This window comes from Trachypithecus francoisi, unplaced genomic scaffold, assembly GCF_009764315.1.
Source record: "Trachypithecus francoisi isolate TF-2019V2 unplaced genomic scaffold, Tfra_2.0 Contig00413, whole genome shotgun sequence".
NCBI lineage: Eukaryota > Metazoa > Chordata > Mammalia > Primates > Cercopithecidae > Trachypithecus > Trachypithecus francoisi.
In genome coordinates, this window is record NW_022680630.1 from 1 (window position 1) to 69,998 (window position 69,998).

General features: G+C 50.6%; 3 protein-coding genes and 1 pseudogene across 4 annotated transcripts; 2 read left to right on the forward strand and 2 right to left on the reverse strand.

The window, feature by feature from the left end:
• Positions 1–78: 78 nt before the first annotated feature.
• Positions 79–20,106, forward strand: CCDC22 (coiled-coil domain containing 22). The gene is given in 20 exon segments (XM_033212249.1): positions 79–98; positions 4,817–5,138; positions 6,820–6,997; positions 11,855–11,987; positions 12,718–12,824; positions 12,950–13,016; positions 13,114–13,292; positions 16,322–16,409; positions 16,412–16,515; positions 17,079–17,141; positions 17,232–17,328; positions 17,331–17,350; positions 17,772–17,891; positions 17,988–18,104; positions 18,214–18,315; positions 18,397–18,504; positions 18,746–18,841; positions 19,087–19,146; positions 19,227–19,301; positions 19,733–20,106. Coding segments are annotated over 19 exon segments (1,878 nt in total). The 5' UTR covers positions 79–98; positions 4,817–5,088; the 3' UTR covers positions 19,847–20,106.
• Positions 3,369–3,952, reverse strand: LOC117083987 (annotated as a pseudogene). The gene has a single exon (XR_004437279.1). The product of XR_004437279.1 is annotated as a heat shock protein beta-1-like (transcript).
• On the reverse strand, positions 20,021–33,658 carry FOXP3 (forkhead box P3). The gene is given in 14 exon segments (XM_033212258.1): positions 20,021–21,025; positions 21,028–21,061; positions 21,240–21,295; positions 21,298–21,340; positions 22,028–22,104; positions 23,129–23,279; positions 24,507–24,587; positions 24,793–24,880; positions 25,761–25,865; positions 25,935–26,022; positions 26,435–26,573; positions 26,672–26,776; positions 27,307–27,538; positions 33,536–33,658. Coding segments are annotated over 14 exon segments (1,341 nt in total). The 5' UTR covers positions 33,565–33,658; the 3' UTR covers positions 20,021–20,912.
• A 4,993-nt stretch (positions 33,659–38,651) lies between these two features.
• Positions 38,652–57,648, forward strand: PPP1R3F (protein phosphatase 1 regulatory subunit 3F). The gene is given in 6 exon segments (XM_033212235.1): positions 38,652–39,445; positions 39,447–39,866; positions 50,706–50,761; positions 51,300–51,382; positions 55,394–56,480; positions 56,483–57,648. Coding segments are annotated over 6 exon segments (2,391 nt in total). The 5' UTR covers positions 38,652–38,867; the 3' UTR covers positions 56,650–57,648.
• Positions 57,649–69,998: the final 12,350 nt, after the last annotated feature.

Genomic DNA, 69,998 nt, shown 5'->3' on the forward strand with positions numbered 1-69,998 from the left:
GGCTTTCCCCCGGTGTGCGGGGCGTCGCCTGGCCGTCCGGGCCCTGCTCCAGCGCACGCTGAACAGCCTGATGGGAGCACGGAGCAGGGAGGGCGGAGGTCAGGCCTTGGGATTCCCCCCTCCACCCTAACCTTCTCAGAAAAGCACAAGTCCCTGTAACTAGAAATAGAAATGGGTTTTAATAATATTCCTGATTCTGGCTGCCGAATGGGGGCGGTTTGAAAGAGTCGCTTTCCTGAGCCCAGAATTCAGCAGGCCGGAGGGTAGGAAGGCGACTAGGGTGGGGTGCCCCCCGCAGACGCGCACCCGACAACGACGATGATGAAGTCGAGTAGGTTCCAGCCATTGCGGATGTAGGCGCTGGGGTGGAGCACCAGCCCGTAGGCCACGATCTTGAGCACCGTCTCCACAGTGAAAATCACCAGGAATACGTACTCCACCTGCTCCTGGGGGTGGGACCGGGGGCGGGGCGGGAAGTCGGGGAGTTATTTGAAGGGGGTTTGACGGGGGCAGGGGGAGCATAGTCAGGACCGAGGGTGGGGCTGGGCCAGGCAGGGCCATCCGGGTCAGAAAGGGGGCGGGGTCTGGCTGGAAGGAGTGAGCTCTACTGGGCTCTAGCTGGCTGGGAACGGGCTGGGGCGGGGCGGGCCTTACCAGGTTGTGGTTAGCAGTGTTGGAGTCGTCCTCAGGGAAGGGGATGTAAACTCCCAGGGCCACGCAGTTGGCAAAGATGGTGAGCAGGATGAGGATGTCGAAGGGCCTCAGGTGGACACAGTCAAGGACCCTGGCAGAGTGGCACTGGAACCCCCACACTCCCTTGGGGACCTCCCACCCAGCACTGACCCTTGACTCCCAAGGTGACAGGTCCTGACATTCTCGACCCCTGCCCTGACAAGGCCTTGACTTTGTCCCCCTGGAAATCTTAGCCATCCCCAATTCTTGCTGTGATTCAGTCCTTGACTCTTGACCCGGGTGACCTTTGCCTTTCTGAACCGGCCCCCCAATCCAGTTCTTGACTCTTGACCCTGATGACCTCGGCCCTCCTCCGTTCCAGCCCTGACCAATTCTTGACTTCTGGTAGGTACCCTGATGACCCTTACCCCTGGGCCCCGCCCCTGCCTTCCAGGATGCTTCCACTCCACGATGCTGATGCAGGACCGTCGCAGAGGATTGGCCAGGGTGAGGCAGAAGAGTGCCCGAGGTGACCGCTGGGCACTGGCCACTGCCACTGTCTTGTGCTTGCTGTGCTGGTTTCTTCGCTTAGGGGTCCTAGGCCTGATGCCCCACTGCTTTCACCTTCCACAGCTGGGGGCCCGGGGCACAGCCCCCATTCAGGACCAGGGCCTTCCCCATTGGCTGGACTGGGCTCTGGGGTGGTGTCTATATGGAGAAACTGCGTCAGGGAAGGGACAGGGTATTGGGGCAATTGTGGCTGCTTCCTACCTGATCCTGTCCTCTGTTGAAGGAAGGAGAGAAGAGCATGGAAAATTAGGAGAGCTGGGAGTAACTGGGTTAAGGACTGGGAAGTAAGAGTGTTCGAATTAAGATTAGGGCTAGAGTGAGAGTTTAAGGGGATGAAGGTGAGATTACATTTCCAAATGCAGTAGGGTTTGGTGTTTGAGTTGGGGTACAGTTTAAATTGCCATGCGGTGGCAAATTTTAGGTTAAATTTGAGTAGTGGATTTTGGGTTAGGTTGGAGATAGGTTTAAATATAGGTAGGAGTGGAGCTTTGACTAAGGTTAGGACTGGGTATTTGAATGAATTGGAATTAGAATTAGGATACAGGTTAGGGTCAAAGTTGAGTTTTGAGTGGGACTTGAAGTTTGCATTGGGGTTTTCAGCTAAGACCACTCCCAGTTCCCATGGTCTCGTTTCAGCCTCAGAGCGGCAGTAGATTGGCCTGGTTAAGATTCTCAGCTTTGGAGGAAACAGGCTGCCTGAGTTTAAATCCTGACTCTACCACTTGGTAGCTATGTGTTGCCTTGGGCAAATTATGAATCTCTTTGAGCCTCATTTTCCTTATCTGTATAAAAAGGATGATAATAAGAGTACCTACAATATATGGTGTTGTGAGGATTAAATGAGTTCAGAATCAAAGAATGCCTGGCACATAGTGTTATTCCCATTTGCGGATGAGAAAATTGAGAAGAAAAGTTAAGTGACTTGCTGAAGTGGCTGAAGGGGAGTCACACCCAGTCTAACTCTAGAGCCCTCATGGCTTACTACCACCATCAAGTATGTGTTCTCTTTCTTTGTTTTTGTTTTTTTAAAAGGGTCTGTGTACTTTCTGGAAAGTCAGAGACTGCACTCACTAACAGTATTGACATCCCGGGGTGAGGTTGAGGTAGGTGACTTTAGGTCTGTATCTGGGGTGGGGTTTGGACTCTAACAGGGGTTTGCCTTCTGGTTGGTAGACTTCGTGTTAGGTTTCAGGTGGGCATTCGGATAGGGGTCAGAGCCAGGATTGAGGTTGGGTTTCCTTTGGGAACTAAGGCTGTGGATGAGGCTGAGAGGCCATGGGGGCCAGTGTCTGGGTCAGGCTGAGCATTAGGGCTCTGGTGGCAGAGAGGCTGTTTGGGGCTGGCTGGGATGGGGAACAGGGTGATGTGGTTCTGGTCCCCTAGAGGCTCTCTGGGGGTGAGGTCTGGGTGGGCAATGGGTGGGTCAGAGGGGCTAAGGGTGGAGCTCCACTTGCTCCAAGGGTCTGCAGGATGGAAGGATTCTCTCACCTTTCCTGCCTTCAGATTCCGACATCTTCCTTTCGAGATTGAAGGGCCATCTGCACACAACCCCCCTCTCTTCCCCCAGCTTTGGAGGGATTAAGGCCACAGGGCGGGGCGATAACAATGTCATATGGGAGGGTGGCGGTGGGGGTGCAAATGGGACGTTTGTGGGCCAGAGCCTGGCAACAGATGAAATGTTTACCAAATATATACCTGCAGCAAACAGTCAAACTAAAATAAGAAAAGGATGTCATTTTCCAATAGTATATGGAATTCGAGTATGTAGGAAAAAACCTATATATGTGCAATATCTCTATGGAAAAAAGATCAAATATTATCAATTATTATTATTATTTTAGAGAGAGGGTCTTGCTCTGTCACCCAGGCAGGAGTGCAGTGGCTTGATCATAGCTCACAGTAGCGTTGAATTCCTGGGCTCAAGTGATCCTCGGACCTCAGCCTCTTGAGTAGCTGGGACTACAGGTGTGCGTCACCATGCCCAACTAATTTTTTTTTTTTTTTATTTTGGGTTGCTTCGAACTTTATTTGACAAAAACAGAAGATAAACGTATCAAAGAACACACAGGTGGGTGCGGGGGCATGGCTAGTAGTGGCGGCCGGGGTGGGCATCCGGGCTAAGACTTTTACTTGACTGCAGACTGGTCGGATTTCGCAGCTTCTAGGCCCCCAAGCTGGGACCGCGACTTCAAGGTGATCTAGTTGGACTACATGGCTAGCTTGGGCATGGGGGCCTCCACGGTCAGTGTGTCCTCAGGGGACAGGGAGGAGGAGACCTGGGTGGGGTCCACACCGGGGGGCAGCGTGTATTTCCGCGTGAAGCACCGGGAGATGTAGCCATGCTCGTCCTGCCGCTCCTCGTGCTTGCCGGTGATCTCCACCACGCCACCCTTGGTCTTGACTGTCAGCTCGTCGGGGGCGAAGTGGTTGACGTCCAGGGATACGCGCTAGCGGTCCGCCGTGGGCCGGTTCTCCGAGACCCCGCTGCTGAGCTGCCAGCTGAGCGCCCGGCTCTAGGCGGGCGCGGCCACTGCGGGGCTCTGGACCGCGGTGGGGGGCAGGGGGCTCACGTAGCCTGGTCAGCTGCTGGTGCCAAACCACTGCGACCAGCCCGAAGCCTGGTCGAAGAGGCGACTGTGTGGTACCAGTTGCGGAAGGGGTCCCAGCTGGGGTCCGGCAGGAGCCAGAAGAGGACGCGGCGCACGGTCATGCTGCCAGGCTCTGCTCAGGACGTCTGCTTGGACAGGTGTCATTTTTTTTTTTTTTTTAAAGAGATGGTGTCTTGCTGTATTGCCCATGCCAGTCTCAAACTCCTGGCCTCAAGCGATCCTCCAGCCTTGGCCTCCAAAACTGATGGGATTGCAGGCGCACCTCGGCTGTTCAAGAAATGGTTACATAGATTTCTTTTGCTTTATTTATTTATTTAGAGACAGAGTCTCGCTCTGTTACCCAGGCTGGAGTGTAATGGCACAATCTCAGCTCACTGCCACCTTTGCCTCCCCAGTTCGAATGATTCTTCTGCCTCAGCCTGCCGAGTAGCTGGGACTACAGGCATGTGCCACCATGCCTGGCTAATTTTTCTCGTTTTATTGGTGGGGGGGGGAGGTTTCACCATGTTGGCCAGGCTGGTCTCGAACTCCTGACCTCGGGTGATCCACCCAACTCAGCCTCCCAAAGTGCTGGGATTACAGGCGTGAGCCACTGCACCTAGCCGGTTACATAGATATTTGCTGTGTAATTATTCTTTGGAGTGTACAAATGTGTATCATATTAAAGCATTTATTGAATGCATGAATACTAGTAACTATAACTTACATAGTGCTTTCTTATCTTATGTGTCAGGCACATAGTACAACATGCTTTATATAAATTAATTCTGTTTTAATCCTAAAAAGGAGGTACTGTCAATAGTCCCATTTTACAGATGGAGACTAAGACACAGGGAAGTAGTCGCTTTGTGTTAAAATTCTGCCCTTAATGTGTACACTTTCATAGCCTAGAAGATGAATGCCGCCTTAAACGAATGAGTCAAGAAGCCTCTTTCTGTCTGGCCCCTCCACTCCCCACCACACAGGTTGTTCCTTTTTCCCTTGGAAGAACCCACTGGACTGCAGGTGGAAGAACTACAACTCCCAGCAGCTATTGCAAGCTCAACCTCCGTGCACACTCACCCCAGGCCTCACATCCGGCATGCGCCGTGCTCGCTCACAGAACTACACTTCCCAAGTCTCTCCACACGGCCCGTGACACTCTGGACCGCGAGCACGGGGCAAGGTTTCTACAGTTGCTCCCCACTTTCTCGGACCCGGCGCTGGACCCAGCCCCCGACTCCGACACGGCTCCACCATGGAGGAGGCGGACCGAATCCTCATCCATTCCCTGCGCCAGGCCGGCACGTAAGGACAGCACCCCCGCCCACCCCCGAAGCCCACATCCGGGACTCTAAAGCCCAGGACCCCGTTTCCCGGGAACCTTAAAACCCGGGACCCTGACATTCAGGGCTCCAACTCAAGATCCTAAGACCCTCACCCCCTTAACACATACACACACCCTGCTCTCCCTGACACCGACATCAGGGCCTCCCAAATCCTTTGACCATGATATTTAGTACACCCAAAGTTCTGGGACCCAGACACCTTGAGACGTTACAACCTTGAAACCTCAAGACCCGGACCCCTGTAATCTGGAGATCTTAACATCAACACCCTGAGACCCTGTTATGTGAAGACCCTAAGACCCCTGTGCCCTAAGAACCAGGGAGCATAAAACCCCAGAACCCTGGCACTCGGGGGCTCCAAAAAATCCCTGGACCGGATACTTGGAATCCTTCAAACTCCAGTTCCCCAAACACCTGGGGCTTAAAAAACACCCAGGATTCTTTTTTTTTTTTTCTTTTCCGAGATGGAGTCTCGCTCTGTCTCCTAGGCTGGAGTGCAGTGGTGTGATCTCAGCTCACAGCAGCCTCCGCCTCCTGGGTTCAAGTGATTCTCCTGCCTCAGCCTCCCAAGTAGCTGGTATTACAGGCGTGTGCCACCATATCCGGCTAATTTTTGTATTTTTAGCAGAGACAGGGTTTCACCATGTTGGTCAGGCTGGTCTCCAACTCCTGACCTCAAGTGATCTGCCTGCCTCCACCTCCCAAAATGCTGGAATTACAGGTGTGAGCCACCGCGCCCAGCCAAAAAACCCCAGGATTCTAAAATCTGACATCAGCATTTGGTCACCCTGATGCATGAAGACTCCTCCGTTCAGGGACCCTAAAACCCAGGATGCCAACATCTAGGGAGTCTGATTTTTGTATTGCTTGAAACTAGGTGGTCTTGATATTCAGGGATCTTATACCCAGGGATCCTGACATTTGGAACTTCTGAAAACAGCAGCCTCCTAAAATCTAGTCTTCTCAAAACTCTAGCAGCTCATATGTATGCAAAGAACATGCTATCTGGGACCGAGAAACCCAGAGATTGTGCCACCTGGACCCTTTAACCTTCCCAGACCCCTAAATTTGATATTTTTCTTTTTTTTTTTTTTTTTTTTTTTTTTTGAGGCGGAGTCTCGCTCTGTCGCCCGGACTGGAGTGCAGTGGCCAGATTTCAGCTCACTGCAAGCTCCGCCTCCCGGGTTTCCGCCATTCTCCTGCCTCAGCCTCCTGAGTAGCTGGGACTACAGGCGCCCGCCACCTCGCCCGGCTAGTTTTTGTATTTTTAGTAAGACGGGGTTTCACCGTATTAGCCAGGATGGTCTCGATCTCCTGACCTCGTGATCCGCCCGTCTCGGCCTCCCAAAGTGCTGGGATTACAGGCTTGAGCCACCACGCCCGCCAATTTTGATATTTTTCTAAACTTAGTTCTCTTCCATCCACCGTTCTCCTACTTCAAGATCTTAGGACCTGGCAATTTCCCTAGTTCCTGGTTTTCCAAATGGAAGTCACAGTCACCAACATCCAGGATCTGTCTGAACTGTAGGCATCCTCCCTGCCTCTACCCTGGTAGTAGTGTTTCCAAAAGGCTGCAGGGCTCAGCCTGATCCCTCTTGCCTAACTATTCCCCTGATCAAGCCGGTCCCCTTCTTCTTCAGGGCAGTTCCTCCAGATGTGCAGACCTTGCGCGCCTTCACCACTGAGCTGGTTGTAGAGGCTGTGGTCCGCTGCCTGCGTGTGATCAACCCTGCTGTGGGCTCTGGCCTCAGCCCCCTGCTGCCTCTTGCCATGTCTGCCCGGTTCCGCCTGGCCATGAGCCTGGCTCAGGCCTGCATGGTGAGTGGCCCTCCTCCCAATGCACACATCCTCTTCCTTCCTCTTTTACAAAGTAACCAAGCTCCTTTGCAACACTTGCCTTTCCTCTGCAACACTTGCCTTTCCTCTACAACACTTGCCTTTCCTCTGCAACACTTGCCTTTCCTCTGCAACACTTGCCTTTCCTCTGCAACACTTGCCTTTCCTCTGCAACACTTGCCTTTCCTCTGCAACACTTGCCTTTCCTCTGCAACACTTGCCTTTCCTCTGCAACACTTGCCTTTCCTCTGCAACACTTGCCTTTCCTCTGTCACTTTTCCAGCGGCTTAGCTTTCATTAGTGGTTAAGGCTGCTGACTGTAGGGTCAAACTGCCTGAGTAGTTTAGATCCTAGTCCCACCACTTTGTAACTGTGTGACCCTAACCCTCTGGGCCCCAGTTTTCCTGTTTGTGAAATGGAGATGGTAAATGTAGGGCTGTCATGAGGAGCAAATGAGTTTATCCAGTTTGCACCTGGGCTGCTCCTGGCTTCTATGTTTTAAATTTAGCTGCAAAACACCACCCCCACCCCATAGTATTCGTTTCCTAGTTCCAGAAAACACCCTGTCTGGGGGTCATATACTCCTAAACTAATCACTCTCTCCTCTGGCCCAGTCTGGATGACATGGTCATTCCTTTTTTTTTTTTTTTTGAGACAGTGTCTCGCTTTGTCGCCCAAGCTGGAGTGCAGTGGTGTGATCTTGGCTCACTGCAACCTCCGCCTCCCGGGTTCAAGCGATTCTCCTGCCTCAGCCTCCCGAGTATCTGGACTACAGGCATGTGCCACCACGCCACTAATTTTTTGTGTTCTTAGTAGAGACGGGGTTTCACCATGTTGGCCAAGATGGTGTTAATCTCTTGACCTCATGATCCACCCGCCTTGGCCTCTCAAAGTGCTGAAATTACAGGAGTGAGCCACTGTGCCCAGCCTTTTTTTTTTTTTTTTTTTTTTGATATGAGGTATCTCTCTGTCACCCAAGCTGGAGTGCAGTGACGTGATCTCGGCTCACTGCAACCTCCGTCTTCTGGTTCAAGCGATTCTCCTGCCTCAGCCTCCTGAGTAGCTGGGACTACAGGCATGCACCACCATGCCCAGCTAATTTTTGTATTTTTAGTAGAGACGGGGTTTATTATGTTGGCTAGGCTGGTCTCGAACTCCTGACCTTGTGATCTGCCTGCCTTGGCCTCCCAAAGTGCTGGGATTACAGGCCGACACGGTCATTCCTGTAGGACACTGTGATTAGCCGCTCCTTCAGGATCCCATGGAGTTGGGATAAGGATGATTACCCAAAGGAAGTCATGCTGGTTACTTAAAAGGGTGTCTCTGCTACCTTACCTCCGTGGGAACCACACATCCTGCCTCTGCTGACAGTAATTCCAAAAATGTCTCTGCGATAGAATAAATAAAGTACTTTTCTTTTAAAAATATTTTAATTATTTTAGAGGTAAGGGTCTTGCTATATTGCCCAGGCTGGTCTTGAACTCCTGGCCTCAAGAGATTCTCGTGCCTCTGCCTCACAAGTAGATAGGACTATAGGCACATGTCACCCTGCCCGAGAATTTTTAAATTTCTCATAGAGATGGGGTCTCGCTTTTGCAGAGATGTTGCCCAGGCTGGTCTCAAGCTCCTGGCCTCAAGCAATCTTCCTGCCTTGGCCTCCTGAGTAGTTGGGACTACAGGCATGTACCACTGTGCCTGGTAAAGAGCCATTCTGATGAAGCACTCACGCTTCCCCAGTATAGAGCTGAGTCCAGTGCCTGCATTCAAGAGCTCCAAGTAATGCCACCCCGCCCCGGCTCACTCACTCTGTGACTTTGGGCCAGTCTCTTAACTTTTTTTTTTTTTTTTTTTTTTTTTAGGCAGAGTCTCGCTCTGTTGCCCGGGCTGGAGTGCGTGGCGCGATCTCAGCTCACTGCAACCTCCTCCACTTCCCGGGTTCAAGCAATTCTCCTGCCTCAGCCTCCCAAGTGGCTGGGATTACAGGCGTCTGCCACCACGCCCGGCTAAGATTTTTGTATTTTTAGTGGAGATGGAGTTTCACCATCTTGGCCAGGCTGGTCTCGAACTCCTATTGTTGTGATCCACCCACCTCAGCCTCCCAAAGTGTTGGGATTACAGGCGTGAGCCACCGCACCTGGCTCTCTTAACCTTTTTGAGGCTAAGTTTCTACATGTGTAAAATGGGTATAAGAATTGTAGCTACCATATAGGGTTGCTGTGAGGATTAAACATGAGTTAATGTGTGAAAAGCTGGTTATAATAAGCTTTGCATAAATGGGATTACTATTACTGGATAGGTCTGATCTGGAACCTGTGGCTACATAGTGAATAGAAACACTTTGAACTGACCCAGGAAGTACATGGTGGTGGAGGGATGATAGAGTAACTACCGTGAAAACTTTCATTTAGATGTAGGGGACTGGGTGGCTAGAGCTGTTAAATTTGGGCCTTGCTTGTGCGGTCTCTGTCTCTTAGCAACAGATCTCAGAGCTCCCTCCATCCCTTGGCTCTCAGGTTCACCCAGCTCTCAGGAGTTGTCACGTTCTTCTCTCTGGGGCTCTTGGTGGCCTTATGAGGCAGGCAGTCTGTCCCCTGGCCCAGGACTGTATGTATTCTTGAGGTTAGCACTTAATAGGGGGGAAGTTTTGTCTTCTGTTTGCAGAGGAGAGTACACAGGCTCAGGCTTCCCGCAGTTCTCTGCTCTTCTCTCAGTGCTGTCTCTTGGATTTTGTTTACCTGCTTTTGCTTACACTGATGTTAGTGGGGGTTAGTGACTATGGCTTTTCCAGTGGCCAGGAAGTACATATGGGCTGGGCATGTTGGCTCTTGCATGTAATCCCAGAACTTTGGGAGTCCTAGGTGGGAGGATCAGTTGAGCCCAGGAGCTCGAGATCAGCCTGGGCAACATAGTGAGACCCCCATCTCTACAAAAAATAAAATAAAAAAATAGCTGGGCATGGTGGCACACGCCTGTGGTCCCAGCTATGTGGGAGGCTGAGGTAGGAGGATTGCTTGAGGCTGGGAAGTACAGGCTGCAGTGGGCTGTGATTGTGCCACTGCACTCTAGCCTGGGAGACAGAGTGAAACCCCATCTCCAAAAAAAAAAAAAGACTGGGGACGGTGGCTCATGCCTGTAATTCCAGCACTTTGAGAGGTGGAGGCGGGCAGACCACCAGAGGTCAGGAGTTTGAGACCAGCCTGGCCAACATGGCGAAACCCCATCTCTACTAAAAATACAAAAATTAGCCAGGTGTGCTGGCACGTGCCTGTAATCCCAGCTACTCAGGAGGCTGAGGCAGGAGAATCACTTGAACCCAGGAGGCGGAGTTTCCAGTGAGTTGAGATTGCACCACTGCACTCCAGCCTGGGTGACAGAGCAAGACTCTTGTTTCCAAAAAAATAAAAAACAGGTATGTATGGTTGTCTGGCCCCCAGCAGCCTTGGTTTACCTGCAGCAGGCAAAAGGATTAATTCTCTTAATCCAGCTGTGTGCTGTCCCTATAGCTCCCCTCTTCATCTCAGCACTGCCATGTTCTGGCATCTTCCTCTTCATATGCCCTGCTCCTGGCAACAGTTTCTGCACCTTAGCCACTTCCATATTTTGGCACCTTTCCCACTCCTGGGATGAGTTTCTGTATCAGTCACAGCTCTTTGATTGCATATGTTAGAAAAAATCCAAAGTAAAATACCTTAAAAGCCAGTGGTTTTCATACTTATTTGACCTTGAGCCTCCAAAATAAATATATCTTGCATTGTGATCCAGTATACTCCTAAGTATAGAATAATGATGGCTTCTAAGTGTACCCTGTGCCAGGCCCTGTGGTAAATAACATGGCGTTAACTCATTTAATTCTCAGCACAACCTTCTGCTGTATGTACTGTTGGTATACCCTCTTTCAGATGAAGAAAGTGAAGCACAGAGGGGTTAAGAGATCTGCCTGAGGTTATATAGTTGGTAAGAGGCAAAGCTTGGGTTTGAATCCAGGAAGTCTGCTTTCAGAGGCTATGCAGTTCTAAAGCAGTGGCAACTCTGGAAGAAAAAGGCTTTTGTAGGCTGGGTGTGGTGATTCCTACCTGTAATCCCAGCACTGTGGGAGGCCGAGGTGGGCAGATTGCTTGAGCCCAGGAGTTTGAGACCAGCCTGGCCAACATGGCAAAACCCTGTCTGTACTAAAATACAAAAATTAGCCGGGTGTGGTGGTGTGCACCTGTAATTTCAGCTACTCGGGAGGCTGTGTGGGAAGATCACTTGAGCCCAGGAGGCAGAGATTCCAGTGAGCCAAGATCATGCTATTGCACTCCAGCCTGAGCAACAGAGCAAGACCCTGTCTCAAAAAAAGAAAAAAAAGAGAAAAGGCTTTCTTTCTCTCCTGGCCTGCTTCCTCGGTCCCCATCCAGAACCCTTATGAGTCCTTTTGTTTTGAGCTATTGTGCGTCTGGTCTTTTTGGCCTGTTTATTTTTAGGCACTCTTTCTATAATAGGTAGATTTGCTCTTTACCTATGATGTGGGCTCCAAATATTTTTTTTTGACTTTGCTTATTATATTTTTCTTTAAATATTTTCTTTCTTTTCATGAGTTCAAAAGTACCCATCTTTTCTTTTATGGCCTCTGGATTTTGAGTCATAGAAAGGCCAGAGCTTTGATCTTGTTTCTTGTTGTCTGTAGCGTTGACTGTCTTCGCTCTGTGGCTCCCCACAGGGCCCAGAGGCCTTGGGGAGCCAGGGGAGATTGGGAGGGTGGTGGTTAGTGAGAGAGTGGGAGCGTTTTCAGCCTAGGCCCAAGTCTCCCAGGGCAGGAGGACCCTGCCTGCTTCCTGATGGCCCCCCACCAACCCTCAGGACCTGGGCTATCCCTTGGAGCTTGGCTATCAGAACTTCCTCTACCCCAGTGAGCCTGACCTCCGAGACCTGCTTCTCTTCTTGGCTGAGCGTCTGCCCACCGATGCCTCCGAGGATGCAGACCAGCCTGCAGGTACTGGGTGTCTGGGGTGTGGGTGGGGGCGGTGAGGGGAGAGGAGGGCCTTCTGGGAGCTGTAGGGCTGAGAGAGGTAGAGGTAGTGAAAAGGTTGATGAGTAGGGATGGCAGTATGTGCCTTCAGGAGAGCTAGGCAGGAGGATTAGGCGTCAGAGAGGGGCTACAGGGCAGGGGGCAGGGGCTGAGGTTGAGCTGACTCCGGTGGTGCATTGGGGCTGGGAGGGGCCTCCCTGACTCTACCCCTGTGCCCTCCCTCTCTCTCACTCTGCTTTAACCACCTGGGCCTCCTGGGTCCTTCTCAAACACACCTCAGTACACGCCCGCCCCTGCACCTTTGTATCATGGTTACCCTTCCCCTAGGTATCCTCATGGTTCACTCCCTTACCTCTTTGAGGTTAGCCTCCTCTCCATAGCCCTGATCCCCGCCTGGCTGCAGTCTGGATGGTACTCAGAATCCTATTCATGATCTCTTTCCTCTGCTAGCTTGCCGGCTCCCTGAAGGCAGGGACCTTTATCCAGTTTGTTCCACGAAGTAGCCCTAGTGTCTAGAACAGCGACCTGTACAGAGTAGGTGCTCAGTGTTTGTTGAATGACTGAATGTGAGAACGCAAGCTGGATAGATGTGTATCTCTGGATGGGGGTCAGGAGTGGAGGCTGGTCTCCTAGGGTATGCCCTTTTGGATTTGCAGCATTGTCACCTGATTCACTTCCTCCCTATCCCCCATAGGTGACTCAGCTATTCTCCTCCGGGCCATCGGGAGCCAAATTCGGGACCAGCTGGCACTGCCTTGGGTCCCGCCCCTCCTTCGCACTCCCAAGCTGCAGCACCTCCAGGTGGGACCCCCGATTCCCGTGGATCTTCTCTTGTCCCTGTCTGGGTGCCCAGGGTTTTGGCCCCCTACCCCTGGCGACCCTCATCCCACTTCATCCTGGAGGTTCTGAGCCTGCTCTCCCACCAGGGCTCAGCCCTCCAGAAGCCTTTCCATGCCAGCAGGCTGGTCGTGCCCGAATTGAGTTCCAGAGGCGGTGAGCATGAGGCTGTGGGGAGGGGTGAGGAGGAAGGTGGGGGGGACCCTCATAGCGTTGCCATGCGGCAGGGCCAGCTGACTCTTCCTGCCTCCAGAGCCACGGGAGTTCCAGGCGAGTCCCCTGCTGCTTCCAGTCCCTACCCAGGTGCCTCAGCCTATTGGAAGGGTGGCCTCACTCCTCGAACACCATGCCCTGCAGCTCTGCCAGCAGACGGGCCGGGACCGGCCAGGGGATGAGGACTGGGTCCCCCGGACATCCCGCCTCCCACCCCAGGTACAGCCGGATGCCTGGCTCCCTGCTGTCCGGGCTGCTGCTCACTGACGCTCCTGCTGGTCCTGTGCTCCTCTCCTTCCCCACTTTGTCCCTCCCTTCCGTAGTTTCCCCTCTGTGTGCGCTTACCCAGCTCCCCACCTGAAAGAACACTGGAGTCAGAAAAAAGGAGAACCTGGGACAAGTCAGTATCCCTCCTCAGAGCCTTGGTTTCCTGTGCTAAAAAATCGGATAGTAATAGTGCTCTCCTCTCAGGGCAGTAGTTAGACTGAATAATGTGCGTGAGATTCCTGGCAACCGGAGCAATCCGGATTTGCTACCTGCCTTCATTCATTCATTCATTCATTCATTTGGAGTCTTGCTCTGTCACCCAGGCTGGAGTGCAGTGGCATGATCTTGGCTCACTGCAACCTCCATCTCCCGGGTTCAAGCGATTCTCCTGCCTCAGCATCCCAAGTAGCTGGGATTACAGGCTTGCACCACCACACCTGGCTAATTTTTATATTTTTGGTAGAGGCAGGGTTTTGCCATGTTGGCCAGGCTGGTCTCGAACTCCTGACCTCAGGTGATCTGTCCACCTCGGCCTCCCAAAATGTTGGGATTACAGGCATGAGCCACCGTGCCCAGCCCTACTCTTTCTCTGTTTCTGCACTTGTCACTGATGTTCATTTTTCTGGTTTCTAGGTTTTTGCACTATTTCTGCCTGTCCCCATTATTCTAGTTCTGTGTTTTTGCTGCTTCTCTTTCTTACCTGTTGCCTCATTTCTGTACTGAATTTCTCTCTTGCTCTGTTTACCTATCTGTTCTCCCTTCTCTGTCCACTTTATCTGTCCCCTCTTCTTCTCTGGGCACCTTTGTATCTGTGTCCCCTTCTGTTCTGTCCACCTCTGTATCTGTCCCCTTCCTTGCTGTCCACCTATATATCTGTCACCCCTCTGCCTCTGTTTACTTCTTCATCTCTCTCCTCTTCCTCTCTGTCCATCTCTGTATCTGTTGCCCATTCCCTCTGTCCACTTCTTTATCTGCCCCTTCTTCCTCTCTGTCCACCTCTGTATTTGTCCCTCCTTCCCTTCTGTCCATCTCTTTATCTGTCCCCTCTTCTTGTCTTTTTTTTTGAGATGGGGTCTTGCTCTGTCACCCAGGCTAGACTATAGTGGCATGATCAGGGCTCAAGGCAGCCTTGAATTCCCGGGTTCAAGCAATCTTCCCACCTCAGGCATCTGAGTAGCTGGGACTACAGGTGCACGCGCCCAGCTAATTTTTGTATTTTTTGTAGAGATGGGGTTTTGTCATGTTGACCAGGCTGGTCTCGAACTCCTGACCTGAAGCAATCTGCCCACCTTGGCCTCCCAAAGTGCTGGGATTACAGGCATGAGCCACCGTGCCCAGCCGCCTCTTCTCTATCCACCTCTTTGTCCCCTCTTCTTCTCTATCCATCTCTGTGTCTGTCCCCTCTTCCCCTCTGTCCACCTCTGCATCTGTCCCCTCCTTCTCTCTGTCCACCTCTCTGTCACCCCTCTCCCTCTGTCCATTTCTGTATCTGTCCCCTTTTCCTCCTGTTCACTTCTCTTTCTCCCTCTCTACATTCTGCTCTATTTCTGGCCCCTCTTCCTCTTTGTTCACCCGAGTATCAGTACCCTTTTCCTTCTGTCCACCTTTATATCTGTCCCCTCTTCCTCTCTGTCCACCTCTGTATTTGGCCCCCCTCTCCTTCTGTCTGCCTCTTTATCTGTCCGGTATTCCTCTGTGTCCACATCTCTGTCTGTCCCTCTTTTTCTCCACCTGTGTCGGCCCCCTCCTGGTCTGTTCTCTCCCAAATTTTTCTTTGTTGCTGTATTATTTTAAAGCAAATCCCAGACATCATGTCATTTCAACTCTAAATACTTAGGATTACATCTCTTAACTCATGAGGACATTCAGTTTTCAAGGTAACCACTGGACCATTTTCATGGCTAATGAAGTTAACAATGATATCTTGTGGTTTTTGTTTGTTCTTTTTTTTTTTGTTGAGACGGAGTCTTACTCTGTTGCCCAGGCTGGAGTGCAATGGTGTGATCTCACTTCAGTGCAACCTCCACCTCCTGGAGGTGGAGTGCACTAAGTTTTGTATTTTTAGTAGAGTTGGGGTTTCACCATGTTGGCCAGGCTGGTCTTTTTTTTTTTTTTTTTTTTTTTTTTTTTTTTTTTTTTTTTTTTTGAGACGGAGTCTCGCTCTGTCACCCAGGCTGGAGTACAGTGGCCGGATCTCAGCTCACTGCAAGCTCCGCCTCCCGGGTTTACGCCATTCTCCTGCCCCAGCCTCCCAAGTAGCTGGGACTACAGGCGCCCGCCACCTCGCCCGGCTAGTTTTTTGTATTTTTTAGTAGAGACGGGGTTTCACCGTGTTAGCCAGGATGGTCTCGATCTCCTGACCTCGTGATCCGCCCGTCTTGGCCTCCCAAAGTGCTGGGATTACAGGCTTGAGCCACCGCGCCCGGCTAGGCTGGTCTTGAACTCCTGACCTCAGGTGATCTGCCTACCTTGGCCTTTCAAAGGGCTTGGATTACAGGCATGAGCCACTGCACCCGGCCAACAATGATATCTTAATACCATCCAACACTGAGTTCATAATCAGATTTTCCCAGTTATCTTAAAACTCTGTTCTTGTCCCTCTCTTGCCTCTCTCTGCCTCCTTCTGTACCTGGTACCTTTGATTCCCTGTCTCTGCCCTGTCCCCTGATAACCTGTCTATGATTCTTTTGGATGTGGGGGCTCTAGGCTCACCCCGCTCTCTTCCCACATTCTTCTCCAGCATGGGGATCTAGTGGGTAGAGAGAAGTATGTCTGTGAGCAAGAGGAGACCCCTTTCCTCAAGGAGATCCCAGGCTGGTGGAGCAGTAGAGCAGAGCAGGGCCTGCCTTAGTGGGAAGGCTGGAGGGTGGGTGGGGATGACTTGTTTGTATACTCTTGTCAGGGGGTCCTTGGAGGAGGCAGGGCCTTGGGTGCTAGGTGTGCCCCTACATCCTTCTGCTTCCCCCGCCTTTTCTCCCCAGGAGGACACACGGGCTCAGCGGCAGCGGCTGCAGAAGCAACTGACTGAGCATCTGCGCCAAAGCTGGAGCCTGCTTGGGGCCCCCATACAAGCCGAGACCTGGGAGAGCTGCTGCAGGCCTGGGGTGCTGGGGCCAAGACTGGTGCTCCTAAGGGCTCCCGCTTCACACACTCAGAGAAGTTCACCTTCCATCTGGTGGGTGCACCTGAGGACATGGGATGTGTGGCTGGATGTGGCAGGCTTGGAGGGTGGCTTTTTGTGTCAGTGCCACACCTTTATCCACACAAAGGTTCCTGTGTTCCCACTGGACAGGCCCTTGCCCACTGGGGGTGGGTACCCAGAGGTCCTCTAGCTTCTTAGGGACTTGAGAAAATATGAATAGGTGGGAACCATGCAAGGGTGTGGGGGTGTTCTTGGGGCAACACCCCCTTTCCTCAGGCGGTTTCCTTTGAGCATATCTTCTGTCCTAAGATGTTCACTCTGAGGGCCCCCCCATCCTTCTCATAGGCATTTGAGGCTTGAGAGATGGGGCAGGTGGGTAGGAGCTGTGTCAGGGTCAGGGAGCTTTCTCCATGAGCAAGCACTCTGGCTTGAGATTGCAGATGGCGCCTTTACCCACATAGTCACAGTCTAGCCGCCATCAGTGCTTGAGTGGGCATGCATGCTGCACTGGGGGCAGTTCTCAGGGGAGGCTGAGGCTGGGCCACGTGAGGAAGGGCCTTACCCGACAACCAGGATGCCCCTCGTCACTCCCCTAGGAGCCCCAGACCCAGGCCACTCAGGTGTCAGATGTGCCAGCCACCTCCCGGCGGCCTGAACAGGTGAGCAGAGTGGGTTGGATGGGGGTGTCCCAGGCCCTTGCTTGTCTACTGGGCCTGACACCCCAACCCTGACTGGCCTGGGCCTCCCAGGACACATGGGCAGCTCAGGAACAGGAGCTCGAGTCCCTTCGGGAGCAGCTGGAAGGAGTGAACCGCAGCATTGAGGAGGTTGAGGCCGACATGAAAACCTGGGCGTCAGCTTTGTGCAGGTGAGGGGCGGGGGAGGGGCTGCATGTTGGGCTAGGTTAGAAGGAGGGCCTCAGGGTATGAGGGACTGGATGGGACAAGAGGTGCTCTGTAGAGGTCTGCACATGGCAGAAGGGTTCCTGAGAGCCATTGGGGATCCGTGGGCCTCTTGAGGGTGGCTGTGAGAATCAGGCCGGGGTGAGGGTCTGTGGGCATCTATGGGGCACCATGGGTCTGCATGGGCAGGGGATTGAGGGGTCCTCGGAGGGTCTGTGGGCATCTGTGGGGCACCACGGGTCTGCATGGACAGGGGATTAGGGGGTCCTCGGGGTCCTTGGCACCAGTGTGGAGCTGTCAGAGAGGCCTGTGGGGGTCACAGGGGTGTACAGTCATCTGTGGAGCTCCGTGGGGGCTGTAGCATGTGACTGGGTGTCCGCGGGCCAGGCAGAGTCTGAGTGCCGGCAAAGCGAGCTCAGCACAGCGGAGCGTGAGCAGGCCCTGCGCCTGAAGAGCCGCACGGTGGAGCTGCTGCCTGATGGGGCTGCCAACCTTGCCAAGCTGCAGGTGGGGTTGGGGATGTGGCTGGCGGGGGAGAGGCAGGGCGCGGCGGGGCGGGGTTGGAGGGCCCAGCCTCTGTGACACATACCCACCCCCCACCAGCTTGTGGTGGAGAATAGTGCCCAGCGGGTCATCCACTTGGCGGGTCAGTGGGAGAAGCACCGGGTCCCACTCCTGGCTGAGTACCGCCACCTCCGAAAGCTGCAGGATTGCAGAGAGGTAAGCAGTGGGGCACTGGGTTGTGGGCAGGCCAGGGAAGACTCGTTCTCTCTCTAGGGGGCCATCCCTGTGCTCTGCTCACTGTCTTCTGCCTGTGGGCTCCTGGCAGCTGGAATCTTCTCGACGGCTGGCAGAGATCCAAGAACTGCACCAGAGTGTCCGGGCAGCTGCTGAAGAGGCCCGCAGGAAGGAGGAGGTCTATAAGCAGCTGGTAGGCCTGGTGAGGGACCTGGGTAGCTTAGAAGGGTGGGGGGGCGGGTCCTGGGGCAGTGCCTGCTATGTCCCTGCCTAGGTGTCAGAGCTGGAGACTCTGCCCAGAGATGTGTCCCGGCTGGCCTACACCCAGCGCATCCTGGAGATCGTGGGCAACATCCGGAAGCAGAAGGAAGAGATCACCAAGGTACGCTGCCAGGGCCATGGAGGGTGGGTCATGTGGGCTGTCAGGCATAGTGTGGCCGCAAGGGACCTCACACCCTCAGGCAGAGCTGTCCAGTCACACTCTTAACACAGAATAGTCACACACAATCCATCCCAGTCACCCCTGACACAGTGACACAGTTCCTGTCTGGTGCACATGAGGACCCTCCACTGCAGCCAGCCTGCCCCAGGCAGGGGCTCATGGCCACCATGGTGTCTGCCAGATCTTGTCTGACACGAGGGAGCTTCAGAAGGAAATCAACTCCCTATCTGGGAAGCTGGACCGGACGTTTGCGGTGACTGATGAGCTTGTGTTCAAGGTGTGGGGCAGGTTGGGCGGGGGTGAGTGGGGTGAGGCTGGGCTGCTGCCTGTGCATCTGCTAATGGGCTGGCTGGGGTCCAGACCCAGGCCCTGTGTGAGGCTGGAGGTGCACTGATGCCCAGGGCTGGCTTTGTTTCATGGAGGATGAAGCTAGTGGGGTGGTGGGAGACGGTGGCCTTCTTAGGGCATGGAGATGGTCCAGGGCAGCCCGCTGATACCTTTGAGGTCCCTGTGTCTGGTCAGGATGCCAAGAAGGACGATGCTGTTCGGAAGGCCTATAAGTATCTAGCTGCCCTGCACGAGGTGAGGGGGACATGTGCCTGGGGTGGGGCTGCTGGGGGTGGGTGGGCTGGGTGCAAGCCTTCTGCTCCTGTTGTCCCCAGAACTGCAGCCAGCTCATCCAGACCATTGAGGACACAGGCACCATCATGCGGGAGGTTCGAGACCTCGAGGAGCAGGTAAGGCCTGGGGGCAGGGTGGGGAGCCAAGGCAGGCGGGGGGACAGTTGCTCAGGTTATGCTGAGAGAGGCCATGGAGCCAGACACAGCCTATGGCTGGACACCCAGCCCTGCCCCTTAGTGCCTGTGCCTGTGACCTGGGACAGGCAAGTGGCCTACTGTGAGCCCCAGCTTCCACCCCAAGGGCCCTCCTGCCTGCCTCCCAGGGCCATGGGCAGAGGCTTCAGTTTAAAGATGTAGGGGGAATCCTGCCACATGGCAAAGGATGCTTTGGGTAGAGGGAACACCACGCGAGGCCTGGCCATGGACAGAGCAGGCTGTTGTTGAAGGTGGTGGGAGGGGCCCAGAGTGGCTGTGATGGGGGCTGGCGAGCAGGAGCTGGGAAAGGGGCTGTGTGTGCGCTGAGGGGGCATGTGTTCATGTTGCCTCAGATCGAGACAGAGCTGGGCAAGAAGACCCTCAGCAACCTGGAGAAGATCCGGGAGGACTACCGAGCCCTCCGCCAGGAGAACGCTGGCCTCCTGGGCCGGGTCCGGGAGGCCTGAGGAGCTGCTGGCAGAGGTCTCTCCCCAGCCTCAGGCAGGGATTTGGGGTGCTAGAGGCAGTGGCCAAGCACATGCCCTAGCTACTTCCTCCACTGCCCAGTTCTTCCTGCTGCAGCCTTGGACCCAGACCCCTGCCCACTGACCACAGCCCTTATATGGGGTGATAGTCCAGCATGTGGGGAGCTCGGCTGTAGTTTATTGGGGATGGTACTGTGGGTTGGGGCCTTGAATCCCAAATAAATGAGTTTTCTGCAGTCTAAGCTGAGGCATGGATCAGGGCTCAGGGAATGGGAGTGAGGTGAGTGGCAGGGGAGACAACGGGATATTTTTGGCAAGTCAGTGTGTGTGGCTGTGTGTGTCTGCATGGGACTCAAGAGACCCACTGTGGGGCTGTGCGTGTGCACATGCATGAGGTAACGCAGGTGAATTCTAACAGGCCGTGTGTGTGAGTGAGCATGTGTTGGGACCTCAGATCCTGAGGGTACTGATGCTGCTTCTGTGTAGGCCTCTGGGCACACCCGTGTGACAGTGCCCCTGTGGGTCCTGAGGCTGGCTGTGGGTGTGCGCCTTGGGGGATGTGGGTTGTCAGGGCTGTGCTTGTGTGTGATTGTGTGATGATGCAGCTTTGAGGTTGTTTGAGTGTACTGAGGCAGGCTCTTTGTGTTTTGGGGTTTATGTTGAGTGAGGGACAGGATTGTGACATTTTGTGTGTCTATGTGACTTTTCCAGCCCTGAAGTCATCTGTGCGAGCAGCTGAGGCAGGCTGTGTGTGGCTGGTTGTGAAGGCTCTCGTTTGGCTGCAGGGCTCGACTCGGGGGTGTGTCTGGGGCGGAGGTCGGGGCTGGGGCCAGGAATGGGGCCCCTCTGAGCAGCCTTGGGGCAAAGGATATGATGGGGGAGGGATGGCTGCCAACGGGGGAACAGGGGCCCTGGCAGGCAAGACAGTGGAAATCTCACTTCTTGTTCCCTGTGGGCACATCCAGGGCCTGTCATCTCTGACCCCACCACCTCTGCCTCCCACCAGTTTGGCCCCTATTCGTCCGTCCTCCTTTCCTTGTTCTTGAGGTCAGGGACCAGGTGTAGGGTTGGAACACCTGCTTGGCCTCTGGCTCCGTTTCTTGCGGAACTCCAACTCATCCACGGTCCACACAGCCCCCTTCTCGCTCTCCACCCGCACAAGCACTTGTGCAGGCTCAGGTTGTGGCGGATGGCGTTCTGTGGAAGGCCGGGGACAGGGATCAGGTGGGCGTCAACCTCTGAGGCCAGCAGCCACCACCAGCGACCCACATCCCATTCCTCCCCAATGTGCCTATAAGCCCAGCCAGGCCTGCCCACTTTGAGCTGCGGTGGCACTTGAGGCCATCCCAGCCACCGCCACCTCAGAGGAGCTCACCTTCCAGGTGGCAGGATGGTTTCTGAAGAAGGCGAACATGCGTGTGAACCAGTGGAGATCTCATTGAGTGTCCGCTGCTTCTCTGGAGCCTCCAGGATGGCCTGGAAGTTGGGGGGTGGGATAAGGGGCACGTTCCCCAAAGTTGGGGTTTAGAGGGGCTGTGACCTACCCTGAGCCATCTGACATGGGGTGGAATTGTGGGGGCAGGTAATCAGGGACAGGACTAGATGTGGGGTGAAGCATGGGGTCAAAGATGGAGTTAGAAAAGGGGTGAAGTGTCGGGTCGGGCAGGGTAGATGTGGGGGGTGTGGGTATGGTTGTTCTGGGATTAGGTAAGGGATCAGGACTGAGGTTGGGAGTGGGGTCTTGTTCAGGGCTAGGGAAGGAGATGGGGTTGGGTGGCATAAAGGCTGGGGAAGGAGTTAGAGTAAGAGCTGGGGTATGTTTAGGGCAAGGTGCAGAGATGGGGTTAGCTTTGGGCTATTTTATAGGTCCAGGAGAGGGTTAGGTAGGGGCTGAGGTGGACATCTGGAAGGGGATAGGTTTAGGGTCAGAATTTGGCATGCTCTAGCCTGGATAGTGGTTTAGGTTTGGATTCGTGGACAGGTTTGGGGTGAAGCTAGCATGAGGGGTCACATTTGAGGCGTGGCTTGGGGCTCCCTGGGGCTGGGGCTTGGGAATGGAGGAACCCGCTCTGAGGGTGCTCAGAGGGAGACAGGAGTTTGGGAGGCAGGTCCCCCACCCCATCTTTGTCTTCCTCCTCCTTGGGGCCGAGCTGCCCTGCTTACCCAGCGGATGAGCGTGGCATAGGTGAAAGGGGGTCGCATGTTGTGGAATTTGAAGTAGTCCATGTTGTGAAGGAACTCTGTCAGAGAGTGGGGATGAATCAAGCCCCATGCAGGACCTCCTAGCTAGCTCCCTGTCCCCTCTCCCTACAAGGTGAGTCTACAGGCCTGAGATCTCACCGTCAACACCTGTGTCCACGGGCACAGGTACTGTTTGCTGAGCACCTGACATAAGTTGTATCATTTATTCTTTGCACCACTTCTGCCAAAATAGTTCTCCCCGAGGTTGAAAAGAAGCAGAGTAACTTGCATACCAAAGGATGCAAGAGGTTAAATGGCAGAGCCAGGATGACAGTCAGGGTCTCTGATCCCTGCTAAGCCTACAGCCAGGCCTGGTGGACAGCAGTGGATAGGTGAGCTCGGGCGAATCCACCCCGATTTTCCTTGGTCAGGGGAGGAAAGGAGGTGCTCCTGGAATTACTTAGCAGGTCCCTCCCTTCTGATGGCCGAATGTAGTAGCTGGAGTCCAGAGTGGGTGAGGCATGGCCCCAATCCCCAGGGGAGTCAGGACTAGGGGCCAGACACTTGAGACCATATGGGGGACTTTCAGGCCACGAACATTCTGAAAGGAAGCTTTTTTTTTTTTTTTTTTTTTGAGACGGAGTCTCGCTCTATTGCCGGGGCTGGAGTGCAGTGGCTGGATCTCAGCTCACTGCAAGCTCCGCCTCCCGGGTTCCCGCCATTCTCCTGCCTCAGCCTCCGGAGTAGCTGGACTACAGGCGCCCGCCACCTCGCCCAGCTAAATTTTTGTATTTTTTTGGTAGAGACGGGGTTTCACCGTGTTAGCCAGGATGGTCTCGATCTCCTGACCTCGTGATCCGCCCGTCTCGGCCTCCCAAAGTGCTGGGATTACAGGCTTGAGCCACCGCGCCCAGCGAAAGGAAGCTTTTGTGAGTGGATGCATTTTCCCAAAGGCTGAGTGGTGGCAGCTGCGGCGGTGGTGGTGGTGGGAAGGGGCAGCATGGAGCTCCTTTGCACCCTCCTCCCAGAGCCTGTCAGGATTAGGAGCTTGGGGGCACTGTGTAGTGCAAGGACCATTCTTACCTGGGAATGTGCTGTTTCCATGGCTACCCCACAGGTGCCTCCGCACAGCAAACAGGCTGTCGGGGGCCTCCCGGGGGCCAGACCAGGCTGGGACGGCACTGCCTTGGCTGCCAGCAGCTACAATGCAGCAGGAGCCCTTGTCAGATGATGCCTGGGGGAGGGGTAGAGGCTGGTGACCCAGAGGCTTAAACTTCCCACTTTTTACTTTTTATTTTTTTTTGAGACTGAGTCTTGCTCTGTCGCCCAGGCTGGAGTGCAGTGGTGCGATCTCGGCTCACTGCTATCCCCGACCTTCCAGGTTCAAGCAATTCTTCCTTATTTTTATTTATTTATTTTTGAGACGGAGTCTCACTCTGTCACCCAGGCTGGAGTGCAGTGGCGCGATCTCGGCTCACTGCAAGTTCCGCCTCCAGGGTTCATGACATTCTCCTGCCTCAGCCTCCCAGTAGCTGGGACTATAGGCACCCGCCACCACGCCTGGCTAATTTTTTAGGTTCAAGCAGCCTCAGCCTCCCAAATAGCTGGGACTACAGGTGCCCGCCACTATGCCCAGCTAATTTTTGTATTTTTGGTAGAGACGGGGTTTCACCATGTTGGCCAGGCTGGTCTCGAACTCCTGACCTCATGTGATCCACCTGCCTCGGCCTCCCAAAGTGCTAGGATTACAAGCGTGAGCCACACTGCACCTGGCCCCACTTTATTTTTAAATCAGTGTTTTCCAAAGCAAAGACGCCCTCTTCTAAATTCCAGTCTGAAGTGGAATCCCACAAAACAGCATGAGCCATATTTATTAGAGCGCAGGTGTGGATGTCGTATGTGGCCAGTGATGCTGAGACCATGAGCTGGGGTTGAATAGGGCTCTTTACCACTCAATCGTGACCTTGCGAAAGTCACCTAAACCTCCCTGGCCTCAATTTTCCTCATCTGTACATTGGCATCATGAGAAATAAACTACCACCAGCAAAGCACTCAAAAACAGTGCCTGGCCTCCAGGGCTGGGTTCATGGGTGTGTGACCTGTGTGGTTATGTGGCACCCTGTGCTTTGTTTAATGCTCTGTGGTCGCCATCTTGACATCTGAACAAGGGGCCCTGCAGGTTACACAGCTGGTCCTGCTGGCGCACAGCCTGCGTCTGGAAAGTCTTTGACTATTTGCATTTGCTTTGACAACTCAGGATCACGGTGTTTGGGGATCTTAGGGTCAGAGGGTTTGTAAGTTGGAGGGGGACAGATTTCTAGGTCTGGGCATGTTTGGAGCTGGGGACAGGGGACGCTAGCTCTCAGGACCTGCATGTGAGGTTAAGTTCCCTGCACCTGCAGACCTCCTCCCTGCCCCCCAACAGTCTGAGTCTGCCACCACCAGTCCTGGGGTCGCTCACCACAGATGAAGCCTTGGTCAGTGCCATTTTCCCAGCCAGGTGGGCCTGCATAGCACTCAGCTTCTCCTTCTCCAGCACCAGCTGTGAAATGGCACAAACATGAGGCCTCAGCCTGGCCCTTCTCTGCCACATCTTTGCCCAGGCTACGGTATTCCCTGGGAGTGCCCATTCCTCTTCCTTCCTTTATATCAGCCCTCGTCCCAGGTGAACTTGGTTTCTGGTACATGGTGGACAGAAGGTTTTGTGTACTATCCCTGTCCCCTACCCCCCACTGCCCTGGCATTACCTGCTGCTCCAGAGACTGTACCATCTCTCTTTGGAGGAGACATTGTGCCCTGCCCTTCTCATCCAGAAGATGGTCTGCTTGGCAGTGCCTAAGTAGGGAGAAGATTCCATGTAGGTGACCATGACAGGCCTGGCCTGGCTCAATGCTCTGAATGGGGAGGGCCCAGACCCTCTGGGAGGTCTCTCGTTTGAGCCCTAGCTCCTCTCCCCTCTCTATCTCAGTCTCTGTCTCATACTCCTCATTCCCTTAACACATGCCACTTGGCACCTACTGCATGTCAGGCCTGAGCTCACCACTTGAGCCTGGCCAGGGTGCTGGAGATAATATTGGAAGTGCGGTGAGCTGAGAATGGGCCAGGGAGGTGACAGTGGGCAAGGCATTCCAGGTGGAGGGGACGGCCTGTGCAAAGGCCTGGCTGCAAGGAGGACAGGACATGCGGGGTTGCTGCTAAGGGTTGTGTGCAACGTGTGTGTGTGAGAGAGAGAGAGAGACATGGGGGGACTGAGGGGAGGCAGCAGCAGCCATCTAGAGGAGCTAGAACTTTGGGGACAGTAGAATAAGGCTGGCATGTTGGCATGAGGAGTAGCAGGACAAAGCAGTTAGGAGTGCAGAATCTGGAGCCTGGCTGCATGGGTTCAAATCCCAGATCTGTCACTCAGGAACTGGGAGATTTTGATCAAGACACTTAACCTCTTTGGCCTCAGTCTCCTTGTCTGTAAAATGGGGATAAATAACAGAACAAATGTTTCTTATTATACATATGGGGAAACTGAGGTCCAGAGAAGCTAAGTAATTTGTCCAAGGTCACACAGCCTGTCAGGGATGGAGCTGGGATTTGAACCCACAGTCTCAGAGTTTAGCTCTTTCATCTTGCTACTTATTGGGATTAAGCCTGGGCTGAGATCTGTACCCCAGACCTCTCCCCACAAGCCAGGGCCAGTGGACTGGCACAGGCCTGGGCCACTCACTTGAGGAAGTCCTCTGGCTCTTCGAAGACCTTCTCACATCCGGGCCACTTGCAGACACCATTTGCCAGCAGTGGGTAGGAGCTCTGGGGCATGGCCGAAAGGGTGCTGGGGGGATAGAGGGTGTCAGGGGAGGGGATAGGAGGGTGAGGATCCTTCCCAGCCCTGTCCACTGACCTGTCCTTCCTGGGTGCACCGGGATTTGGGAAGGTGCAGAGCAGTGCTGGCTCTCTGGACACCCATTCCAGGCTGGCCACGTTGATCCCTGTGGGTGGGGACAGGGCATCTCTGGAGGCTGTGGGCTGGGCTCTGGAGCTTGACCCACAAGGCCTCTCATTTTGAGCTTCCCACCCTCCTGAGCCTCAAAAACCCTGACTCCCAGGGGGCTCTGCTGTCCCCAAAGTCCCAGGCTTCTGGCAGAGAAGCTTAAAGACGGCCATTCGCAGGTGCTGACATTTTGACTAGCTTTGTAAAGCTCTGTGGTTTCGTGATTTTGACATTCTGCATCTTTAAGGTTCTGCACCTGACATTTTTTGGAGGTTGGAGTTTCCAAGCCTGAGACCTGACACCTTTGACCCTCAGAGGACTGCAATTCAGAATAGCCTACACTGCTCACGGCCAAGGATCTGGGGACCCGGGGGTTCTGTGAAGCCGTGGAGTATGGGCTGAGGTGTTACCAGGTGGGAGGCCAGGCCGGGCCTTGAGGGAGAAGACCCCAGTGGCAGTGGTGGGTGGTGGGAGGCTGATCATGGCTGGGCTCTCCAGGGGGTGCACCTGCAGCACAGGGGTCCGGGCGTGGGCATCCACCGTTGAGAGCTGGGGGGCACATGTGGGCTGTGGTTCAGCCTGGCTCGGGGTCCCTCCCCACAGTTCTCCCACCTGCTCCCTCCTCCCTGCCCATTCACCGTCCATACCTGGTGCATGAAATGTGGCCTGTCCTGGAGGAGTGCCTGTAAGTGGGGCAAGGGGCCCAGCCGTGCCCCGGAGGGTGCCACCATGACTAGGGGCAGTGTGGGCAGCTGGGCAGAAAGGCAGGTGGGTGAGAGGCCATCCTGATCCTCAGTGTTCTGTGTCTAATTCATATACTCTGCACCGCAAGCCCACATGGTAGATGCTATGATCGTTCCCCTTTTATACGTGTGGAAACTGAGGCTCATGGAGATTGAGTAACTTTTTAAAGATCAAACAGCTAATAAGTCGCAGAGCTGGCCTCAACCCTGTCACCTCACCTCCTTCGCCCCAGTCCTCTCCTCTTGTCACATGGGGATGGGGACACATAGCTATGCCCATGGGACTATAATATGGCTTCCTCTTCTCCTGAGACAGGGATTGGGAGGTCGGGGAGAGCCTCCAATCTCTGAGGCCTGGCAGGTGGGGACTTTCTTGGCCCTGCAACATCTGCATAAGTCACAGACTTGCCTGGGACCCAGAAACCACTTCCTGTGCCCCAGCCAGCACCCCCCTCCCCGCCCGGTGCCACAGTAAAGGTCGGCACCTGTAGGTCCAGGTACCCCACCCTGCCTGCCCCATCCTGGGCCCAGGGCCTCACCTGCAGCTGCGATGGTGGCATAGGGTTCAAGGAGGAAGAGGAGGCATGAGCCCCGCCTCGAAGATCTCGGCCCTGGAAGGTTCCCCCAGGGCCCCGGGCCCCCAGCAGGTCTGAGGCTTTGGGTGCAGCCCTCCAGCTAGGCGAGGCTCCTGGGGATGGGCCAAGGGCCAAGGAAGGGGCCGAGGGCTTGCCTGGCCTGGGGTTGGGCATCGGGTCCTTGTCCAAGGGCAGGCTGTGTAGACAATAGGGGAAAGGAGTCACACATGTGCTAGGGCGGTATAAGATACTCGACCACCTGAACCACGTGGACACCCCTCTGGTCACAGCAGGCATTGGCTGGGACATGTCCCGAGGGGTCCCACAGCTGCACCCCAGGTGTGGACACACACACACACACCAAGAACACAGGTATACATGCATACCCCACACGCCCCACATGCAGAGGTCTAGCACCTGGCTTGCCTGCCCACGCTAGCACAGCCCTGGTGTGGATGTGTCCTCTATGAGGGCAATGGTTGTTTCTCCCTCCACTTAAGAGCTGTTTCAAGCCTCAGGCCTCCGGCCCTCGTGCACCCTGCACAGGCTGTGTTTGCTCATGTTGCCGGAGCTGGTCTTGGACTTTCTCCTGGGAGTCCTATTTTGCCCCAGGGATTAGGCATGGACTCAAAAGATTCATCTGGCTGCTGGGAGTGGAGCTAGTGAGGAGGCTATTGCAATAGTCCTGGCAAATGATGATGCTGGCACAGAATGGGCTGGTGGCGGTGGAGAAGGTGAGAAGTGGGGTAGATTCTGAGACTTAATCTGCAGCTGGATCAGGAGCAGTGCTGGCAGCTTGGATGTAGTGGGTAAGAGGGAGGGTCAAAGTAACATGGGCTTTAGCTTGAGCAGCTGGAAGGACCGAGCTGACATTACCTGAGATGGGGGACATGGCAGGCAGTTGGATTGGGGGCAAAAGTGCAGGTGTGGATAGACATGAAGAGTCTGGCATTAGATGTGTGAGTGGAGGAGCTGAGGGGGCAGCTGAATACGGTAGTCTGGATCTCAGGGCAAGGAGGCGAGTCCAGGAGTGTGATCATGCACGGATCCAGCATGGCAAGTGACAGACAGGAGGAGAGACAGGGTCTCTTGAGCTGGGGCCTGTAGAAGCTTCTCAACCCAATCCCCATCAGAGTTCACTTCAATTTCTGGCCCTCAAGCCTGGCTCATCCTACTCACCCTGCCTCAAATGCCCACTCCTTCTCCTGTTCCCCTGTCCAAGCCACGCAAGGCCTGCTCTTCTATTGTCCTCACCTTGAAAGCCCTCCACAATGGCTCCGGCCCCTCTGTTGAGCCCCAGAATCTTCCACTCCCCGAGGGAAGCACTGGCTTTTCAGGATCCTGTAATCCTGGTCTGAGAGGAAGCCAGAGCTGGAAGGGACTGCCCAGCCAACCCCATTATTACAGAAGGGGATGCTCAGATGCCGAGTTCCATAGTCCCATAGTGACTTGAGAACTCCACTTCTTTCTTTAGGAAGTGTTTCTGTGTGCACATTTTATAAACTCTCTGGTGTGTGTATGTGTGTGTCTGTGTGTCTCCATCTCTCTGTTCCACCTCACAGCACTGAGTTGGGCACACAGCTGCTGAGAGCAGCCCGGGGGAGTATGGAAGGGTTCTGGGGGAGCAGTTGCTCCTTCCTTTCTTTGCTGTCACCTCCTGGGGGTTGACAGAGCTGTGGTGCTGAGGGAGATGAGTGTGAGAATCCAGGTATTAAGTTCTTAGTCTCCTGGGGGCTTAGAACATTACTTCGTGAGAAACAGGAGTGTGGGTCTGTGGAGGCTCCAAACAGGGGCCTGGGAGAGCACTGGTGAGATGAGAAGGTGAGTGAATGAATGAAGCCAGAGATGGGGTGATGCTCCTTCAAGCCGAGGAATAACAAAGATTGCCAGCAACCACCAGAAGCTGGGGGAGAGGCCTGGAACAGCTTCTCCCTCATGGCCCCCAGAAGGAACCAACCCTGGCAACACCTTGATCTTGGACTCTAGCCTCCAGAACTGTGAGATGATCAATTTCTGTTGCTGAAGCCACTCAGTTGTGGTACTTTGTTATAGCAGCCAGAACAAACTAATACCAATTTTGGTGCAAATGGATGTTTTCCACCATTCTGGCCTGGCCCATGCGGCTGGCCTGCGGTCACTTCTGAAGCTGCCTGGACACTTGGCCAGAGCTAAGAATTCTCCCCAAACACATGTGGGATGGCCTGACTCAGCGAAGCATAGATACATTCTCAGACAGGGATGTGGAGATGATCTGTCTGGGGGTAGGGGACCTAGAAGGCCGGGCTGGGCAGCCAGCTTCCTGCACTGTCTGTTGGGACATCCCTTTCTGACTGGGTTTCTCAGAAGCTGCATGGGGGATGTTTCTGGGACGCAGAATATGTTTTCATATCGGGGTCTGCATCTGGGCCCTGTTGTCACAGCCCCCGACTTGCCCAGATTTTTCCGCCATTGACGTCATGGCGGCCGGATGCACCGGGCTTCATCGACACCACGGAGGAAGAGAAGAGGGCAGATACCCCACCCTACAGGTTTCGTTCCGAGAATTGGCTGCCCTGTCCTGCAGCAGGCTTGGCCCAGGTGGGGTGACGTGGGTGCTAGTGGATATGGTAGGTGATGTCCATCTGGCCACCGTGACAAGCCTCTAGCTCTGTAGATCTGGCCCTTCTTGGGTTGTGGAGAAGACCCAGGTTTGAAGCTCTGAGAGTGCCAGGCAGGCTCCACAGATACTGGGACCCCTGGGGTCTTCAAATAGTATAACACCAGGACTTCAGAATTATAGAGCAGCATTTCTTAGATTTAAAGGATCCTAGAATCTCAAAACCACAGACTGTGGGGTCTATGGTCCCAATGTCTCAGTATGTGTAGGGCCAGTGTCCCTGGTATCCAGACTCCCTGGAACCACTTGAAAGGCAGCTTGCTGCTTTATAGGGCCTCTTGCCTACCAGACGTGGAACCACAGCTAGCCTCCCCAGGGCCTCAGTCTCCCTGTCTACTCTGGAACAACATTCCCAAATACATGGCCACTCCACCAGAGATGGCAACGGGGAGGAGGTGGTTGAGGCTGGTGTGCCTTTGGTCTGGGCCTCATCGGGGGAGCTGGAAAAGCCTCGGCCTTCACCAATACAGAGCCCATCACCAGACTCTCTGGAGGGCCCCGCAACCAAGGTTTTCAGGGACCAGCACCAGCTCTGGGGACACACAGCCTGACTGACTGACATGCCTCCATCATCACCACGCTCTGGCCAACTAGGCCTCCTGACCCATGGAGCCCAGGGCCTCACCTAGCCCAGCTCTTGTGAGGCTGGGCCCCACACTGTGATCGTGGATCGTCCAACCTGTGAGAAGCTGGGGTTCAATGTGTGAGAAGGCAGAAGGGGGAATGGTAGCCCAGGTCCCCCTTCCCCCTTCTGGTGCTGAGGATAAACTGAGGCCTGTAGTTGAGGAGAGAGCCAGAGCCAGGGTTCCACCTAGAGTCCTGAGATCTAGGCTTGGATTTTAACTCTGCCGCTGCATTTTGGCGAGACCCTGGGATCTCTGGTCCTCAATTTGCCCTTCTACACTGAGCAGGGAGAGGCATGGAGTAGACGAGGGCCAAGGCCTTTCTACACTGTGTCTGGTTAAGTCATTAGGTGTCTGCAGGGCTTCAAGTTGACAAATGCCCCTCTATCCAGGGGACTGGCTGAGAGATAGGGATACATAGAGACAAAGAGACACACACAAAGAGCGAGCAAGGGAGAACGAGAGATAGAGACACTGAGAGAAATGGAGACATGCACGGAGAGCCAGAGTGCATACGTGCGAGAGGATTGCCTCAAATAAGAACATTTGCTGGTCTCTGGCTGGTTCAACTGATGCTGCCTGAAATAATGAAGAATAAAGAAGGGCAAGGTGCCAGGGACGCCCATGGCTGCGTATTGAATTGTATTGCAAAGCAACAATCAGCAAAACAATGTGGTCCTGGTATAAGAACAGATACTGGGGAAGAGAACAGAATAGAAAGCTTGGACATGGACCCACATATGGAGAGAACTGAGTTTGTGATGAATGTGGCATTTCAAACTGGAGGACCATGGAGGATGGATTGTTTAACAAATGTGTCTGAGATAATTACAGAGAAGATAAAGTTATTGAATGAATAATCAGTCCATTATCCCAACAACCCCTCCCTGCCCAGTTTGAAATGTCACCACCATCATATACCCTAAAATACCCAGATCCATTCAAGATATAAGCTTTAATACCTAATGCTGATCTTGGGTTTATTGTGTGTCAGGCCTTGTGCTAAGTATTTACTGTGGTTAAAAATTTTAATCTAAACAAAGACTCCTGAGGAAGGTACTATTATAATCATTGCAGTACATATGAGGAAATGGAGGTACGGAGAGGTTAAGTGCCTGGCTAAAAATGACACATAGGGCTTGGGGTGACGCTGGGTTTGTCCCAGACAGTCTGGCTCCAGTACCCACACTCTTAACCTCTATAGTAAATGGAAAAAATGAAGCCATAAAAGAGACTAGAAGCCAACATAGGTGAACATTTATCTCATTTTCAAGTGGGAAAGGACTTTCTAAGCACAAAACCAGAGACAGAAGCCACAGAAAAAAAGACTAACCTATTTGACTATATAAAACCATCATAAGCATCACAAAAAAACATCATAAACAATAGAAAAAAACAAATGATGAATTGGGGAAAATATCTGCTATATATGTATGGCTGATGAAAGGTTAGTAACCATTCCAAATAAACAGCTGTGGCAAATCAATAAGAGAAAAATAAGATGAACACCCTATTAGGAGTAAGGACATGACCAGACAACCAAAAAAGAAAAAAAAAAAAAAGAAAAAAGCACAATGGCCAATAAACAGTAAAAATAATCAAAAGATGCAAATTTCAACAATGTGATAATGCGTTTTTCTTACCTGTAATGTTGGGAAATAATTAAAAAATAGTAATACTCACCCAGGGTTAGGTTAAGTAGAGGGAGCATAAAATAGGACAATCTTTTGGAAGGAGAATTTGCAGAGAGGGTCATAAACTTTAAAAATGCATGTTCCCTTTGCCCCAGCAACTCCCTTTTCAGGAATCCAAGGAAGCAGTCGGGGAAGTTTATAGAAAAAAACAAGAAACAACCGGAATGTCCAACAATTGGCACTTGGTCAAATCAATCAAAGTTCATGCTGATGTGAGGACAGTCTTGTCCCTCAGGAAAGATCATGTGTTCAAACAATTTTTAGTAAGCTTCAAAAACACTACTATTAATTGAATAAAGCAGGAACAAAACCAATACATAGCATGATTCTAATTTGGTTACAGAAATACTAATAGCTAACACTTCATAAGCACTTATTGTATGCCAAACGCTGTGCTAAGCCTGCAGAATCGAGCTCATCCCAGCCCTGAACAACCTGCTCGCTTCCTGAACATGGACTCTGGTCACACACATGCAGTCCTGGGTAGGTCCACACAGCTAAACCATGGTTGACAATGGCGTGAGGTGCTCCCTGCCCCCACCCCCACCCCAAGGGTCTCCTCTAAAGCGATACAAGCAAAGTTCAGTTAAGTGCTCAGCTTGCCCTGGCACCTTGCAATCCTGCTACCAGGGTGAACAGAACTGATGCTCACTCTCATAAAATGTAAAGGTCCTCAGTGACATTACTATTATTAAGTGCCAGCTGTGTATAAAGCTCTAGGCTGGATGCTGGCTGGGACGGCGGGAGGGTGGGGGGAAGGCAAGAAAAGAGAGTGGGAGAGATGGAGGAAAGGAGATCGATGGAGTGTAGTCAAGATGGAGGAGACAGAGACAGGGGAGATGGTCAGAGGCCAGGAGAGATGTGGGGAAAGAGAGTCTGAGTGTAGCAACAGACAGATGGCGGGAGAAAGAGAGGCAGAGAAACACGTAAAAGAGCGAGACAGGGTGAGCAGAGAGGCAGAGAAGGATGAGAGGCATCAAGAGCTAAGAGACAAAGAGATGAGAGAGACGCAGTTGAAATTTTCAGTTGCACCTGGACAGCATTTCAAGTTGTTCAAAGCTCTGAAATCCATAAAGACTGGCAGCTGACATATTTTTAAAATGCTATCCATCTACGTATCAATTGATGAATTCATTTATCTTTGCCCCTGCCCATGCATTAAGTACTTCACCTTTAAGTCTTCTGCCATTTATTCATTATTATTTTTTTAAAGACCTTACCTGGCTGGAATCATGGTAGCTGGGTACATCCCAATGTACCAGAGGGCCCCTGACGCCCCCGTGCCTACCTCCCTGCCATCTCCTCCAATGCGGCCCACATCTGGTAGGGGAGAGCGGGGACACTCACCTTGGTGAAGTGGACTGACAGAAAAGGATCAGCCTGGCTTGTGGGAAACTGTCACGTATCAAAAACAACTTTGCTTTTATACCGAGAAGAAAAACCACGCTGTACGGTGTGGAAGCCGCAGACCTCTCTCTTCTAATAATCCAAATTTTTTTTCGATGAGTGTGTACGCTGATAATCACGGGGTGGGGGGGGTTCTCATAGTTTTTTTTCTCTCTCTCTCTGTGTTTCTCCTTTTCTTGATTATGAGACTTAAACGGAAATTTTGAAATTTTGGGTTTTTTTTCTTTGCCCTTTACGAGTCATCTGAAAATATGATTTCTTCCCCTCACCACAGAGGTGAGAGGTATCAATGAGATAATAGGGCTCATGAGAAACCACAGTTTTTAAAACAAAAGTGTGTAGAGTTTGAAAAAAAAAAAAAAAACAAGGGAAAAGAACTAAAATAAATCACAGGGCCAACCCGAGGCAGGCAGAGACACTGTTCTGTGAGTGAGAAGATATCTGAGGGTCTCTGGGGAAAGAAAGAGAGAATCTGAAGCTCTATGTGTGGATGGGAAATGCCAGTGAAAGAGACAGAATAGGGCTGGGTTCCAGAGGCCTCGCCCTGCTCCAGGCCTCGGTTTCCCCATAGATGAAATTGATATGGTCCCCACTGCTCAAACTACCCAGCGAGGGGAGTTCTGGACCCCCTGCAACACCCCTCCCACAGAGGGTGAGGGGCATGTAAGTTACTTCATGGAGGAGAAAGTGGAGAGCCCACCGTCATCCCCTACAATTCATGGAATCGAAGAGTCGGAGAATCCCTGGCTCCCAGAATCTACTGATAGTTACTGAATGAGGAAAGAGAGAAAAGTCTCGCCTCATCACGTTGTAGGGCTTGAGTGCCCTGACCCAGCCACTGTACCGCTGGGAAGGTCCCTAGCAGGTCCCCAGTATTAATGCATCCATCCTCACGAAGAAGCCCAGAGGCCCACTGGGACCCTGACCCTCTTGTTTCAGGAACATCATGGCCTGATGCTTCTGAGGCCCTCAGCCTTTGGGATCTTTTGCCTTGAAAAGCCCCAGATTCCAAGGATTTAGGATTCCAAATATCCGCCATCATCTCAGTAGCTGATGTTTATCTTGAATTTTCCATGGGTCAGATACATGCTGAACATGTCTCACAAGTGATCATGTTCAAACCTCACCATGGCCCCTTGAGCTCCATCTCATTATTATTGTATGCTGTTATACAGATGAGGAAAATGGAGGTATAAGTAGTCAAGCAACTTGCCCAAGATCACAGAGCTGGCGAGTGTGGGTCCCGCTTTCTTTGGTGCTGGGCTTTGAAATCCCCAAGTTTTCCTGAACTCGATGGTCTCAGGTTTTAAATTCTAGGACGTGATGACAGGGAGATCCTGGGATTTGGAGAGTCCTTGGAGACTTGAAGCTTGTGAGGTTTTTAGGTTGTCCGGGAATTGGTGGCTGCATTTCTTGACCTCAGCAGGCACTCTATCCAACCACTGGTCAGCATGGTAGACCAGCCCCCAGGGGCTTCTCCTGACAGGCCATGGTGGAGACTTCCAGCTGCCAGCACTCTGCAAAGCCCAGGGTTCTAGTTGTCCAACGTCCACTCCAGCCCTCTACAAGAATGGCTTCAGACCTGGGGAAGAGAAATTGGAAAGGGCTTTTTATTTACATGGTACAATCTGGTGGCCAGACCCACCCCTTCACCCCTTTGCCCCCTTTCCTCCCCAACCTTCTAAGGCCTCATAAAAACGAGGGCCTCTTTCTCACCTCAAGACTCACCCTTCTGGAAAAGCCCAGAGTGGCCTGATGGCCTGGCTTTGTGAAGACAAGAAAAAAAAAAAGAAGAAGAAAAAAAAAAAGACCTTAAAAAAATCAGCCAACAACAATTAAAAAAAAAAAAAAAAAGTACCCAACCCTCCCTACCATTAGTTCAAAACAAAACTTTCACTGGTTGAGACTTCTGAGTTGGTGGGACACATCTGAGACCCAAAAATGGCTTGGGTGTGTTGGACAGCCAGGGGAGGCACCAAGGTGGGATGAGGTCCCCTGCTTGGAGGCCTGCAGGGACCCCGTGTACAGCAGGTGTTTAACAGATGTCACAGCATGTGGGAGGGAGCAAGGGAGGGGGTGAGGAGCATGCATGTCAGGAAGAAGTCCTGGGGAGCTGATTCTAGTGATGGTCCCAAGGTTAATGACCCCTTGCAGTGATGGTCCCAAGGTTAATGATCCCTTGCAGTTATGTTCCCATGGTTAATGACCCCTTGCCCCCTGCAGACTTGGGTCAGAATGTTCCCTACACCTCCTGTGTAATTATAAACCAGGCCAGTTCTATCAGTGGAGGCCTTGTTCCCTGCCCCAGCACCTGTCCCCTCCTGGAAATGGGGGCTAGTTTTCTCTCTCAAGATCAGAGGTGTGGGCTGCATTCTCCTTATACCTTCCCCAGACCATCTGTCCCTTACTGTCACTCACTCCATGAAAGAGAGTGGCCAGATAGGAGGCAAACAGAGTGAAGGTAGTGCCGAGAATGTCAGCTGGCCCCTTGGGCAGGGCCCAGGGTGTGAGAGGGAAATGCTACGGCTGCTGAAAGCAAGATCCTTGCAGAATGGGGGCTGGGGTCAGAAGGGCAGAGAGGGGTAGAGGTTGCTACCTCCCCTCTATACTGGACTATATCCTCTCTCATGGAGGGCTTCTCGAGAAGGAGACTGGGAGGGTTGGGAGTTGGGGGTGACTGGCAAGATTAAACTGGTCAGGAAAAGTCCCCAGAGACAGGGGCCTCTGACAAGACTTGAAGGAGATGAGGGAGGGAACCAGCTAGATATCTGAGGAACTCCAAAGGAAACAGCCAGGGCAAAGGTCCTGAGGTGGGAGTATACCTGATTTGTTCAAGGTCCACAAAGAGGCTGGTGTGGTTAGTGTGGAGAGAGCAAGAAGAGAAGTTGGAGGTGAGGTCAGAAAGGGGACTTGGAGGTTAGACCACACAGGACCTTAGAGGCCATGGTAAAGACTTTGGCTTCAACGCTGAGTGAGGACGAAGGCATGACAGGGTTGTGAGCAAGGAGAAACATAAACTGTGTTAGGATTTAACAGAACCCCTGAATGCTGAGTGTACAATGGAGTCTAGGGACTGAATGTGAAAGCAGGGGACCAGCAAGGAGCTGGTTACTGCAGTAGTCTAGGTGACTGGTGATACTGCTGGTAGTGGAGGTGGTGAGAAGAGGGTGGATTTGGTAAATATTTTTAATAGACAGCCAAAAGGATTTGTTGAAGACTGAGGGTCTTGGAGCAGATCAGGACAGACAATGCCCAAACCAGGTGGGCAGGAAGGAGTCCCTGGACTATTTGCCAGCTTGAACTTTTAGGTGAGAAAAAATAAAGTTCTATCTTGCTTAAGCCCCCATTATTTTATGATTTTTCTGTTACTTGCAACTGACATATTTCTTTCTAACTCATGGACATCCTGGACATGGAGACCTGGGGAGAGGGGCTGCTGGAAGGATCACCTCCCTCCTAGGATGCTGTGAGGTTCCAATGAGGTAACAGCATGCTCAGAACCTGGCACTCAGTAGGTGTTATAAATCTTCCCAGGATGGAGAAGGAATGTATGAATGGATGTATTTAGCGGACAAAAGCTGCAGTTGAGCTCCCACAGAAGGTGAGACTGCAAAAGGAGAGTGAAAGGAGTTCACTAGATGGAAGAAGCAGAAGGAACAGCACTCTTGGGAGAGGGAACAGTAGGAGCAGAGATGGGGGGACAGAAAGAAGCGAGGTGAGGCCCCTGTGGGGTGTGGAGTATCAGGTTGGGCAAGAAGGACAGGGCTTTGATTGGGATTCCATTGGTCAGAAGCTACCCATATGCCCAATCGACTTCTGGTAGCGGACAGTCAGCCTCAGTGTTTGCTGAGCTGAAATTTTAAAAATGAATCCTTCAGAAAATTAAATATCCTATTCGGCCATTCATTCAACAATAGTACCAAGTCCTGGAGCGTGCTTGCGGTTGACAATCAGGGGCATTCTTGGCTTGTGGCACTGCTCAAGCAAAGGTTGGAGTTGTGCAGGGAGGACCCAGTAAGTAACTAACTGCAACAGGAGAGTCCTTTTCTCTTTCCTAGGTCACGCACCAGGGTGTGGTCTAGGCCTTCAGAGGCTCTGGGTATTCCTGGGACAATGGGGAGTCTCGGAGTGGGGAGAGGGTAACCCCATCCCTGACAGGCACATTTTTCCTAAGGGCTGCCTGCGTTCTTTGGTCCTGCTGTGCGGCCACCCAATGGCTCAGACTCTGCCTACACAGCGTCCTCCCCTCCGGCCTCCTTATTGGCTACTCATGCCTCCCTTCACACCACCTACACCGCCCCCGTCGGCTCTGCTGTTTTCGCGTCTTGCCTCCAAGTCCTCCCTCCGTCCCCGCTGCACTTTCTAGCCTCGTCATTGGTTCATCCCATACTGCTCTTTAAGGTCTCGCCGCCTTCACCCTGGCTCCCTCATTGGCCATCCGCCATCTCTCGTCCTCGCTCCCGCCTTCAGCCTCCACCTCCATTGGCTCGACCCACTATGGTCCCACCTCCGTGGCCGCTGACACACCCGCCCCTTGGTCTCCTTTTAGCCTTCCTATTGGCTAGCTATGCCTTGGCCCGCCCCCAAAGCCGTAGTGCACGCTCACAAGCTTTCCCATTGGCTCGCTGCAGCTATATCGTCATCCCGCGTGCGGCTCTCCATTGGCTGTTCTCTGTCTCTAGCTTCCATTCCACAGCCTACGCAACCCGCGGGATCTCCCACTTTGTGGGCCTCTGCGTTCGTTCCCGGCTGCCCTCATCGCCTGTAGCCATTCCACTTTTCCCACCGCCCACATGCCGCTCTCGCTCAGACTTCCGCATTAGCTGTCTCCTTCTGCTTTCATCCTGGATTTCCGCACCACCCCCATTCCGGCCTCTCCATTGATTCCTCGATCATCCCGCCCCCTACACCGCCCACTCCCGGGCATTCCCATTGGCTGTGTGCTTCTCCTGCTCTCAATTCGCTGCTACGTCATCCGCGTATGGCTGCCCATTGGCCCTCTGCTATACCTGTCTTCATCTCACCGCCTACGCCTCCGTGAGCCGTACCCCTCCGCGCTGGCCTTCCCATTGGCTGCCCGCCCCTTCAGGCCCTGCCCCCGCCGGTCCCGCCGCCGGTGCCGTCGGTGCCGCCGCCGCCGCCGATATGGCGCGTACGGCCCCTGTGGAGCCCCCGCTGCGGCATTCCGCGCCCCCCTCGCCGGCCGCGGGTGAGCCCCGCACCTCGGTCGAGGCGGCGGTGGCCCCGCGGAGGGTGCTGTTCGCCGACGAGGCCCTGGGGCTGCCGCTGGCGCAGCTGCGCCGCTACCGGCCGTGGGGCGGGCCCGGGGCGGGCAAGATGGCGGCGGCGGCCGGGCAAGATGGCGGCGGCGGCGGGGCCGACGAGGACGACGATGGCGAGGATGGGGATGAAGGGGAGGAGGAAGAGGAGGCTTGCCCCGAGCCCTCGCTGCTGTGCCCTGTCCCCACTGACGGGGGGTTTTACCTGGTCCCCACATTTTCGCTGCCGCCCGCGCCGGGCCGTCTGGAGCGCTTGGGGCGCGTCATGGTGGAGCTGGAGGCGCTGCTGCCGCCTCCCGGAGCGGTTCCCGGGGGTGCCGGGGTGTGGGTGCCGGGGAGCCGCCCGCCGGTGCTGCGCGGGTTGGTACGCGTGCTGAACCGCTCCTTCGAGAAGGCGGTGCACGTGCGGGCCTCACACGACGGCTGGGCTTCCTTCTGCGACCACCAGCGCGCTACGTCCGCGCAGCCCGCCGTGGGCAGGAGCGGGAGGAACAGGAGCAGGAGATCCCATCCTGGATCCGGGGCTCGGCCTGGGCCCCGGCCAGGCGTCCGCCTCCTCGCCCGACGACGGCGGCCGCACTGACCGCTTTGCCTTCCAGCTGCCCTTTGCTGAGGGCGCGGGCGATGGGGCGCGCCTCGACTTCGTGGTGCGCTATGAGACCCCCGAGGGCACTTTCTGGGCCAACAACCCCGGCCGCAACTACACAGTCCTGCTCCGGATCGCACCCGCTCCCTCACCCGCTGATGCGGAAGGGCTGCCCCAGCAGCAGCAGCTGCAGCAGCTGGAGCCACAGCCCGAGTGCCAGGGTCCCGTGGAGGCTGAGGCCAGGCAGCTGAAGAGCTGCATGAAGCCGGTGAGGCGCAGGTAATGTCAGCCAGCGCCACCTCCGCCAACGCAGGGCTGTGTCTGGGATGGAGGACAAGCATTCCGGCCCAGGAACCCCTCAGGCCTGCTCTCCAGAACAGGGAGGAGGGTGCGTTGAGTCAGTTAGTCAAAGAGTGATGGAGGTCAAACATGTGCTAGGCACTGTTTTAACTGGGGTTTTATTCATTCATTTATTGAGTTCCACTGTAAAGCCCTGAACAAGACAGACATCTACCCTGCCCTCAAGGATTCATACAGGCTCCTATGGGAGACAGTTTGAAAAAACAAGGGAGGAAGCAGATAGGATAAATAGGGACAAAGCTGCTGAAGGGAGTAAAGGGATAGATTGGGAGGGAATGGCTGTATTAGACATGCTGTTAAAGGGAGGGCCTGTGAGGAGGTGAGTCCCTAATGATGATAAAGAAGAGTTATGCAGATACGGTGGGGAGGTGGGATAGAGTTTGTAGAAGAAGGAACAGGGAGGATTTTTCTGAGGACGTTTCATTTAAACTATCATTTAAACTAAGTCCTGAATGATGAAGAACAGTTATGTGCATATATGGAACAAGGGTGTTTTAGGTAGAGGAAACAGCAAGTGCAAAGGTCCTGGGGTGGAAATGAGGTTGGTGTGAATGATCAGCAGTGTGCTGGGAGTGGAGAGAACTGCAGTGACATAGTAGTGTGGACTGAGGCTTTGCCAGTGGGAATAGAGCAGATTCTCTTTCTGACAGAGCGGGAACCAGGATTCCAGAGGTGGAGAAACTGGTTGAGGCAGTGGTGGCACCTGGCTCTTCCAGTTCACCCATGTCTGACCTTGAAGCCTGTGCACTCTACTCTTACGCTGTAATCTACTTGGAGTCCTCCTGTGGAGGCGAGAGGCTGAGCCCGTGCTCTCACAAGAAAGCAGTGGCTCTGACAGAGAGACAGAACCAGATGGGTACTGGACTTGAAGTTTTTGTCCCTTGTTTTTTTGCCACACTACCTGTGATCATTCAGGGAGAGGGAGAAATGATTAGTTATACCCCAGGGGGCCCCGGTAGAAGATTTCCCTAGGTTTCCTCTATCAAGCTATGAGTTCTTTAAGGGCAGCAGCTAGGCCTGATTCTTTTTGTGGTCACCCTAAGTCTGGCCCAGGATCACTAGATTCTCCCTAAAATCCATACATTTCCCTGTTCTTGGGAGGACTGGAAATGGAAATGGGAAAATGCTTTTTGGACCTTGTATGTATGTGCTCGGTCAGAAGCCCCTGGCTGCAGTGAGACATTTGTGGGTTCTGCTGGTTCTGGTAAGGCCTTAGGCTGTGAGTAGTTCAGAAAGGTCTAGCTCCGGGCTGGTGGGCAGATGTTCCTGGGTAAGTGAGCAGGCAGGCAAGCACCCACTCACCCACCTGTGAGCCCCACCATAATCTGAGACTTCATTTAAAGGGGACAGGCAGCATGGTTTTTCTTACAGCATTAAGAGTGTGGATTCTGGCATGGATTTCCTGGGTTCAAGTCCTGGTGCTGCCACTTACTGGCCTTGTGACCTTGGCCAACACATTTAACTACACTGTTCCTCAGGAACCTTATCTGTAAAGCAGAATTATAGCACCTACTTTACGGGATATGAGTAAAGATGCTCAGAACCGACTCTGGCTCAAAGTAGTATCATACAGGTGTTAGCTGGTGTCAGTATTTAGGGAGCCACACCTACAGTTTCCTGGATTCTTCTCCTAAATTCGACTCCGCCCATCAGCTGTGTGGCCTTGCCTCAGTTTACTCCTCTGCTAAGGGGAATGACAGTCACTTTGCATGGTTGGATTGGATGCAGCAAACATAGCAAGGTAACTGAAGCATGGTGGTAGCTGAAAAAGATAACTGGCCAGCATTTACTGATTTCTGTGCTATGAACATCATCCATTCTCTCCATGAGGCCTGCTGTGCATGCTGTGTTGTGTAGGTGCTATGATTATCCCCATTTAGTAGAGGGGAGACAGGTAGCTCAGAGAGGTGAGCCAGCTTGCTCAAAGCCCTCATTTAGTGACAGGGCCAGGGAAGAATGCTAGGGATGTATATTTACTTTTTTCTATCTTTTTTTTTTTTTTTTTTTAAGACTGATCCTCTAGAAAGCCTGGCATGATTCAGGGCAAATTCTGGATTTCACTCTTGGTGTTCCCAGCATGTCATGTTTTCCTTTTACCTTTTTTTGCTTTATTGAGCTATACCTACATAAAGTATACTGATATCCGTGTATAGCCCAGCGGATTTGTACATATGTATGCACTGTGTAACCACCACCCAGATGAAGATACTGAGCAGGTCCAGTGCCCCAGAGCCACCTTCATTTCTATCACTTTCCCAAGCTGTCATCCCCGCCGGCTGTCATGGGAACCCTGTCTGTAAGATGCGACAGTTTGGGTGAAGGAGTTTGGTCATTTTAAAGAGTGTGAAAGACAGAGAACAGAGAAATCAAAACCTTGCAGGGCCAAGGTGGGTGGAGAGGGTGTTTTTCTTTTAACATACATGGGTGGTTTTAAGGAGAAATTGAAGCAGCCTGTTCAGACAATTGTTTTGGTATCTGGCCCCAGGTCTGTGGTTCCTAACATGACTTGTGATATTATTTTAAGTGGGCAGATGGCTTTTTGATAGCTTCTTTATCTTTCGATCTCAGCTCTTGCAAAGGGGAGGTTGGTGCTCATTGCAAGATCAGCGATAAGGGTTTTTTTTGTAGGTCGGTGGCTTTCTTGGCGAGTACATTTCAACATATTATTGTTTTAGAACCTGTGTGCTGCCAGTGACTTGCAGCACTGCTGAAGACTAGCCACCCTTGGCGACCTAGCCCTCTTGGGAAATGGTGGAGGATCTCAGGGTATATCCCTTACCTGTGGGAGCCCTATCATAGAGGACTTCCTGTTTAGGAAATGTTGGCTGCAGGCCCACTGTGCACTGAGCACAGACACATCAGGTGAGGGCATGGGAGAAGTCCGTGGTAGCCATCAGGATATAGTTCAGAAACCCAAATGGCTGCTTTCTGTTTTCCCTGGGTTGCTGGACCAGGCATTTGATAACTCTAAAGCTTAGAGATGATTAATCAACAAGCATTTATTGAGGGCCTACTGTGTGCTGGGCACAGTGCTAGTTTCCAGCAGGGAAAGAGATGCAGAGTGGTCCTAAGATGTCACAGGGCTTGTGGGATGGGGTACAGAGGATTTGTTGTATGAGACCTGGCTGAGCCCCTGCTCTTGGCCAGGCACTTCACTGAGTACTGTATTTTCATGCAAGGTCTGGTTTAATTCCGACAATATTCCCTGTGAAGTAGAGGGTTTTAAATTTCTCTTTCCTGGATGAGCAAACTGAGGCTCCCAAAGTCCAAAGTCCTAGGGCCGGTGTGGGGAAAAGCCCTCCTGATCTTCCTTGGCACTTGACACTACCCCTCGGAAGTGTCCTATTCCTCTTAAAAGTAAAGAGCAAGAAGGTCTCACCATGGTCTTCAAGTACCCTCCCGTCCCATCCCCCAATCTGGCTTCCACTGGCTTCTAGTCTTACACCAGTGCTCTTCTGAGCTCCTGTCACCGTGGTCTTTCTGTTACTCCAAAGGCCTTTCTCCTTTCTGCTGCAGGGCTTTGCCCTGCTGTTTCCTTCACCAGGAACTTTTATTCCGTACCCCTTGCATTCTCCTCCAGTGTTGATCCCTCAGTTCTAAGAGGACTTCCCCAGGGGAGCTGTCTACCCCAGCATCCTTAGGCCCCCAGCTTTTTCGTAGCACTCATCAGCCCAGCAGGTGCTGAGCTTGGTTAGAGAATGTCCCGTGGCAGAGCAGATGAGCATCGCCACCAATAGAGGGTCATCGGCCACCTTGCCTAGCAGTTCTATATTTTTCTGATCCACTCTTGTTTCTCCTCTCAAGTGACTCTTTCAAATGTTCTTTACCTTCAGACTTTTTCTCCTGCTTCAAAAAACAAAACAGAAGCCATAAGAATGGAACTCCCTATAACTTGCGGCCCCCAAGTGTGCATGCTGATTTCCCTCCCCTGTGTTACAGATGAGGAGGAGTCCCTTCTGGCTTAGGCCACTTCTCCCTCCTGTGCTCTTGGTCCCAGTTTCTGCCACTTGCTCTAGAATCTGACATCATCAGTCACCTTTTCTCTCCTGGCAGGTTTTCTGCTGCCCTCCTCGCTTGATCCTCTATTGAGTTTTACCGGTGCCAGCATCCCTTGTGTCTCCGCTGACCCCTCCTTCCCTCCCTCCTGCTTCTGGCCAACACCTCATCACCCTCCCCTTCACTGCCGACCCCTGCAAAGAGTTGCCTGTACTTGCCTTCTGCACTTGCTCACCCCATGTAAGGGTTAGCCACCAGCATCTGCCAGATTCTGCAGGTGGTTTTTTGGTTTTCCTCTTGAAGTGGTTGACCACTCCTACTTAAAACACTTTGTCTTCCCGTGCCTTGAGACCACATTCTGCTGGTTTTCCTCTTAACTCTCTGGCCCTTCTCTTTCTCCTGGCTTTTCCCTTAGCTTCATGTATCCAAACTTGGCGTCTCCACTTGACTGATGGCCCAAATAATTCCTCAAACTCACCTTGTCGGGGACTGCATTCATCACCTCTCCCACAGGGTTCCCAAGCAGTCTCTCACTCCCCTACCTCCCCACTTGCTCATTTTGCTTTTCAGCATCCTTAAGCCCTGCCTGACCCTGCAGTTTGGGCCAGGGACCCTTATTCTAGGGCATTATTTACTTTTCTAAAGGCACTGATCGCAGTTTGTAGTTAGACCTTTGTTAGGGGGTTGCTGGATGACTCTCTCTGCCCTGCTAGACTGTAAGCTCCGTGAGGGGTAGGGACATGGTCTGCTTTCATTCACCACTGTATTCCTGCAGGCCTGCCACAGTGCCTGGCACTTAGCAGGTGCTCAATAAATATTTGTTGAAAGAATGAGTTTGAGTATTTTTTAATGCCTTCCTCCATACTGAATTGTAAGCTTCCTAGTTGGGTTTGCTCACCATCGTGTCTCCAGGGTCCGTCACCAGGGCTGATGCACAGGAAGGCCCACTGTCTTTCAGTGCACCTATAACTGAAGGATGGGGATCCAACCTGTTATCCAAGTTGGCAGCCTCAGGGAAACCAGAATAACCGGAGTTGAATGGGACAAGTCAGGGGGCATCTTAGTTGTCTGTAGAGTGAGGAATTAATGTGAACGTGATCCTCTTTTATGCTACAGAAAACTTGGTAGGGCATTATGGTTAAGGACGTAGGCCTGAGGCCACGTGCTAAGAAAATGGCAGAGCTGTGATCCAAGCCTGTGTGGTCCTGCTCTAGTGCTCCAGCTCTTAGCTACTGTACCAGGTTGGGTGATGCATTTTACCAGCAGGGCAACACTAGGCGAGTTGCTTTCCTTTCAGAGCTTCAGTTTCCCTCAATGGAAATTTGAGGGGATTACTGTTAAGCGCTTTATAGGTACTTTTCAAATATTTCTTTGATCTGCTGAACAACTCACTGATGTAGGTATTATCCCCTCCTTAGAGGTGAAGTAACTGAGGCACAGGGAGGTTAAGTATCTTGCCCCGGATCACACAACTGATCGGTGGCAGAGCTGGGATTGTTCAAAATTGCAGATCCTAACCCTTAAGAGTTGTGAAGTCAGTTTACTGGGTTTCAACAAGCATTAAAAAGAAGGAAATAGCATAAGAAATGCCAGTGTTTCATCACATGCAGTAAAGGTAAGTATTGTTTCACTCAAAGAACAACTGTTTTTCAGTTATTTATATGTCTCTTTACACATGTGTGGATGTGCTGGGTTATGATGTAGAATGGATTTCTTACTATGGGTCATGGCCGAAGTCATGACTGTTGAAGAAGCTCATGGCACGAGAAACTGCTCTCCCCCCTCTACCCCACTGGATCGCCAGCAAGTCCCAGAGTTGAGGCTGACACACTTGTTGGGGAAGGCAAAGCAGTGCCCCACATAACTTGGTGGCTTTCACAGCCACCTTCAAGCCCTGTTCTTTTCAGAAAGCAGATGGCTCAGGGTAACTGCAATTCTGAGTATCGTGGGGCAGGTTTCTGAAGCCACTCGTCCCCCCGGAAAGTCAGCGTTATCTTCAGGTTGACTACATGGGAGCCGGGGTCTGCTGACTTTCCCTTTGGGTTTCAGCGCCTGACCCACTTTGGGCTGGCAAAATTCTTTGAAAACATGAATGCTGGGGTTGCTCCAGAGGACTTGGGTGGTGGTGGCAATGGCAGTCTGTGACTGCTCTGAAAGTCTGCTTTGCTTTTCTCCACAGGGCTTGTCAGCCCTCACCTGCTTGCTCACTCTGTGACTGACAATTCCCCTTTCTGTTCTTCCTCGGCTGGCCTAGGCTGGGGCCAACACCATCTCTTTCCAAATCCTCACCCTCTGGTCTCCTCGGGAACTATCAGCTTGGCAGCCATTGTGTTTCCTGATGGCTAGAGGAATTCGTACGCCCAGGAGACTGGTGTGCAGGCCTGAAATGGCCCCTTTTAGGCGACACCAGCTTGACTAGTGCTCACTAGCACCCAAATGATGCATGTCCAGGATTTCCCAGATCTGTGTGCCCTGGCCATTATGGCTCACTGCCCTTGAGGGGATGCCACGTGGTACTTGTGGGGCTGGTGCCAAAAGAACAGGTTTCCTTCTTGAGAACGAGCAGGCATACTGCAGGTACAGTTTTGTTCTTAATCTCCCTCCCCATTTTTCTAAGAACCCCTCTTCTCTGTTACCAATCAGTGAGTCAGTATACATTTGTACCTGATTTCTCTTACTATCTTCATGTTGATTGAAGTCATAGCTGCCCTTGAGTTTTTACTGTGAAAGACGGTTCAAAGATACTTGTTTCTTTTTAAGCCCACAATATCAAACTCTCTTCAAAGTGGAGCCCTCCTGGGATGTTTGTTACCACCGTGGTTATGTAGTCAGTGAGTGTAGAGGTGCAGTTCCTTGAGTTTTAGTTTTTGCATTTGTAAAAAGGAAGGGTGTTGTTTTGAAGGACAGATGTGAAGGTTTTCAAATGCCTTGGTATGTCAACGAGAGGGGCCCATGGTGGAGGAGGTGAACAATACATGCTTGTGCTTTCTGCTTTCGTATCTGACTTTGGAGAATGACTTGTTTGCTTCTGCCGATGTTGCGGATCTTGGGATTGGCTCAGTGGTGTGACCTGCTTTTTGGATGTTCTCGCCCTCAGCCATGGAATGGGTGCTCTGGGGGCTGAGGGATTGATTGTGTATTTGTTTTTCTTTCTCTTCTCCTTCCTCCAACTGAATTGTGGAGTCCTTTTCCTGCTGGCTGTCTGCTTCCTGAGTGTTCTCCTTTTTCTCTCTCACATCTATGACTCTGTAGTGGCTTTTAGAAGCCTGTTTGTAATATATGTCCAGACTAGGCCAGATGGAGGAGAAGGCTTGCCTGCTACTGCGCACAGGTGGGAGGGCTGGCTTTCTGTCTGTCTGTGGGCCTTCTTGAAGAGGCTTGGTTTAGAAGATCCTAAGGGGAGGATGTTTGCTGTCGTGAGGGACTATGGCAGCAAAAAGAAGTAAGTCAGTGCAGCCTGGCAGAAATCATGTTGAGACGTAAGTCCAAAGACTTGGATTTTAGGACCATGGAGGGGATTGGTGTGGGACCACGCTGGTTTGCTCTGAATCTCTCTTTCTCATCTGTGATGTGTGGGAGGTGGCACCTGTGCTCCCAGAGTCACCCACCCTAGACCCTGTAGTATTCTGATTCAAGTACCTCTGGTGGGATTTGTGAGTCCTAGACAGTAGAGAAAGACAGACGGTCCCTTCTAGACTCTAGATCCATATATATGGTTAAAGCGTCCTCCCTGAGGGTGTTTATAGAAAGCAGTTCTTGCAGCCACTCTGTGTCTAGTGGCCTCCTAGCCACACACGTCCCAGCCCATGGAGGTAGGGAAACGGGGAATGTGGGCAAAGGCAGGTCCGAAGAAAAGCCTGCATGAAGGAGGAGGGAGGGATCTTGTCTAGTATTGATGCCTCCCTCTGTCTACTTCTAGAAAGGATGGAGATGGGTTGGGTGAGACCCTCTCCCTCATCCAAGAAGCAGCAGCTGACTGGGTAAGAGCCAGAAGGCTTGGGTTGTGATGTGAAGTGTATGACCTTGAGCCATTTACTCAGCCTCTGTTTTATCCTCTGTAAAATGGAGACAATAGTACTGCCTGCTTCAGAGGATTACAAGTACCTGTCTCATAGGGTGGTTGTGAGGATTGAATTAACACATGTTGCCCAGGCGCCGTGGCTCATGCCTGTAGTCGTAGGACTTTGGGAGGCTGAGATGGGAGGATCCCTTGAGTCTAGGAGTTCAGGACCAGCCTGGTCAACATAGCAAGAACCCATCTCTAAGAAAAAACAAACAAAAACAAAAACCAAGAAACCCCAAAAACTTATTTAAAAAAATGTGAAACACTTAGAACAGTGTGTAATGCCATAGTAGGTACTATGTAGGGGTCAGATGGTGATACTCTGTTTCTGTGAAGGTAATGGTTATGGGTTTTCAAAAAGTTTCAACCAGGCCGGGTGCCATGGCTCATGCCTGTAATCCCAGCACATTGGGAGGCCGAGGAGGGTGGATCACCTGAGGTCAGGAGTTTGAGACCAGCCTGGCCAACATGGTGAAACCCCGTATGGTGGGTACCTGTAATCCCAGCTACTTGAAAGGCTGAGGTAGGAGAATCACTTGAACCTGGGAGGCGGAGGTTGCAGTGAGCTAAGATCATGCCATTGCACTCCAGCCTGGCGACAGAACGAGACTCCATCTCAAAAAAAAAAAAGTTTCATCCATTGCCAGAAGTATCAAGAACGTCACATTGCCTCTTAGGAAGAAAAGGTGTAGGCAGTCGCCCCAGCTCCTCTCAGGTCTCTGAACATGTTTTAGTCAATGCCTCCCTCATTTGCCTTAATCTGTAGACACTTGATATTCATTTTCAGAGTAAGAACAGTGACTTCATGATGAGATCCCACCCCTGGGAGGACCCACCTGAAATTTACTTGGCTTATGCCACTCAGGGACCTGACTGGCCTGGCGAAGGAGAAAGAAGACCCATAAATATCTACAGTTGATTTCATTCCCTGCTGTGTGTCAGGCCCTGATTTCTACCTGTCCGTCCTCATTCCTCTTGACTGCCTTGTGCTTAGTGCACATCCTGACTCCCCGCGGCTCTGTTTTATGTTTTATGAGTGAGGAGGTAAAGTGACCTGCCAGGCTGATATGGGGATGGGAGGGCTAGCATAGGGACCCAGGCCTCTGTGACCTCCCTCCCAGTCTCCATTTGCGTTCCTCTGCCTCACAGTCTTGTCCGCCTGCCCTTAGAAAAGGTTTGTATGTATGTATGTATGTATGTATTTATTTATTTATTTATTTTTGTGAGATGATCTCTCACTCTGTTGTCCAGGCTGGAGTGCAGTGGTGCGATCTCAGTTCACTGCACTCTCCGCCTCTTGGGTTCAAGTGATTCTCCTGCCTCAGCCTCACAAGTAGTTGGGATTATAGGTGCCCACCACCATGCCCAGCTAATTTTTATATTTTTAGTAGAGACGGAGTTTCACCATATTGGTCAGGCTGGTCTTGAACTCCTGACCTCAGGTGGTCCACCTGCCTCGGCCTCTCAAAGTGCTGGGATTACAGATGTGAGCCACTGAGCCTGGCCTTTTTTGTTTGTTTGATTTTTGAGACTGAGTTTCACTCTTGTCCCCAGGCTGGAGTGCAATGGCGCGATCTTGGCTCACTGCAACCTCCGCCTCCCAGGTTCAAACGATTCTCCTGCCTTGGCCTCCCAAGTAGTTGGGACTATGGGTGTGCACCGCCATGCCTGGCTAATTTTTTGTATTTTTGGTAGAGACAGGGTTTCATCATGTTAGCCAGGCTGGTCTTGAACTCCTTGAACTCCTAACCTCAAGTGATCTGCCTGCCTTGGCCTCCCAAAGTGCTGGAATTACAGGTGTAAGCCACCACGCCCAGCCAAAAAGATGGGTTCTTCTATCTTTTCTCTTTCCACAGCCAGGAATATATCCTAAAGAAATGATACAAGTGTCGGCCGGGCACGGTGGCTCAAGCCTGTAATCCCAGCACTTTGGGAGGCCGAGACGGGCGGATCACAAGGTCAGGAGATCGAGACCATCCTGGCGAACACGGTGAAACCCCGTCTCTACTAAAAAATACAAAAAACTAGCTGGGCGAGGTGGCGGGCGCCTGTAGTCCCAGCTACTCGGGAGGCTGAGGCAGGAGAATGGCGTAAACCCGGGAGGCGGAGCTTGCAATGAGCTGAGATCCGGCCACTGCACTCCAGCCTGGGCGACAGAGTGAGACTCCGTCTCAAAAAAAAAAAAAAAAAAAAAAAAAGAAATGATACAAGTGTCGATAAAACTATGCCCCAATGCTGTTGGCTAGTTTGCTTTGCGACCTCTAAATGAAAGAACCTAGCTGCTCAGTAGGAAGGGGATGGTATGATATGAGTATTAAGCAGTCATTTGAAATGTTTGCAAAAGTATATAGTGATGTTTCTTACTGTTAAATGGACAAAGCTAGCTGTGAAATTATGTCTGTAGAATCTAAATGATTTCATAGAATATCTGGAAGGAAATTTTCCGGAATGGTAACAGTAGTTGTCTCTGGCTGATGTGTGATTGTCCTTCTTGCTGCTTTAGACTTTTCTGTATTTTGTGAATTTTGTATAAGGAGGCTGTAGGACTTTTAGGATGAGGGGATAACCAAAGGCAGCAGAAGAGAAAATAGCAGCTGTCAGGTGAAGGTGGGCTAGCACAGAGGCTCAGAAGGTGCCAGTGGGTGGCAGAAGTGACCTCTCAGGGTATTAGATCCATTGTACTCTCTTTTGCCCCGCAGGCCTGCTGAGGAGGAACTGAAGACGAAGAACATGGATGATGACACCCCTGCCGTGGGTAAGCAATTGGCCAGCTTCAGAAGTTTTAGCTTGTGTTTACCATGTCTTTCTTCCTACTGTTTTTCTTTCTATAAAAATGAAAAAGGCTGGGCTCAGTGGCTCATGCCTGTAATCCCAGCACTTTGGGAGGCTGAGGCGGGAGGATTGCTTGAGGCCAGGAGTTTGAGAGGAGCCTGGGCAACATAGTGAGACTCATCTCTTAAAAAAAAAAGAAAAAAAAAAAGACGGGCATGCTGGCATGCACCCGTAGTCCCTGCTACTGGGGAGGCTGAGGTGGGAGGATCATTTGAGCCCAGGAGGTCGACGCTGCAGTGAGTCATGATTGTGCCACTGCACCCCAGCCTTGGTGACACAGCGAGACCCTATCTCAAAAAAAAAAAAAAAAAAAAAAAATGAAGGGGCACCCTCTGCTTTAGATTGTCACAGAAAGCTTCAGAGGCAAAACTGCCGGTTGGCTAGGATGGCAGATTTTCTTAACAAAACCATACCTACTTGTATGCCTGTCTTGTCCAATGCTGCCTTTCTCTTCCCTCTAGCAGAGCATCCTGATGTCCAGGAGTCAGTGGGTCCACTGGTGGCCCCCACCCCTCTCCGTCCGTGGCCCCAGATGACACTTCAGGTAAGTGAGTCCTTGCAGCCTTGGAGTGGACAGCCCAATAGGAGGCTCACAGTGTGACTATTGCTGGGCTGGGTAGTGGGGCCCACTAGTTCTGGGTCCTCTCTGGGTTAGAGGAGGGCACAAAACTCAGAACCCGATGGGGGAGGGGGAGAATGCAGTTACTCACCTGGGCTTGTAGAAATGTCATTAGTTAATTTAGCAAAAGTTTATGGAGTGCTTGCTCTGTGCCAAGCACTGTTACAGACATGAAAAATGCTCTTCGAGGGGGCTTATGTGTTAGTAGGGTGAGACATGATAAAATAATAGAATGTATGGTACTTTAGGTGATGATGAGTGATAAGGAAAAATATAAAGGAATAGGGAGTGGGTGAGAGACTGTGTGTGTGTGTTGTTGGGTCGGGGGGTTGTAACTTGGGTGGACTGGGAAGGCTTAGTGATTAGTGAGATCTGAGCGAAGATCTGAGGAAGGTGAGAGAGTGAGCCACGTGGATAACTAAGGGAAGAATATCCCAGGCGAGTGTGAAGTTCCTGAGGTGAGGCCATGACTAAGGTGTGTGAGGGACAGTGTAGAAGCCAGTGCAGCGGGGGCAGAACGAGGGACGGGGAGAGTGGTGCGGGGTGAGGGCAGAGAGGTGGCTGAGGACAGATTGGGTGGCACCTCACAGGCCATGGTGAGGACTTTGGCTTTTACTCCGAGTGAGGGGGAGCTGCAAGAGCATTGTGGATGGAGGAGGGACGTGATCTGATTAGGATTAACAGCCTCCCTCTGGCTGCTGCTTGGAAAATAGACTGTCAGAGCGAGGGTGGAAACTGGCGACCTGTGAAGGGGAGGCCACTGCAGTGGTCCAGGCGAGTATGATGGTAGGTAGGGGAGGTAGAGACATTTTGGAGGGGTGTGGGGGTGTGTGTGTGTGTGTGTGTGTGTGTGTGTGTGTGTGTAAACTTTTTAATTACAAAAAGTTTCAAACATATATAAAAGTAAAATAGTATAACGAACAGCTTCAGTAAATATCAACACATGTCCATTCTTATTTTATCTATACCCCGTCTCCTCCCTCCCATTCCCTCTGGAATTGTTTTGGAAAACATCCAGACATCATCCTATCCATAAATACTTCTTTTTGTATCTCAGAAAATTAAGAACTCTTTTTCTTTCTTTCTTTCTTTCTTTTTTTTTTTTTTGAGACAGAGTCTCACTCTGTCACCTAGGCTGGAGCGCAGTGGCGTGATCTCGGCTTACTGCAACCTCTGCCTTCTGGGTTCAAGCGAGCACATGCAGTTAATTTTTGTATTTTTAGTACAGACAGGATCCATTGCCTTGACCTCCCAAAGTGCTGGGATTACAGGTGTGAGCCATCACGCCTGGCCAGAAAATTAAGAATTCTTAACCCCATAATACTATCATCACACCTCAGAAAATAGACGGTAATTCCTTAGTATCATCAAGTATTTGGTCAGTGTGCAAGTTTCCTTCTCTCATAAGTGTTTTAGGATCCAAACAAGGTTGACATGTTGCATTTGATTGATGTGTCTCTTTAGATTTTAAAAATCTCCCCCACTTTGTTTCTTTGCAATTTGTTGGTTGAAGAAACTTTGCTTGTCCTGTAGAATTTTCCAGTCTGGGTCTGGCTGATTACATCCAGGTGGAAATACGTTTCTTACTCCATTTTATTAATTTATTAATTCTATTAATGTAATCTTATTAAAGTTAATTTATCAAATTGTATTAAATGAATGTATTTAATCTTTTATTATTAAATTAACTAGAATTAACTCTATTTAATTCTACTATTCCCACTTCCTTTATTAGCTAGAATTCTTCTTTAAAGAAAAACTGTCCCACACCAGCTATTTGGCTACTTTGAGATATAGTTTGTGCAGAAAAAGCAGTGTAAATATTTAATTTTTTCCATTTTATTTACCAGTTTTCAGAGAAGTGCTACTCCAAAGGTGACCAATAAAAGGATTTTTGGTTTTGTGTCATTATGAACTCATGAATTCTAAAATATTTGATGAGTTTTAATCCATTGCACTTATTTGTGTGTTTTTTGGTGCTTAAATTGAACTACCCCTGGTTAGTAGGAGCTTATTGAGATGGGCTCCTCTGTCCTTTTGACACGTCCTCATCATTCTGTGAGCCTTTCTCACATCTTCCATGACAATATGTGCTGGGCTCATCCTGTACTCTCCCTGCCCAAGCCTGGAAACAGCCATTTCTTTCTTGCTTTTCTTTTTCTTTTTTTCTTTTTCTTTTTCTTTATTTTCTTGCCTTTCTTTCCTTTCCTTTCTCTCTCTCTTTCTTTCTTTCTTTTACTTTCTTTTTCTTTCTTTTCTTTCTCTTTCTTTCTTTCTTTTTCTTTTCTTTTTTTTTTTTTTGAGATGGAGTCTCGCTCTGCCGCCCGGGCTGGAGTGCAGTGGCCGGATCTCAGCTCACTTCAGCTCACTGCAAGCTCCGCCTCCCGGGTTCACGCCATTCTCCTGCCTCAGCCTCCCGAGTAGCTGGGACTACAGGCGCCTGCCACCACGCCCGGCTAGTTTTTTGTATTTTTAGTAGAGACGGGGTTTCACCGTGTTAGCCAGGATAGTCTCGATCTCCTGACCTCGTGATCCACCCGCCTCGGCCTCCCAAAGTGCTGGGATTACAGGCTTGAGCCACCGCGCCCGGCCCTTTTTCTTTCTTTCTTTCTTTTTTTTTTTGAGTCAGAGTTTTTCTCTGTTTCCCAGGCTAGAGTGCAGTGGCACAATCTCAGCTCACTGCAACCTCTGCCTTCTGGGTTCAAGTGATTCTCCTGTCTCAGCCTCTTGAGTAGCTGGGATTACAGTCACCTGCCACCACACCTGGCTGAGTTTTGTATTTTTAGTAGAGACGGGGTTTCACCATGTTGGTCAGGCTGGTCTTGAACTCCTTACCTTCCTGGTGATCCACCCGCCTTGGCCTCCCAAAGTGCTGGGATTATAGACGTGAGCCACCGCACCTGGCCAGAAGCAGCTATTTCTTTAAGGAGCACTGGTTCCTTTCAGTGGAGAGTGGCATTCAAAGGCCAAGATTTGGGGGCTCAGCATTCTTGTTGCTACTAGATTGGTCATTGTTTCTAGGCCCTTTGAAAAGATGGAGCTAGGAAATAATTTTTTTAAAAGAGAAGATGATACATCATGGGTTCATATGGACATCCCGACTGTGTTCTGGAATTTTTTTTGCATTTTAATTTTTTTAAATGTATACATTTTTAATTTTTGAGGGGACATAGTGTATATATTTATGGAGGTGTTTCGATACAGGTATGCAATGCGTAATAATCACATCATGGAGAAGGAGGTATACATCTCCTCAAGCATTTATCCTTTGTGTTCCAAACAATCCACTTACACTCTTTTTTTTTTTTTTTTTTTTGGACACAGAGTCTCTCTCTGTTGCCCGGGCTGGAGTGCAGTGGCACAGTCTTGGCTCACTGCAACCTCTGCCTTCTGGTTCAAGTGATTCTCCTGCCTCAGCCTCTTGAGTAGCTGGGATTACAGGTGCGCAACACCATGCCCAGCTAATTTTTGTATTTTTGGTAGAGACGGGGTTTCACCATATTGGCCAGGCTGGTCTCGAACTCCTAGCTTCATGTGATCTGCCCGCCTTGGCTTCCTAAAGTGCTTGGATTACAGATGAGAGCCACTGTGCCTGGCTACTTATACTTTTAGTTATTTTAACTGGCTCTCTTTTGAAGGTAAGCTAGCAGTGTTTAGTGATTATCATTCACCAAATATTCACACCCACCGAATTCCTCTGCTTTATAATCTGCAAGAAGCCCCGTTTTACTGCATCCAATTGTGTTATTTTACCATAGATGACAGTCTTTGGAGTCTAGGTAGTGACAGAGGGCGCTTTAAGGTGTTTTTATATAGAAACCCCTGTGGGGCTGGCTGTGGGCTGTCACACTTCTTACTGTCTCTGCTTGTTCCATCCCCTCCTCTGCTTCATTCCCTTGCTTTTTCTCTGCCCCCTCGCCCCGGCCATGGCTCCAGGTGTCTGATGTTCCGATGACTGTCAACCCCGCAGAAGAAGGTGACGTCCCCAGAAGCAGTCCTCCTGTGGCTTTTACAGAAGTCCTCCAGGCACCGGCCATCAGGATTCCCCCCTCCTCCCCTCTCTGTGGCCTGGGTGGCTCCCCCAAAGACCAGGCCTCAGGGCCCGATGCGAGCGAGGGGGCCACCGGGCCTTTCCTGGAGCCCAGCCAGCAGCAGGCAGAGGCCACATGGGGAGTATCGAGCGAGAATGGAGTGGGGCTGGAGGCCGTGAGTGGGTCGGAGGAGCTGCTCGGTGAGGACACCATTGACCAGGAGCTGGAGCAGCTCTACCTGTCTCACCTGAGCCGCCTACGGGCTGCTGTGGCTGCGGGTGGGGCAGGGGGTGGTGGGGAGGGTTCCACAGATGGAGGGATATCCCCCAGCCATCCCCTGGGCATACTGACGGACCGCGACCTGATCTTGAAGTGGCCTGGCCCTGAGCGGGCCCTGAACAGCGCCCTGGCTGAGGAGATCACACTGCACTATGCCCGGCTGGGGCGTGGCGTGGAGCTCATCAAGGACACCGAAGACCCTGATGATGAGGGGGAGGGTGAAGAGGGGCTCTCTGTCATACCCTCCAGCCCAGAAGGGGACAGCCCCAAGGAATCGCCTCCAGAAATCCTCTCCGGGGCCCGTTCTGTGGTAGCCACTATGGGAGATGTGTGGCTCCCATGGGCAGAGGGCTCAGGATGTGACGGCCCTGTAGTTCTGGGTACAGAGGGTCAGTTCATTGGGGATTCTGATAAAGGGATGGGCAAGGACACTAGCTCTTTGCACATGAATAGGGTGATAGCTGGGGTGACCGAGTACCTGGGGGAGGCCAGGACAGAAGCCCAGATAGAGGTCACCAGTGAGTGGGCAGGCAGCTTTGATCCCATATCTGGCAAGGAGCCAGCCTCTCCCGTCCTTCTGCAGGGGCAAAATCCCACCCTCCTCAGTCCTTTGGGGGCCGAAGTCTGTCTCTCTAGCATAGCCAGGCCTCATGTGAGCTCCCAGGATGAAAAGGATGCAGGCCCAAGCCTTGAACCCCCAAAGAGGTCTCCAACCTAGCAGCCCCTGCAGAATGTGTGTGTGCACTGCCTCCTCAGCTCCGGGGGCCCTTGACCCAGACTCTGGGGGTCCTGGCCGGGCTAGTGGTGGTCCCTGTGGCTCTGAACAGTGGTGTGTCCCTCCTGGTGCTTGCGCTGTGCCTCTCTCTGGCTTGGTTCTCGTAGGCTCTGCTTGTGGGATCAGCAGAGGCTTGAGATGGGATACATGGCCTGTGCAGTGAGGGGACCTGGGTCCTTTGCTTCTGAGAATGCTCTACTGAAAGAGAGGCCTTCCCATCCCCAAGCTCTCCAGTTAACACAGGGCTCCCTGTGGAGACACCAGTGGAGACGAGGGGATGGGTAGATGGTATGAGTCAGGGGAACTTTTAGAGTGGAACTGGGCATGTCCTCCCCCTACCCCCGAGCCTGTATTTATTTTTGTATAATTCTCTGGACGAGGGAGAGTGGTCGTGAGCTGGTCTTGGGGCACAATTACCCAGAGATATATTTATTAACAGCCAACCTGTGCAACATGCTGGAGCTTTATTTTTATTTATTTATATAGAGTACCTATTATTATATGCCACAATAGAGCTCTATGAGAAACAGTGTCTTGTGGTGTAGTGTTCTCCTGTTTGGGCATGAGTGTGCAGGGTGGTCACTTTCTGTGGGAGGACCACAGTGGGGAGTTGGGGGTGGGATGTGGTCGCCTGCTGCTGCTTCAACATGTCTGCCCTTGAAGATCTGTGTCTCCTCACCTCGTGGTCCTAATCCATATGGTTCTTTGTCTTTTCCACATTCTGCCTGTGGGACCCTACAGGTGTGTGTTTGGATGGTGGTGGTGGGAGCCAGGGAGGAAGAGTGGCAGCCACATGAGGGTTTGGTGTCAGTCACATGGTTGCAGTGGTACCTGTGGTCTCCTGTGGATGTGGGAACATCAGTTGTGAATCAGCCACAAGTTTTTGAGGTTACTGAAAAAACAGCCTTTGACACCAGCAGGGAGACCCCTTTAGCCCCTGAGATAAGGAAGGCCTCAGAAACGAAAGAGGAGTTAACGTACTGTAGTACTTTGTAGCACAGTCGTTGTCCACAGACATCACATTTCTGCTAAAAACAGGAAGCCCAGAAGGTTTGAAAGATATATATTTATTGCATGCAAATAAAAAACTGCTCAACAAAATAAAACACCACATATTTATTTACTTCCCTTTACAGCAAAACTTATTGAAAGAAATATTTATACAAGCTTTCTTCATTTCTTCTATGATGCCTTTCTGAAATAGCCCCAGTCAGATCTTTTTTGCCCAACCATTTCGGCAAAACTGCTGAAGATACATTGTTAATAGCTACGGTTAAGTCTCAGACGTCATCTTATTTGGGATATTGGTAGCATTTGACATAGTTGATCATCTCTACCTTGCAACCCTTTCTTCACTTGGTTTCCCAAGACACCACACTCTCCTCATTTCTCTTCTTCATTGGCCACTGTGCAAAGCTGTCAGTTCTCTTGAAACTGCTTTGTGGGTTCAATGCAAATCCAACCACAATTCCAATAGAGTTTTGCCTGTGTGCAGATCATGACACATTAATTCTTAAATTTATGTAGAAGTGCCAAGACTAGCCAGGACACATACTTATTGTGGTAGTATATTCAGATGGCATGATATTTTTGCAAGAGTAGACAAGTAGACCCATAAAAGACTATTGATCTCAGAAACAGTGGAGACACACTCATGTGTAGACACAGAACTGGTGACCACGGAGGTGTCTTAGATCAGTGGGGGAATGATTGGATTTTGAATAAATACAACAATTGGTTACCTGCATTGAAAAATACGAACTTGGATCCCTACTTTACAACACAAATAAAAATAATTCTAGGTGGGCTTAAAGCCTAAATGTGAAGGGCAAAACCAAAGCACTTTAAGAATACAATAAGGCAGGGCCAGGCCTTGTGGCTCACTCTTGTAATCCCAGCACTTTGGGAGGTTGAGGTGGGCGGATCAGGAGTTTGAGACCAGCCTGGCCAACATGGTGAAACCCCGTCTCTATTAAGAATACAAAAATTAGCTGGGCATCTACCTGTAGTCCCAGCTGCTTGGGAGGCTGAGATGGGACAATCACTTGAACTCGGGAGGCAGAGGTTGCAGTCAGCCGAGATGGCACCACTGCACTGCAGCCTGGGCCACAGATCAAGACTCCATCTCAAAAAAAAAAAAAAAAAAAAAAAAAAAAAAAAATACAATAAGGCAAAATACCTTCGTATACTCATGGTAGCAAAGTTTTCCATCATGACACAGAAACATTAACCATAAATGAAAATTATGAAACATTCAGTGACTTTAAAATTAGGAATGTCCATTGACCAAAAGACACCACAAAGAGAGTGAAAACATTATGTAGTAGGTTGCTATGAATAAAAGCAAAACAAAAAAAAAATGAAAACACAAGTGACAAATTGGGAGGAGATAATGGAATCATGTATAACTGATGAAGGGCTCAAACCTGGAATACATTAAGAAAAACTTGGTGTGCCAATAAGCATCTAAATAAATTGTGGTATATTCACAGAATGGAATATTGTTTAATGAGAATGGAAGATCCATAACTGCACAAAAGCATACAGATGAATCACAAAAAGCCAAACAAAAGCTTCCACACTGATCCATTTATGCGAAGTTCTCAAGCAGGCAGAACTCATGAATTACCACCTAAGTGGTGACATTGTAAAGAAAAGCAAGGGGCTGATTACCAGAGTCAGGATAGTGTTCACCTCTGGCAGAGGGAGGGATGTGGCTGAGAAGGGGCCCGGAGGATTTCTGGGATGTCAATAATGGTTCACTGCTTGACCTGGAAGACTGTTCATGGATGTGCAATTTATTCATCGTCATTAAAACAGATTTATGGACCAGGTGTAGTGGCTCACACCTGTCATCCCAGCACATTGGGAGGCCGAGACAGGCAGATCATTTGAGGTCAGGAGTTCAAGACCAGCCTGGCCAACGTGGGGAAACCCTGTCCCTATTAAAAGTATAAAAATTAGCCGGGTGTGGTGGTGGGCGCCTGTAATCCCAGCTACTTGGGAGGCTGAGGCAGGAGAATCACTTGAACCCAGGAGGTGGAGGTTGCAGTGGGCTGAGATCACACCACTGCACTCCAGTCTGGGCAACAGAGCGAGACTCTTGTCTCAAAAACAACAACAACCCCCCCCGCCCCATACATTTAGGTTTTATACACTTACGCACAGACCTCAAAAGTGAAGCAGAGTGCAGTGTGAAGTGGGAGTAGCATGAGTGTCTGAGACTCCTGCACACATGCTTGCAGAGACTTCAGTCTCCCGGTGTGAACCACACAGTGTAGGCGGCCTCCTTCCTGCAGAACCATCCCTGGGCTCCAGGTCTTGCCTTCTGTTTGTGGAGATCACCTGGTGGGGAATCCTCTATCGTGTGCCCCTGACACCAGCCATAGAGCGGGGCCTCTCAGGATGGATAGGACCTGCCCATTTTGTCCTCAGATGTTGGGGTCCATCTCCCCTCAGGCCTCATTCACACCCACAATAGCCCAGGACATATGGACTTTGGAGCCTGGTGGGCCTCATAAAAGCCTAGAACTCCAAGCCCTGGTGGTGTGACCTTGGGCAAGTCACCCGTCCTCCACCAGCCTCAGTTCCCCATTCATAAAGGGGGCTAATGCCTGCCAAGCAGGGTAGGTGCAGGCTTTGGGGAAAACGTGTGTACTGCCCTCCTCCTGAGCCCACGTTAGACAGGTCTTGTAGTCAAGGCAGGGTAAGAGGGTGGACAGGAGCAGGGGCTGGAGAGACACAGGTTGAGACTAAATTGCCCTGGGTCACACGGTGGGCAAGTGGCTTCAGCCCTCTGTGCCTCCCTTTGCTCATCTGTCATCAGGGTAATAACTTTCCCTCCTCATAGGGTTAAGTGAGGGAGAGGTGAAATGAGTCTTCAGTCACCGAGCAGCAGCGCCAGGCACATGGCAAGACTGAGTACACGCCCATTGTCATCCCCGCTGGCTGGAGCTCTTGCAATCACTGTTATGCCCCCACCCTGCCCTCTCCCATTAATCTGTTAATGTGGTGAATTACATTGATAAGTTTGTACATCTGTCTTTTAAAATTGAAATGCAGTCTCGTTCTGTCACCCAGGCTGGAGTGCAGTGACACAATCACGGCTCACTGCAGCCTCAACCTCTGGGTTCAAGTGATCCTCTGACCTCAGCCTCCGAGTAGCTGGGACTACAGGCACATACCACCATGCCCAGCTACTTTTTGTATTTTTAGTAGAGACAGGGTTTTGCCATGTTGCCCAGGCTGGTCTTGAACTCCTGAACTCAAGCCATCCACCTGCCTCAGCCTCCCAAAGTTTTGGGATTACAGGCATGAGCCACTGCGTCCAGCCTACTTTTCTTTCTCTCCCTCTCTCTCTCTTTCTCGCTCTCTCTTTCTTTTTTTCTTTCTTTCTTTCTTTCTTTCTTTCTTTCTTTCTTTCTTTCTTTCTTTCTCTTTCTTTCTTTCTCTTTCTTTCTTTCTTTCTCTCTCTCTCTTTCTTTCTTTCTCTCTCTTTCTTCTTTCCTTTTCTTTCCTTTTCTCTTTTTTCTTTCTTTGTTTTGTTTCCTTTCCTTTCCTTTTCTTTTCTTAACGGAGTCTCGGTCTTTCTCCCAGCCTGGAGTGAGGTGGAGCATTTTCAGCTCACTGTAACCTCGGCCCCCTGGGTTCAAGAGATTCTCCTGCCTCAGCCTTCTGAGTAGCTGGGATTATAGGCATGCGCCACCATGCTCGGCTAATTTTTGTGTTTTTAGTAGAGACGGGATTTTGTTTTTAGTAGCTGGGATTACAGGCACCTGCCACCACGCCCAGCTAATGTTTTTATATTTTTAGTAGAGATGGAATTTCACCACATTGGCCAGGCTTGTCTCGAACTCCTGACCTCAGGTGATCCATCTGCTTCAGCCTCCCAAAGTGCTAAGATTACAAGCATGAGCCACTGCGCCTGGCCCTACTTTTCTTTCTAAAAATTTTAGTGGCCAGTCACTAGATAAACTCTACTTCTATCACCCATTTACAGGTGAGGGCCTTCCATGTTCTTATCGGCCCTGAGCTCAGCCCTTTGCCGAGGACTTCCTGGTCTGCTTCTCCCTCCTCCTTGTGACTAGGGCCAGCATCTTAGTTTCACAGTGGCCCCATCTCTCTGTCCTCAGTCCTCAGCTCTGCTGTCACCCACCTGCATCCTACAACCCCTCTGCTTCCCCTCCTCAGTGTTTTTTGTCCAGGGTGAGACCAAGTCCAAACCTGAGCTTCCTGCTAAGTCAAAGTGACTTTTTCCTTTCAGTCAGGGAAGCCTGACTGAAGCCTCTGGTCCCACAGTGAGGTCTTGGTGTCTCCAGGAACAGCGCAGCCATGGACGGCCACTCTACAGCGATACCTGCCTTTGTCAGCAGGGGGCATCTTATCTCCAAGACAGGGAAAGCCTCAGAGAAGACAGTCTTAAAACATTGACTGCTTTGACAAACCTGACAAAAGCAAGAAATGGGGAAAGGATTCCCTATTTAATAAATGTTGCTGGGAAAATTGGCTAGCCATAAGTAGAAAGCTGAAACTGGATCCTTTCCTTATCCCTTATACGAAAATTAATTCAAGATGGATTAGAGACTTAAATGTTAGACCTAAAACCATAAAAACCCTAGAAGAAAACCTAGGTAATACCATTCAGGACATAGGTATGGGCAAGGACTTCATGTCTAAATCACCAAAAGCAACACAACAAAAGCCAAAATTGATGAATGGGATCTAATTAAACTAAAGAGCTTCTGCACAGCAAAAGAAACTACCATCAGAGTGAACAGGCAACCTGCAGAATGGGAGAAAATTTTGCAATCTACTCATCTGACAAAGGGCTAATATCCAGAACCTATAAAGAACTCAATCAAATTTACAGGAAAAAAACAACCCCATCAAAAAGTGGGCAAAGGATATGAACAGGCACTTCTCAAAAGAAGGCATTCATACAGCCAACAGGCACATGAAAAAATGCTCATCATCACTCGCCATCAGAGAAATGCAAATCAAAACCACAATGAGATACCATCTCACACCAGTTAGAATGGCAATCATTAAAAAAACAGGAAACAACAGGTGCTGGAGAGGATATGGAGAAATAGGAACACTTTTACACTGTTGGTGGGACTGTAAACTAGTTCAACCATTGTGGAAAACAGTGTGGCGATTCCTCAAGGATCTAGAACTAGAAATACCATTTGACCCAGCCATCCCATTACTGGGGATATACCCAAAGGATTGTGAGTCATGCTGCTATAAAGACACATGCACACGTATGCTTATTGTGGCACTATTCATAATAGCAAAGACTTGAATCAACCCAAATGTCCATCAGTGACAGACTGGATTAAGAAAATGTGGCACATATACACCATGGAATACTATGCAACCATAAAAAAGGATGAGTTCATGTCCTTTGTAGGGACATGGATGCAGCTGGAAACCATCATTCTCAGCAAACTATAGCAAGAACAGAAAACCAAATACCGCATGTTCTCACTCATAGGTGGGAATTGAACAATGAGATCACTTGGACACGGGAAGGGGATCATCATACACCGGGTCCTATTGTGGGGAGGGGGTGGGGGAGGGATAGCATTAGGAGATATACCTAATGTAAATGAAGAGTTAATGGGTGCAGCACACCAACATGGCACATGTATACATATGTAACAAACCTGCAGGTTGTGCACATGTACCCTGGAACTTAAAGTATAATAATCAAAACAAAACAAAACAAACAAAAAAAACATTCACTGCTTATAGGGTCACAGGCCTCAGGGTACATGAGCTGCATGCTGGGTGTCCCTCGGAGCCTCCCTCTATGCATGTGGACAGGTGGGGGCAGCCGAGGGCCTGGCTTTTACTGTTGTTCAGGGTCTTGTACAGATGACTCTCCTCCTTCTCTTCCTCTTTCCTTCTATCAGGAACTCATTTCCATCACTAAAGAGAGGTTCTCATATTTTTAATCCTCTTTATCTCACTTAAAGGGTCCATTATAGGATTTTTCCACAAGATGCACTGGCTCTGAGGCCCGTGCCCAGGGCAGGTCAGGCTATATAGGTTGGCCAGGTTGGCCGGGTTTGCTGAGGGTACTAGCCTGGATCCTGAAGACACTGGAGACAGCCCCAACAGAGCCTGGGGCTCAGGAAAAGGCCACCAACCCCCCAGCCTGATCCTCAGCTCCACCTCCACCCACTCCTCTCCCAGGGCCTGAATGCCAGGTCTAGAAGCTCCAGGCCTGGTGGTCTGGGGGAGACACAGGCCGGGAGGATCCCTCGAAAGAGGAGGCAGGAGACATCTCTGTACGGCTTGAGGGGGTGCACAGCTGTGGGGTGAGGCACGGCCCACCCAGCACAGGCTCACTGACCTGCTGTGTAGCTGCAGGCCCAGCTGCTGCCCTCTATGGGCCTCAGTCACCTCACCTGTGTAATTACACCCCTGATATGCAGGAGATGCTCGTGAATGGAGGGGAGCCGAGGCATTGAGAAAGCAGATTTGGCCCAAAAGGAGGAGGAGCAGGTCAGGGTTGGTGGGAAAGGACAGATGCGGTCACCTTAGGCATGGCCAGGGGCTGCCTTCCTCAAAGTGCTCAGGACAGTCAGGCGGGGGAAGTTCTGAGTCTATGAGCAGAACCGTGGGCTGGGGACCAGGCGAGTTGTCTCTGTAGTGTTCTGGGGTGGCCAGTCTGTGCCACTGTTCCTTCCTGTTTGTCCTCATCTCTGCCCATGGGGAGCCCCACGATGCTCCAAGAGCTCACAGTGAGCTCACTGTGAGTTACTGCGACCCACATGCAGTCATTAGAGCCGTGCGTCATCATCACAACAGCCATCAGGTTAGCACTTGGGTAATTTAGCTAAATAACGACTCACCTGTTCTGACGTGATTTGCACTATATGCCATCATTTATTATTATCCTTCTATTGGATGTTTAGGTAGTGTTCGATTTACTTTTTTACCACTATAAACTATCTGTGGTGAGCATTGTTTCCCATACACGTAAACTTGGGAGAGACACAGGAAAGTTTATATAGTAAAACTATTTGTAATAGCAAAATACTGGGAAAAAAACAATTATACATCATCAGGAACCGCATAAGTAAATTGTGCTATATTGACATCATGGAATACTACACAGCTATGAGATGGAGTGAACTAAGGTACACAAAGACACAATGTTAAGTGAAAGAAGCCAGATACAAAAGAGGAGATGATATATGCTTTTCATATATGGCTTAAAACCAAACAAAACTAGTATTTAGGCATACATACACCTGTGTTAAAACAGTTTTACAGAAAACAAGGATTCTGGCCAGGCACCGTGACTCATGTCTGAAATCCCAGCACTTTGGGAGGTCGAGGTGGGAGGATCACTTGAGTCCAGGAGTTTGAGACCAGCCTGAGCAACATGGCGAACCCCATCGCTACAAAAAATACAAAAATTAGCTGGGCATGGTGGCATGTGCCCATAGTCCCAGCTACTTGGAGGCGGAGGAGGGAGGATCGCTTGAGCCTGGGAGGCAGAGGTTGCAGTGAGCCAAGATCAGGCTACTGCACTCCAGCCTGGGTTAAAGTATGAGACCCTGTCTCAAAACAACAACAACAACAACAACAACAACAACAAGCAACCAAACAAGCAAAACCCCACACAAGGATTTTCAACTGCTTGATTGATATAATTTAAAAAATTTAGGCCAGGTGTGGTGGCTCACGCCTGTAATCCCAGCACTTTGGGAGGCTGAGGCGGGCAGATCACGAGGTCAGGAGATTGAGACCATCCTGGCTAATACAGTGAAACCCCGTCTCTACTAAAAATACAAAAAATCAGCCGGGCGTGGTGGCGGGCGCCTGTAGTCCCAGGTACTCGGGAGGCTGAGGCAGGAGAATGGCGTGAACCTGGGAGGCGGAGCTTGCAGTCAGCCAAGAGTGCGCCACTGCACTCCAGCCTGGGCGACAGAACGAGACTCTGTCTCAAAAAAAAAAAAAAAAAAGAAAAGGAAAAATTTGTTTAAAAAATTATCACAGCAGAATTGACTTTGGGGAGTTTCTATGAATTTTAATAAGTGTAGATTCATGTAACCACCTCTGTAATCAGTATTCAGAACAGCTCCATCACCCTAAAGAACTCCATTGTGCCTCCCCTTATAGTCACTCCCTCCCCTCATCCCCTCACCCACGCAACACTCCATCACTACATTTTTTTTTTTTTTTTTTTGAGACAGGGTCTCACTCTGTTGCCTAGGCTGGAGTGCAGTAGTGCGATCAACAGCTCACTGCAGACTTGACCTCCTGGGCTCAAGTGATTCTCCCACCTCAGCCTCCCGAGTAGATGGGACTACAGACACATGTGCCACCACACCCAGCTAAATTTTGTATTTTTTGTAGAGATGGGGTTTCGCCATGTTGCCCAGGGGTCTCGAACTCCTGAGCTCAAGTGATCCACCAACCTCCGCCTGTCAAAGTGCTGGGAGTACAGGCGTGAGCCACTGCAGCTGGTCAGGCCTTTCAATTATAATGTTGAGTAGCAGGAGTGAAGTGAACATTCTTGCCTCATTTCTGATCTTAGGGAGAAAGCATTTAGTTTTTCTCTATCAAGTATGATCTAAGCCGGGCACGGTGGCTCATGTCTGTAATCCCAACACTTTGGGAGCCTGAGGGGGGTGGATCACGAGGTCAGGAGATCAAGACCATCCTGGCTAACACAGTGAAACCCTATCTCTACTAAAAATACAAAAAATTTAGTCGGGCATGGTGGCGGGTGCCTGTAGTCCCAGCTACTTGGGAGGCTGAGGCTGAGAATGGCGTGAACCCTGGAGGTGGAGCTTGCAGTGAGCTGAGATCGTGCCAGTGCACTCCAGCCTGGGCGACAGAGCGAGAATACGTCTCAAAAAAAAAAAAAAAAGTATGATCTAAGTTGTAGTTTTTTTTTTTTTTTGGTTCATGCTTTATATCAGGTTAAGAAAGTTATCTTTTTGTTTGCTAAGAGTTTTTTTAAGATCATGAATCAATGTTGAATTTTGTCAGCTTTTTCTGCATGACTTGATATGGTTATGTGGTTCAATTACTTTCAAATGTCAATATGGTAGATTGCATTTATTGATTTTTGTTTTTATTTTATTTTATTTTAATTTGTTTTTTTTTTTGAGACAGAGTCTCTCTGTCACCCAGGCCGGAGTGTAGTCATGTTATATCAGCTCACTGCAACCGCCTCCCGGGTTTAAGCAATTCTCGTGTCTCAGCCTCCCAAGTAGCTGGGACTACAGGTGTGTGTTACCATGCCTGACTCATTTTTGTATTTTTAGTAGAGATGGGGTTTCCCCATGTTGGCCAGGCTCATCTCGAACTCCTGGACTCAAGCGATATGCCCACCTCGGCCTCCCAAAGTGCTGGGATTACAGGCATGAGCCACTGTACCCGGCCACATTGATTTTTTAATATTGTGTCAGTTTTGCATCCCCAGGATAAGCCTCACTTGGTCATGGTGTCTTATTTTTGTACATTGGATTTGAATTGGTAATATTATGTTGAGGGTTTTTTAATGTTTTGCATTTATGTTCATGAAGGAAGTTGGGCTGTACTTTTCCCATACTTTCTTTTTTCTGGTTTTGGTATCAGGGTAATGCTATTTGAGAAGTGTTCCTGTCTTTTATTTTTTGAAGAGATTTTGTAGAATTGGTATTATTTCTTCTTAGATGTTTGACACAATTTTCCAGTGAAACCATCTGGACCTGGCAACTTTATCTTCTTCTTCTTTTTAAAAAAGGCTTAAAAAAATTTTTTTTTAAAGAGCAGTTTTAGGTTTACAGTAAACCTGAGAGGAAGGTACAGAGATATCCCATATACCCTTCACCCCCACACATGCACAGCCTCCCCATTATCAGCAACCCTCATCAGCGTGGAGCATTTGTTACAATTGATCATTATCACCCCAAGTCCACGGTTTACATGAGGGTTCACTCTTAGTGTTATACATTTTATGGGTTGGCTTAACTGTATAATGACATGTTTTCGCCATTATAGTATAATACAGAGTAATTTCATGGCCCTGAAATCCTCTGTGTTCTGCCTATTCATCCCTCCCTCCCCTCTAACTTGCAGTGACCACTGATCTTTTGACTGTCTCCATAGTCTTGCCTTTTCCAGAATGTCATATATAATTGGAATCATATAGTGTGTATCTTTCACTTAGTAACATGCATTTTAAGTTTCCTCTATGTCTTTTCATGGCTTGATAGCTCATTTTTACTTAGTGCTGAATAATATTCCATTCTCTGTATATACCATATCTTACTTATGCATTCCCCTACTGAAGGTCATCTTGTTTGCTTTCCAGTTTTAGCAATTATGAATAAAGCTACTTCAAACATCTGTGTGTTTGCAAAGGTATAGACTAGAAGATGAAACATAAATAAACAAACATGCATGTGCAGGCTTTTGTGTGGATGTATGTTTTCAGCTCCCCTCAGTAGATACCAAGGAGCATGATTCCTATATGGTATGGTAAGACTATATTTAGTTTTTAAAGAAACCACCAAATTGTCTTCCAAAGTGACTGTACTATTTTGCATTTTGCCAGCAATGAATGAGAGTTCCTGTTGCTCCATATCCTCACCAGCATTTGGTGTTGTCAGTGTTCTGGATTTTGGCCATTCTACTAGGTGTATAGGGGTATCTCATTGTTGCAGATTTTTTTTTTTTTCTTTTTCTGTTTAAATTTTTCTTTCTGGGGCCAGCAACATTCAGCAACTTCTCTCTTTTTTTTTTTTTTTTTTTTGAGACGGAGTCTCGCTCTGTCCCCAGGCTGGAGTGCAGTGGCCGGATCTCAGCTCACTGCAAGCTCCGCCTCCCGGTTCACGCCATTCTCCTGCCTCAGCCTCCCGGAGTAGCTGGGACTACAGGCGCCCGCTACCTCGCCCAGCTAGTTTTTGTATTTTTTTAGTAGAGACGGGGTTTCACCGTGTTAGCCAGGATGGTCTTGATCTCCTGACCTCGTGATCCGCCCGTCTCGGCCTCCCAAAGTGCTGGGATTACAGGCTTGAGCCACCGCGCCCGGCCCAACTTCTCTCTTTTTTAAAAAAGATTTTCAAGTATGAATTCAGTTTTTACTAGATACAAATCTATTCAGACTGTTTCTTTCTGCTTTCTTGCTTTCCTTTGGGTTATTTGAACTTTTTTTCTTTTCTTTTTAAAAATTTTAATAAAATATCTATAATTGTGAACTCTTTTTTTTTTTTTTTTTTTTTTGAGAGAAGGTCTTGCTCTGTTGCCCAGGTTGGAGTGCGGTGGCATGATCAGGGCTCACTGCAACCTAAGAACTTCCCAGGCTCAAGCGGTCCTCTGCCTCAGCCTCCCAAAGTGCTGGGATTAGAGGTGTGAGCCACCACACCTGGCCTGAACATTTTGAAGTATTTCTTTTTATTTTACCTATTGTGTTTTGACTCTATCTTTTTGTATACTTTTTAATGTGATTCATTATCTAGGAATTAAAATATACAAACTTAACTCTTCATTGACTACTTAGAATAAATCTTTTACTATTTCACATGGAAGGTAGAAATCTTACCATCATAGAGGTCTCTTTAGTCTTCCTGCCTTTATATTTATATATATAATTATATTGTAATTATCTTATACATTATATCCACATACCTTGAAATCCCATCACACAATGCTTTAATGAATGAATGAATATCTATATCTATATCTATCTCTCTATATAGATACATATCCTGACCTCAGGTGATCCACTCACCTTGTCCTCCCAAAGTGTTGGGTTTACAGGCGTGAGCCACTGTGCCCGGCCAATTTTTTCTTTTATAGAAATGAGATCTCATTTTGTTGTCAAGTCTGGTCTTGAACTCCTGGGCTGAAGTAATCATCCTGTCTCAGTCTCCCCACGTGCTTGGATTAAAGGTGTGAGCCACATGCCTGGTCAAATATATGTAAGTTTAATCAAATACTTGCGTTACCAGAAAAAGGGGTCCCGATCACAGGCGTGAGCCACCACGCCTGTAATCACAGCACTTTGGGAGCACGAGGTGAGTGGATCACCTGAGGTCAGGAGTTGACCTCCTGGGCTCAAGTGATCCTCCCACCTCAGCCTCCTGAGTAGCTGGGACTATAGGTGCATGCCACCATGCCCAGCTAATTTTTCTATTTTTTTTTTTTTTGTAGAGATGAGATTTTGTCATGTTGCCCAGGCTGGTCTTGAACTCCTGAGCTCAGGCGATCTGCCCACCTCAGCCTCCCAAAGTGCTGGGATTACAGGCATGAGCCTTGGCCTAGTGTGTTTCTTATATAGGGGTCTTGTGTATGTAAAGACTAAAGTTGTCTGTACCTTTGTGTGGTGGACTAACAGCATGACGAAGTTTATCATTCTATTGATTTAAAGAAAACTATCCTTGACTTTCTAGTGTGTAAGTACATCAAAGCATAACTATAATTATTTTGAAAGCGTATATTGTTA